We start from the raw sequence: 72,089 nt of genomic DNA, 5'->3' as shown, positions 1-72,089 counted from the left end.
TTTTGAATTTTTTTAATCGAATTTGTCCACAACTTCCTCAATCTTTTCATGCTGTGTGTGTATAAGATACCATGTTTAGTATATTTTTTTTATTTACATGAGGATTATATTTATGTACACAGCCTCTCCTTAATTTTTAGTTTGGTTCTTATAAGCCCATTGCTTAATCTCGCCTAATTTTAACTATTGCTAGCCTGTGTTGTCCGTGCACTAATTAATTTATCTGTCTCTTCTCTTTCGACAAATTGGTGAAAACTCAAAACACGAGAATGGCTAGTAAGGGTTGATAATCAATAAACATTTTGATTTCATTGCTTGTGTGTCCGTATGTACATATTATACTATATGTAACTACATACATATGTTGATGTTCTCATTTGTATGTAGCCAACTTATGGATGTATGCGTTATACAAATCTCTAAGCAAACCATGCAACTAATAAACATGTTTTAAAATTTATCTGGTTACAGTTTTGTACTCCAATTATTTAGATTCTATAAAGAACTAATTAAATAGTGTAATTTAAGGTAATAAGTCACTAAAACAAAAACATTAAATAATTTTTTATTTTATCTTCGAATTGTGGAAATATTATTATGACTATTGCAAAACATTTATGTCTTTAAGCCTTCATATAAACTCCCAGAAACGTTAACAAATACCCCGTAGTTGGTTACTTTACTAGTTATAAACCGAGTGCTTTTTTTATTTAATTTATAGGACCCATACACGACACACATGTGCGTTTGATCTGTGTGAATTCGTTTCGCCCATACAGGACACACAAATCCATTTTGCATTCGTTCTTCACACAGTAAACATGTGCCAAAGGCAAGCGGAACATTTCTTGGAATTTATTTCTAATGTAACACTTTTATCTATTTCTTTGTATTTCGTTAATAAGTTATTCCAACTTTTATTTTTCTCAATTTTATTTTTATATTTATCACTTTTCGTTTGCCAAATTGCCTATTCATTTTTTATAAGATCAATAAATTCTGATACAAAATCTTTATTAATGGGGTAGCCTGCTGCAGAAGCTTCAAACATTCGATTTTTTTTCGCTTAAATCTCTTTAAAAAATGTGTAAGAATATGTCCCCAAAGTTATAGATGGGAATTCGAAATATTATCGAAGCTAGAAGGGAAATAGTGACTGAGCGTCTAGCAGATATAAGGGCGCTTGGGTGAAAAACGAAAACTTTGCCGCGCGATTTCTCGGTTTTTTATTTTTACGATTTTTCTTAATTGGCGACCAAACGTTGTATGGAGTATGGGGCAAAGTTTATTATCTTTGACATTAAAGTATCTTCTATTTAAAGTATAATAAATAAACTAAGAAAAGTCAAGTTTGAACATATTTTTAAATAACATTAAGTAAAATTTCTTTTGGACAAAAACCACTTTTTTCAATTTTTAATTTTATTTTTTGAATTTTACCCTTTATTTTTGGTAGTTTAACTAGAAGAAAAGAAAATTTAAAAAAATAAATTTTTTGTTTCCGATAGAAATTGCGACCTGCATCCTGCCCGCCGTCCGAAAAATGCACATGCGAGATGCATCGGGGAATTGCTTCCCAAAGGCAGAATATCAAAGATTTCGTATCCAAAAATTTCACTTGAATCAATTATTTCTTTCCTTCCTCAAAAAATCGATTTTTTGAAGCCTCTAAAGCAGGCTCCCCCCGTAACACTTGCGTTCGTCCGCGATCTTCACTGTTCGTCGACACTAGAGAAATGAGATTTTGTGCGCACACAACGCCATACACGACACACATGTGCGCACACCGGTCGTAAAAAATCAAAGATTTTCGCGAACATGGATCGGTACGCGCACAAGCCCATACACGAGTAAACCGCATGCGCACACATACCGATCGAACGCACTTGTGTGTCTTATATGGGCACTTTTATGTATTTATCAGCTTGTGCAATTGTAATTATTCGATAATAAACATGTTCTTCATATCACTTCTATATTTATTTTAAATAACAATTAATTCAAATACTTTTCCTATGTGTCTTGTCGCAAGGTTCTCATTTCTTTTTGATATTGCTGCTGGAATATTTCAAATGATGGCTGGCCATAAATGAAACAACAGTTGCCTATTGGGAAAATAATTGCGGCAACTAGTTGCGACAGCAGTTCAGAGAAATTGTAACTAGTTGATTACACTGTAGGGTAAACATATATAAGTAATCCTATGCACATATCGACTTGTACGCTAGTGCTTAGTCTTCGGTATGTGAGCGTGAAGTTCACACTTTTTATTTACATTGGCCAGCCAAAACTGTACGTATTAGAGAATTCTATGTTTGCATGCCTGTTATTTATTTCCTTTGAGCAACGCCAGGGGATACACTAATGGTTGCAGAGATGTTTGCTCAAATCCTCCATATCTATAATATTTTGGAATGTCTGTACACTTTTTCCCATTCCAAAGTTGAAAATGAATTGTACATACATATATTCTACGTACAAACTATTGGCTTGGCAGCTTTCTGCATACATACATGTGTATGTACATATGTATGTATACTATATATATTAAGAGATTCGCCTTTTTAAGTGTAAATATTTTGGACGATGTATCCTTTCGAAGACCGCAAATATTTGCATGACGCAAGGTTGAGGTTGGGGGTTGTGGTCGGTTTCGCCTTAAAACATTTGCTTGTTGGTTATTTTTGGGGCCTGCGCAGCGGACGGCGGTCTGCCGAAAAGGCCAAAGCTTATTTTTCAATCTGCCAACCAGTCAAACCAACTAATACATTTTACTCGTTAATTTTGTACCATACTAACATACATGCGATAATATTAAGTGTGCTTGTGATGTGTGGACAAGGTACTCGTATTCTATCACATACAAACATACATATTATGTATGTATATTATTTGTACTGACAGTTCAACAAAATGGCCTACAGGAATGTTGTCTAGATGTAAGCCTTTCCCCAGAGTTTTCGTAAATATGTCGTCTAAGTGTATTTATCAATACGCTCATATGTACATACATATGTATGAAAGTAGCTGTTATTTATTGTATACTTATAGTTATTTTTCAATAATTTTAGCTGTATAATTTAGTTGCGCACAGATGCATAATTTTTGATATTAAAATCAGCATATCATAGATATTTTTGCCAAATGTCATCTTTCTTGTAAGGTGTTTTACAAACGCAAATAATGTAAATATACATACATACATACATATGTGAACTCATGAGCATATTTGTGTACCGCAATCTACTTGAGTGTGAATGGTTACCAAACAGAGATGAGTTAAGATTAATGATTGTGGTTTTGCTTGGAGCTTGGACATCAGGTGAGTTTATGGAGAAAACACGATATTATTTGAAATGCATCAGCGAATATATTCAGCGAATATGTAAAAGTATTTAGCGCACTGCCAGTATTCACGTAGCTTTTGTTTTGTCTCCGGATTATTTCATACATATCTATCTACTTGTCATTTACATAGATTAAGTGTAGAAATAAATACTTTTTCGCACAGTTTGAGAAAATCTGTCCGTTTAAACTATTTATATACACTATCTCGTCAATTTTGACTTTGATTGTTCATAAGACCAAGGTCTTATGGGAAAGAAATCAATTAATTAGTATTAAGTACTCTTGTTTTATTTTACTTTGAGCATTGTTATTTTACTTTTGATAATTTAGTTCTCAAGTTAATTCTCAATTAAGGTGACTTGGCTGTTTTTTCCATTTATTTTTTATGTCATTCCATCTTTTGTCCCACAATCACGTCGCATTCATTCGTAGTAAGATCGAGAGTTACATTACAAAAAAAAAAAAAAAAAAAAAAAAAAAAAAAAAAAAAAAAAAAAAAAAAAAAAAAAAAAAAAAAAAAAAAAAAATGATATATGTATCAAGCAAATATAATAATTAATATTACATATAACTATTACAGCCTTCTGTAACATACTGATGTGTAAGAACAGTAGTTAAGGAGTAAAAAATGAAATTGTGTATATACATACATACACACATATGTATGTGTGGATGTGAAGAAATGCTTATAGGTATTTTCAATTGTTTGTTTATGAACTTAACAAAATGTTACCCCTACAGCATCCAAGCTTTTTGAGTACTCAAAATATCATTTAGGGTAGTTTTACCGGATTCTTGGGCTGTTTTATCATTTTACATACCTATTATATGATCATTGACTTTATCAGTTAAATGGATGCTGTTGTTTTGGGTGACATTTGACCTATGCGATAACCCGCTGGTTATATGGTCAATTAACAGCTATTGTGGTTGTTACGTAAACACAGATCATGGGTATAAATATGTACTATAATTATATCTGGATATGTATGGTAGGTCAGCAGATCGGAAAGTACCCTTAAAAAATGAGAATAACTATAATTCTTTCCATCTAATTGGTACCTAATATAATATTTGCATGCAAACGCTTGTTTGACCTTTTGGAATTGCTAATCCAGCAATAAGTTTATTCATCAGGAAATTGTGTTAATCGAAATGATTCTATATCAAGGTTATTCGTGATGAAACTCGATTGGCTTTTTTTTAAATGAGCATGTTGGTAGTGCAAATATTCGGAATGGGCCACGCCTAAAAAACGTTTTTATACGAAACAAGTAAGGAAGGCTTCTACCGGGTGTAGCCGAACATTCTATAAACGCGAATTTTCCAAGCAGTAAAAAAAAGGAATGAAAAAGCTTTTGAAAATGATAGTAGAAAAGAAATAAATTAATACGAATACGAATGTTGAAACTCATCGGAAACGAAAGATAAAATAATAAACTTTAACGAAAAAAATTAATATACGATTTGTATATTGTATGTATTTGTAAAATTTTTTTACTTTTGCGAAATTTAAAATAAATTTACCTTTTATTAAATTTTTTTTATTCTTATATTAACCGAATATCGAAAAAACTCAAATTTTCAATCACTAATTCCCACGTTGGGGTGCTAGGTAACATGCTACATTCGTAGGGCTTAATTGCAGCGTCTGTTCACTAGAAGTGCGAATGGTTGTGCGCTGGGTTTGGGATCCCCTACATAGAATCCCAATGAAGAAGAAACAATAAAAGACTCAGTCGTCGAGTCATTGAAAATTCAGCCAAAATGGCGAAACCTCTCCAAATGGGTTGAGGCTGATTGACTTCGCAGGAGCCCGAAATATGATTGTTTGCAGTACTAGATTCATATTAGGTTGTCAAAAAAGTCTTGCGGTATTTTTATTGAATTTTCAATTCTTCATACATTTTTTTTTTGATGACTCATGCCCAGCTCTTGACCGATGCTACGGCTGCTACTATGCCGGTCTCTTTCGACCGACAATTTTCGACGACAGGCCTACCGGAGCGTGGCGCATCTTCGACCACCTCTACAACAGAAGGAAAGCGTTAAAACCATCGTTGTGCGGTGGAAATGGAAACTGTATCGGGTCCATAAACTACAAAAATATTATTGGCGGCTTGAGATGCATTTTTGCCTTTATCGTAGTAGTACTGTAAAATATGCCGTATTTTCTCTTTATTTTGCTCCATGTTTGCGACGTATAACTCACGAACGACTTAAAAGAATGCGCTCTCAGCGCCAACAAGCGAAAACACCGCAAGACTTTTTTGGCAACCTAAATATTATCACAAGCGATAGCGAAACGGTTTTCTACGCAACTTGCACTCCAGCTCTCTGAGAGCACTCATCAGCAAATCGATATAGGGGAACTGTGGGACGGCATTTTAAGCGCTCTTTACGTACAGCTGCAAGCATAGCCATTACTGTTCGTAAAGGTCGAAAGAGCCGTCGGCGAAGAACTGACAATATATCTTTTCAAGATATGGTCATATGAAAGCATGCCCGATGATTCGAATCAAATTGTGCTCTGCCCAATCCACAAAAGGGGGGACATCACATTCTGAGATGCTCCATTTGTTCGATAGGAGCAGGGTTTCAGACCAAAATACTCCCTATCGTGTGACTTTTTCAATCTATTAGTAGAGAAAATAATACGAGCTGCAGAGCTACATAGAGAAGGTCTTTGGCTTCAACAACCGCGGAGTTAGTAATGCTCTCTCCAGACTGGATAAAGAAGCGAAGAGCACGGCTCTGGTTGTGAACGAGGACTAGACGAAATATCTCCTGTCGTCAAACATACAGTCATCGCATTCGCGACTTGGTTTAGACAACTTTCAAGTCGTAATTTAGTTCGTCTTCATCTTCGTTTTGCAGAAGATTTATGGTCCTTTGCGCATTGGTAACGGCGAATACAGCAGTCGGTGGAGCGAGTAGATGTACGAGATAAACGGCGTCATTGACATAGTTCAATGAATTAAAATACAGGGTTTGCACTGGTTATATATATTGTTTGGATGGAAGAAAATTTACCACAGTAAACAGGGTTTGTGTTGTTATTGAACCAATCGTTACAATTCTTTAAAAACTTTGAAAATAGAACTCGATTACCAAGATTGAGAGGTGTATGCTGCTTGGGTCCTCTTTCGTCCACACATGGTGGGCTGTAGGGCGGCTGTGGAAGCGTTGGGATGCCCAGCTTGGTTAGGTAGCTGCTTACATGAAAGGCGGTGTGAACCGGGGCGCTGTCGTAGTGCAACTTCGGTTTGTCCAGGAGGAACAAATTCATGGTRGGCGATGCCTTTGATGTAAAAAAAAACAATGAGCATTGTTTGCACTTTGGATTTGCTCACGGCACGGTCTCCATCAGCGATCTCTTCCCGGCCCTCCAAAAAGGCTTGGTGCCACCGAAACACACCACTTCTTGCTAAAGCAACATCTGGGTAAGCCTGTTTGATTACATCAAACGTCTTTGTCGCAGATTTACCGAGTTTTACACAGAATTTAATCGCGTACCCCTGCTCTAACGAACGCTCTACCGAATCCAGTCTTTGCGCGCACGCTTTGAAGTGCAGTTGCGGCGGAAGATAATCAGTTCAAAGGATAATATAAATATTTCAAACTAGGGGTTTCCGCGGCTTCGCTCGCATTTAATTCCTAGAATAAATATCAGAGATTATTAACAATTCCAAATTACTGAATAAATAACATTATACGTGCGCGAATACTTTGCACATTTACATAGGTATTTCTTATATAAACAACCAAAGCTGTTCAAGCCTCTGGGTGCCTATAGTTTTTTTTTTACCGAAAATATCGGTTTATTTCTGGGGTATATAAATGAAATTAAGAAAATATCCTTTTCTTATAATAATACGTCTGAACGCTAAAAATGGACTAAATAGGGTCAATACTTTACTTAGCTCCCATATACCTAATATAAAGATTGTTGAATTTTGGAGGGACTTTATTCCGCTTATATCGGCCAATATGTGAGTAATCTCAATGGAAATTATAGAGCTTATTTTACAAATCGTTAAGTATGATAAGATTTTGATTCGAAATCGATGGCTTTAATACTACTATAATATTTTTGTTTTCAAAATTTATCAACCCTGGTCAATATATGTGAAAATAGGCAACCAAATAATCGGAAGTAATCTTGTTAAGTCAAGGGGTTTGATTTATAGGTTACGCAGCTACACCGCATTATGGTTAAGAAATGCCCTAAATTTCATTGAAAAGCTAATACCAACGAATTAAAGTCATTTAGAAAGTCAATATGGCTGGAAATACAATTTTATGAACGTAACTCAAACATACATAGGTAGAGATATTCTACATAAAGCTTGCCAAAATAATCAAAATCATTATACATATACAGTATTTGTGGATTTGTACACAAATTTCGCGTATTTTCGCAAGGAGTATATCACATAATTTTTCTAAAGATAACCAACTAACCGGAAATTCGAAACTTTAAACCTAAAACTCACATTTGGTATTACTTTTAGCCAGCTAGGTGTAGCTTTCAAAACGGAAAAACTCCCGTGTTTTCCCCATTGGATACAACTCATGAGAAGTTAAAAAATATGTATGGATCATTCCTTAAAATTACTAGGGTTTCATCCATACACTCCCCAGTGAAATTTCATACCGCAGCAGCGTCTTAAACGATCTGAAGAAAATTTGATGTGTAATATCCGCAGTTCCGTAAGTTGTAACTTAATATATAGAAGTTGAAATTGACAATTCTCACCGAAATTACATTTCCCTTCAGAGACACGACGAGGAAGGTTTTGCTGTGTGTTTGGTAGGATTGGAAGGGAATCGTCCACTATGAGCTGCTCTCATATAGCCAGACGCTTAATTATACCATCTACTGCGAACAACTGAACCGCTTGAAGCAGGCGATCGACCAGAAGCGTCCAGAATTAGACAAAAGGAAGGGTGTAGTGTTCCACCAGGACAACGCCAGAAAATACACTTCGTTGATGCCTCGTCAGAAGAAAGGGAGCTCCGATAGGAGGTTTTATCGCATCCACCATACAGCCCGGACATAGCGCCAAGTGATTACCACCTGTTCCTGTCCGTGGCGAACGCCCTTGTTTGAAGTTGAAATCAACAATTCTGCACCGAAACTACAATACCCTTCAGAGACACTTTTCTAATAGCAACTATTCAACGAAAACGTCTTTCCTGTTTGAGTCGAATGCTACAGTGGTCCGATCTGAACACTTTGACAAATAAAAAAGTTTTACATGCAAGAGCTTCATTTTGATCGTTATTTTTGTATGGCACTTAAGTATATCCTAAATTCTATTGAATGGTTCCTACAAAAAAAGCAGCTCCTTGGGGAGGATAGCATGTGTTCAAAATTCCAGATAGATATCTCAAATAATGAGAGATGATCGTCATGCCGATCATTTATATACATTTCTTCAAACTTCGTCACAAACTTACTATATATCCTGTTTATGGTACAAAAAGGAAGGAAGGGCTAAGTTTCGATGTACCTGAACATTTTATACGGAATTTGCAAGGATCAAAGCCGGGAAATACTTGCAGGTGTTGAGAAACTTTGTATTAAAAAATTTATAGATTTTAATCTGCTTATTTATAGGCCTGCTTTGCCGACGAGCTACTGCTATGATACAAAACTTTCCTGTAAATTATTACTCAAGTCAAGTTTCAAGCAAAGGATCTGCGTGGTTTCATCATGTTCTCTTACGGATTCTATAGATAAACTKTGTAATATATTTGCATATGTGTTTCTGCACACAACGACAATTCATCTGTGAAAATATTAAGCACACGTCCGTTCAAAATATTTATACAATGGCAACCAAAGAGGTCTTCTCAACCTTCACTGGCCTTTATAGCAGCTGTTCAATAATTAAAAAGAGAACTTGTATCATAGGGTTGATTATGAATAAACCTGTTCTGTGAAGAATGGTTTTCTGTAAGCATTGAGGAAGCCAAGGTGCAAAGGGGTAAAGAGATAAACTTTTTTTTACTTATTTTGCGAGGGTTAACGCATAACGGTAGATAGTTACGTTACGGAAAATTTTAAACAGAAAATGTTTATAGTAGGTGAGATTGCTCTTGAGGGAAGAAACTAGCAAGTATGTCCAAGACACTATGTTGTACATACATACATTGTATATGAACTGTATGTATTTATTATTTAGTCTGCTTTTGCATATGCAATTCTATAAAAGTTATTCTTAATTTTAATACTAATTTTGATTGTAATAAATATTTAGCAATGTGAAAAGAAATTGTATTAAGAGAGAAAAATTCCCAGTCGCTTTATAGGAGATTTACCTGCTTATAATACCCATAGATTAAGGATTGCATACCGGTAAATTCACTGTTATGAGCCCGTTAATGGATATAACTTATAATATTAACTATTAAACTTATAAGAAGGAAATAATATAATATAAATATTACACATATGTACATATCGCCACCTGAAATGCAAAATAACGTATCATAAAATAATCCAAAAATGAGTGTCTTATTGATTACGCTTCACTACCTCAAATTACATGCATAATATTACATACATACATATGTATGTTCAACATTTTCAGGTTCTGCGGTCAGATGTAAACCAGTTTTAACCAATATTAAAATGTTCCTCATGTTCCATTTTATTTCGTGTTTCATTCATAACACTGTAAAGTTTCTAAAATGTTGTTACGTTATTTTGCATTTCAGGTGGCGATATACGTATATGTTTATAATATATTCGAGAAAACAACAATATCCTCTCATCTTATGTTCCTCGTTAATGTACATACATATGTATTTCCTTAAGCCATTACGCACTACACAGGGCAGTAAAAATATAATACCACAAAGAACACAAATGTATACGTACTTATGTATATGTACATACATACATACGTAGATCACAAATTTGTACAAATCATTTACGTTATTAATATTAATTGTTACGACGTTTGTGCACATTTTGTTTCAGTTTACAAACGGTAAAATCGCAGAAATATTATACATTTGGTGGTGCAAGACCGTAACGTAAGAAAAAATTATATATGTCACACATAAATATGCACATATGTATGTATGTATATGAAAATTTTGAAGAGATACTTAATTCACAACTAGTGAAGTTAAGTGGTGAAAGGAGTAAATATGTAAAATATTAACTGATACTGAACTAAATATCTTCTTGGATGTACGATAGTTTCGATAATTATTCAATTACCTTTAAAGACAATATTATTGGAATGAAATTAGAAATCGGCCACGATACCTTATTCCTTAAACTTTTTTCCGGAAGTTTTTACATTATTGGTGATTACAATGCGAAAATATAAGTGATGTATAAACATAAACATTATTGGTGATTACAATGCGAAAATATAAGTGATGTATAAACATAAACAATTCTACAAAATATCGGTTGTAGTTCTAATTTTAAATGTTATCTCTGCACTTTCTTACTGGGTTTTCTCTTACTAATACAAATAAAAAATACCCCCACTACCGTTCAATATGTTTGCTTTACTCTCCATTATACCACCTACAAGTACTTACATATATGTACATATGGATACGTGAGTAAACTCTTGGTGAACTCTTTATAGCCGACATATGTATGTGTGTTTGTGCATATATCTGAATGTATGGTCATGTGAGTATTTGTATATGCGTAGGAAGCGGATCGTATAAATTTTGTGCATATATGTACATATGAAGGAGTAGAAATATACTTACTATATGTATGTAAGTATGTATAGTATACGCGTAATATTGGGATTGAATGGCTTTGTTGGGTGGCAACATGACATTGGATTGGTCAAATGTCGACAAATGGACAATAGCCAACTTGTGGCCATTGCTTGTTTTCCCTTGCAGAGAAATGCTTTCTCTTCCTGCCGGGGAGAATGTTCGTGTGAGCCAATGGACCCTTTTGAAAAGTGAATAGCTTGTTGTGCTTTAGAAATACTATGGAAACTGAGTAGCTTTGCACGAATGTTAATGGACTTGAGCATGTGTATAAAAGGACTCTCATGTGTGTACTCTCTACATCCAAGATACACACATTAATATGGACAATGTCTCTCACATTTCAGGAATTGAGAATGTACTGGTGGACTTCGGGCAGTTTGTGGTAAGTTTCCTTTCAACAAAATATAAAGGAGAAAGTGTCTCAATACATATGGAAATATTGTCATACATATTTTAATATATAGTATTTGTTCGAATAATATAATCACAAATGTGTAAGTGAGTAAGTAAGCAAATGTCCATGTAGAATTCTCTTACATATGTATGTATGTATGTATGGTAGGAAGTTTCAAATGCATTGTGGAGATATCTTTGTGAATAATTAATTCTAAGAAAACAAGCAAAAAATTATATAATTCGAATATAGGAGAAAGTGTGTAAACCACTAAAAGAGTTATACTTTAAAAGCTAAGTTATTATTTACATATATAGCAAAATTATGGAAAATTTCAGATTTTTTCGGAATATTACTCAATTTAATTATAGGTATTATCCGAAAACTTTGTTTTTCATTTGAAATAATCAGAACATTTTTCAAAAGCAAATACAATCAATTCAAATCGTTATTTTAAAATTTTCGAGAAAGGTTTAACAATAGTTAAATTAAGAAAAAACATTAGTGAATGAGGTTTTCATTATTATTAAATGATCGTATCGAACTGCGAAGTATGTATGTATGTATATAAGGTAATTGCACGTGAAATTTGTCGGACTTAGTAATATTACTTGAATACATACATATATAGGTATGTACATATGCGTGTATGTATGTATGTATGTATATTGTACATGAATACCAGACTAACTGAATTAACCTTAAATGAAATTAAAATAAGGAATGAATGGTTTTGTAGTGATTACCATAAGAATTAAAAATGACTTCAAAATTCCTTATTATACAAAGTATCGAAACGGTTCAACATACATATTTTACAAATACCTTTAACCAAAAAATGTGAAGAAAAGATAAATCGTCCGCCAAACAACTCTGATCGAAACTTGTTAAGCCCGGCGCTGACAAGATTAGGCCACACTTACTTGAATTTCCATTTGTATCCCCTCTTTCAATAAGATTACATAATTGTTATGAAAACGTTTTGTATATTTGGCTTTGTTAGTCTAATGTGAATATGTACAAAAGGGACAGAATCACCTGTTCTGTAGCTAAAGAAGACCAAGTACAAAGTCTACTATGAAACGTCGCAAAGAAATATATTATATGTATGTATTTAAATATTAATAAAAATGTGTCATTGGAGACGTTTACGAAGTGAAAACTGTGTTTCAAATTATCTTTTTGTCAATTACATAACGAAAGTATATACTAAGTCCATTTAGATAACAAACTTTATAGGAATACTCCTTTTTGAAATAAATTATTTGATAAAATTTTAAAAGTTATTTAATRTAATAACAAAAATTATGATTTTTTAGTAATATGCAAATGTAAATCGAATCATTTGTGTCTATTTATAGTATTTTCCCCGTTTCGCCCATTGCGTGGTGAATATTTCACATCAAAGTTATATTTTTCATTGTTCCCTCATATGAAAACTATAAATTAGTACTTTTTAACACGTGTGCATTCTCTACTAACTAACAGTTTCTGCATAAACATTCGTTGCTATAATAAATTCTTAATATAATTATGGCTCATTATATAGTTAGTATAGCATGCTTTTAGGCGTCGCGAGGATCGCCGTTCATTATAGCAAAAAATGCTTACAAATTACCAAGTCGCAATTACACCACCCTGTAAGTCCTACAGGGAACAGAAATTGAAATAAGTACAGAGTGCTCTCACATGATCAATCCATGAGTATGGCCATTCATATTCCTTTCCTTTTGAAAATAATTAATAAATTCTTTATAACTAAGTATTTTAAGATTAAACTTAATAAGAATTCATAAATAGTTTAAAATTTAACCTTAATCATTTTAAATGTACTAACTTTTGCTCGCCATAAATATGCTCAACTTATAGGGCATGAAACTTTCTTGTTTCATATAATTTCTTAGTTTGAATATTTGTGGTTGTCAATATAGATAATTTGTTTCATAATATATTCTCATTTCGGTAATTTCAAATATTTTTGAAACATATGAAGAGTATAAGTTTATGAATGGGAGCGCAAATATGATAACACATTCACAAATACACTTACGGTAATGTTTTTATCTCCACTTTCGATCTTCTTTCAAGATCTCCACTTGTATTTTTCTGTGAGAACACTTTATATAAAGTAACATGGACGGCTGCAGGTGTCCATATGTATGTATATTCTTCAATTATATTTTTAAATTTGGTTAACTTGCAAAATGATTTTATAATACTAGAAAAATATATTTTTCATTTCAAACCAAGCAGATCTCACATATGAACATCGCTGTATTTTTTGTCCGCATGTCAATGTTGTAAGGAAGGTTTGTTCGACAACGAACCGGAGTAAAATTGTGGTAGTGGTAAAAAAAATTATATTTTCATAAAAACAGGAAGATAAGTACCGATTTCCTTACCCATAATAACTTAGCCAACTAAAGTACAGTGATTTTGTGCGATTGGATTGAATACGATCTTGCTATCTTGTACAATGTGTCCTAAGTTGCTACAATTGTATTTTGCAGAATGCTTTGTTATTGTGAAATATTAGTTTGCTTTAGTTTTTGATTCAGATGAACCTTTATGTGAATAGAGAGAACTAAACTGAAAAACATTGCATTATAATAGATACTTAATCACCAATAATACTTTCAACTGCTTTAGGCTTCCTTGAATTCAATTTTGACTAGGTACTAAATATATCTTTGAGTTTGGGTCAGCCCCTCAAGTAATGGTAGATATCATGACTTGAAGAAACATTGGTGACGAGTCTAATGAAAAAAGACCAAAATTATGCTCTATTATCCAATACGTGACTATTGTCAGTATCTAATTAAATTATCTTCTGTTCACACCAACTATAAATCGTCAAAATTACAGTTAATGTCAGTGTAATTTTGTGAATTTCTAAGTATGAAAAATATATATTTCTTTGCTAATAATGTTGATGGTATTCATTTAGCTCATCGGTTCTAAATTTCGATATACACCGATTATGCACCTGATGAATGAAGGATGTTGTTATGCAGTTTGGTCGAAAGCGTAATAATCATTAAGCTAATAATAAAACATTGGAGTTGATCTTACCAATTTTAATTTTATTTTCATTTTTACTTAAAATCTACTTTTATATGTAGCTACATAATTCTATAACTTATCCTTGCACACACATATAAAATACTTGAAACATTATATTTACATAAATTTTTATATATAAACGTACATCTGTATACAATTGTTTATCGTGATTAAATTCTTGTTTTTTTGTTATTTTTGCTCGTTAAAAATCATAAGGTGTTATTATTATTTTTTTTATTAAATAAACATCGCTTTTAATGTAAACAATTCAATATATTTTCTTTAAATCATAATCGTACATATGTATGTAACATTTGACATTGGTAATTAGCTAAAATGTTCGCGCTCTTTACAAGATGCACACATACACTCGTCCACAGATACATGCATAAGTTACTCTTTATAAATATTTTATATAAATTTATGAATACTCTTGCGCGCAACAAACACTCCTATTTATTACAAGATTCCGTTTTAAGCCAAATACATTTGTAATAACTATAAAAAAATCATATTAAAATTTATGTATAATTTTTTACATAACATTTAATTATTATATTTTCATAATGCCTGATTTGTATTGGGAATAAAATTAACTTAAAAAAATCGGACTGGATCTCAATTAATATTGTGATCTATAAATAGTTTGCTTTAAATAAACAAAGGCCATTGGTGAAATGATAATAATGAACAAGAAACCAGTTTTAAAATTAATTAAAAAATTAAAAATTAATAAAAATTAAATTTAAAAGTGATTACTTGAAACATCTTTTGAGAACTACATTTTAAAGAATATAATTCGGATGCGTTTAAAACAGCGGTGAAGCACGAATACATGCAAATTGAGTTTAGTGGTGTCCACCGGTGATCTAAACCCATCCCTTTTATCCACACAAAATTGCCACTGAACGTTAGCGCGCAAAATGTTATGATCTGCTCGGATGCAATAATTAATTAGAAGACCTCTAGTACTATTATAGACAATAAGAAAGCATTTCCACGGTAAAAATTATAAAACAATTAACATTTTGAGAGTAGATTGAAACAAATTTTTATAAAAATATATTACAAATGTGTCACTTATTCGCTATATACTATACGTACAGATGTGTACGTACGCACATATTTGTAATTTCTTAACCCGAATTTCCGGTGAGCTTGTACACATAATGAAAAGAAAAAATTAAATTATAATATTCACGCAATTATTTCAGTCTTGGATATATGTACTTATAGAGCCTTGTCTTTCAATTGCGTTGTATTGTTCATGATATCAAAAACAGAATACTAAAAGTCGAACATATTGTATTTAGTGCTATATATTTTTAAATATTCATATATATTTATATTTTCTAATAATTCACAATAAAATATTAACAAGTACACAATTCGTTAAAATCTATTCAACCTCAATCGGTCTTTCGAAAGTACTGGTAGTATAAGGTTGGGTAGATTATTCTAAAAACAAAAACAGAAAATGTTATTGTTTTAATACAACTTATTATTTAAATTTCTTTTTAGTTTTAAATATACATTTATGTACATGTGCAAATAGTGTGTACATAAGTCACTGGGCTTGAAAAAAATTTACACTGGGAAAAAATAATCTATTACAATTTCAAAGTATTTCACATATTAATTAAATTAAATGTAAGTAAGTCGATAAGGCAAGTAAGGCCAAAAAATCAATGGATAACATCCATATATAATACATACCATATGCATAGGGCATGACCATATGAGCGAACGTATGTATGAAAAAATGTGAGAAACTTATTGCATACTTAATTTATATACATTTATTTAGATTATTGCTTTGGTATCGAATGCCTCTGGTTGTATCTCATAAAAAGAAAGTATATGCGATCAAAAAGCAAGTGTTCAGTGCCGTTGCGACGTAAAGGAAATCGAAACAATCGAAGAATCTTTAGAAAATGCGCGACATCATACGATTTGCCGTCGATAACTGTTGAGACTGGCTATTTGGGGGCAAGGCATGCTGTGTATGATGGTGGTGAAGGTGGGAATCGAATGGAAGATGTTGATGCTGATGTGATGGTGGCAGGGGTGGCAATAATCGTGATGGTAGGTGCTGGTGATGAGGACTATAATTTATAGAGCTATCCGGACCGCTGGTTGTGTTTCCAATCCAAGGAGGAAAAAGTCATGCCTCTTCCTTTAATGAGATATGATGTGTTGGTAGATTTGTGGGCAGATTGGTATCGTTATCGCCACTAATGCTACCGGGCAGTGAGGTATTGTTGCCAGTATTGCTGCCAGTGATGCCAACGTATTGGGATGGAAAGGAAGAGAGTGAGCTTGCAGGTGATAATTGCGCTGGTAATTGTGATTGGAGATGTTGAGCCGCAGCTGCCGCTTGTGCTGCTGCCACAGCGTTTGCAGCGTTTGCTGCAGCTGCTGCTGCTTTACCCTGATTGACAACACATTTGCGCATGTGCTTTTCCAGTGTTGACGGAACACTAAAAGGCATATCACAGAAACGACAACGGTAAACGTCTTTACCAGTGCGTCCATGCGTTTTCATGTGGCGGGTTAATTTTGAACTTTGCGCGCAGGCATAGGAACACAATTCACACTTGTATGGTTTTTCTCCCGTATGACTTCGGCGGTGAACGGTGAGGTTAGAGCAGTTTTTAAAAACTTTACCACAGAATTCACAAGTGTCATTACGTTGCCGATTATCTTTTTTTAACATTTGATTGTGAAGCATTGAGTTAGCAGTGCCAAGACCCAATGGTTTCATTTTGAGATTCTCGAAAATCGAATCATTCCGATGCAGAGCTGACATATTCCACCAGTCATTGCCATCCATTTTAACTCGTTTAGATAGTTCGAATGGGTTTTGAAATGGATTGAATAGGGGTACTTGATTTTGGCCATCAGGTTGAGGTGATTGCTGAAAAATGTTCTTCGATAGCTCATCCCGGAGGCGTAATGCAGTTGGGAAGCCATTCAATTTATCAGATACGTGCGATATTGCTGAATTACTTGAGTTGTTATTGTCTCTATCCTTATTTGTTAAATATTTGAATTTTCCAGACTCCTGCAATGCTTGTTTGTATGCTTCGGAGTATTGTGCTATATTAGACAAACCAAATTTGTCCATTAGTTCACCTACCAGCGATGTAGGACCAGTACTTGTAGTTTTTGGACTTTCACTTTGTATATCGATCCTATTACTAACGCTTAAGTCTTCCGCTTCATAATCGATATCTTCTCCATCTTCGATATCGTCCTCCTCGTCATCTTCCAATCCGTCTTCGTCAATGTTTTCTTCCTCCCCATCGATTTCCGTTTCTCCTTCGCCTTCAGCCTCTCCGTCAGCATCGGCGTCAGCTTCTGAATCTCCAGCATCGTTCGAACCTATAGAGCCAGCATTACTTGTGCCATCTTCTGGGCCACGATGTATTCTCATATGCTTCATCAGTTTATTGATATGGGAACACTCAAATTCGCAGGCTGTGCATTTGTATGGCTTTTCTCCGGTGTGTATTCTCTGATGAATTATCAAGTTATTTTCAAATCTAAATTTCTTTTCACAGTATGCACAAGCAAACACAGCAGCATTCTCTTGGCTGGGCTTTGAAGGCGGTGTAGAAGCTGATCGAGGCGTAGAATTGATGTTTTCGATTTCCTGCTTCATAGAATCACTCTTTTGTGGAGGAGTTAGAGAATGTGGTCTCGTATTGTTTGTCACAGGAGTAGGAGGTAGCTGGGATGGTGATGGGCTCGCAAAATGAGGCGATTGCTTTTGTCGTGGACTCGGCGAGCTCGAGTTAACAATATTTCCAGCCCCAGGACTTGTTGTTCCTGCAAGCTGACGCAATCGCTGCGAGTAAAAATCCATCTGAGGCTCAAGATTTATACCAGTCTGAGACCCCACCTGGTTGGCGGTATTCTGTTGTGGAAGAATTATTGGTGGAGGTGGAAGTGGTGTGGGCGGCGCTGAACCACGGTGGCTATTACTATTTGAAGGAGGTCGTGATTCCATAGGGTTGTTCGAGGATCCGTTAGTACCTTGACTAAATTGAGAAACTCCAGAGTGTGGGGTGGAGAGTGAACTTGCTGCTGCCACAGCAGCTGCTGCTAAATTCAAGCCATGATGCCTAAATTGCTCAGATACAAGTTGTTCCATTCTGTAATGGTCGGGATGGGGTCGCGAAAATAGAGGTGTGACAGTAGGAACTACAGGGTTTTGTGCCAAAGAAGGTGGTAAAGGCATTCTCAGCAGATTAAAAGGATTTGCGTGCATGTCGGGCGGCGGCAACAGCGTATGATGCCGCATGCCCGCAGCTGCAGCGACCGCTAAGTTTTGAGCATTTTGCATTGCTGTTGTAAGATTGCTTTGTTGTTGTTGCTTATGTTGTTCAACCGCTGCCGCAGCAGCAACTGCTGCTCGATGTTGTTGAAGTTGTTGTTGGATTTGTTGATGTTGCTGTTGGACAGCATTTGAGTGACCACCACAAGTAGGGGCTGGTATGCCGGTAGAAGAGTTGTTACTTCCATTACCGCTGCTATTGCTACTAATGTTGCAGTTTGTACTCGAGTTATCAGTTTTGTGTGATTGGTGACTGACGGGCGGATATAAGGAAGAAGCGGCGGAGGGTAAAGTCGATAAGGGCTGTGCACTTGATTTCGCTGAGGTTATAGTTGGTGCCGATACAGGCACAGATGCCGATAGAGGCAAATTCGACAACGCCGGATCCGACACTAAATCGGAATTCGGAGATAGAGAGGTGGGGAGTTCTACATATATCTTAACATCATGCGAATGTTGCACATGCTGAATTAAGCGCCAAGCAGAAGTGAAACGAGTCTTGCATGTGGAACATGTATAATTGCTGGGTTCTGAAAAGACATAGTAAAGAGATTTTTAATTAGACAATTAATTTTTTATCACATATACTGCTTAGCCTTTAGGTGAAACCACTGTTCATAAAGCTTGATAAGTTACATTAATATAACTACAGAAAGGTTTTCTCTAAGAGCGGTTAATCAAGACGAAAGTATTTAAAACTTGTTATGAAATTTCCACATACTTCTATGCACATCTAGTTAGCTCTATATTTTGGAATCTATACTTCAAGAACAATATTTTCTAAATTCTGTCATCCCTTCCTCACTCATTGAAAATAAGTGTACACATTGTCAATATACATATGGCATCTTAGTGAATATTTAAATAAAAACAAGCTTGTAGGTATGTAGTTGGGGCTCACCTCTCCCACTTCTTATCTAACAATGTTCCTAATACAAAGAAAAGTGTCGCGCTTATTGCATACAAATGATCACCAATTACGAATGTTACGTATCGGATACTTGTATATTTTCATCGGACGTCATCCCCTCTTCTTATCTACAAGTAAATATGTATGTGTATATATTCTTAGCAAAGAAGAGTCCAATGTGTTAACGAACCACAAAGTAGTGGATGAATCGAGCGGTTTGTAGAACATTTCCCGCATTTATTTGCGGCCGCTCCAATTTTTTATTTCACTTTTTATGGGTTAGCCATATCCTCGAGCACGTATGTAGACATAATAGGTGTATGTTGTCTTGAAAGTGTGTGTATGTGCCGAGAGGCATATGTTCGCACATATCAGGGCGACACATTGCGGTATCCATTGGTTTGCAAGTGTACATCATCGATTGACAACACACATTCATGGCCAGACCAATACAAGACCATGTGTATATACGTATGTATGTGCCCGTGTATTGCAATATCGATGCTTTTAAAATTCACAACGGTGATGACAGTGCCAGATGTTCCTGCAAAATGAATAATTGTAAATTCAACTGTGTAATGTTAAAGCGAGGAAAATCCATCCTGTAAGCTTTTCCGTAAGAAATAACTGCCGTAGGAAACTTCTGATGAGAAGTTTAAAATTAAATGGACAATTTCACATGTGTAACACATTTGCGATGCCACAAAATTTTCACCCTTGGTATTAAGCTAAATCAGCTCTGAGCGAAATCCATTTAGTACACATGTGTTTGCGGTTGTGGCTTTTATTGCTTTGTGTACAGTATGCCATTCCCTAACCATTTATCCTGATAGTGAAATTGTAAGAAAAAGCGGTTGATGCTTGTGTATACAGAGGATTTAACGGCAATTCGCCGAAAAGCTACTGACCATAGGCGGCAATTATTGATCTCCAATCACTAAATAGTGTACCGAAGAAAACTGTTCGCAGCACTTTCATTCAAACAAAAGCCCTTGCAAAATTCACTCGATAGCTTATAACTAAAGCATGAAGGTGAATAGTGTTTTCATGTACATATGTACATACATAGTATGTGTTCGTAGGAATACATGTATATTTTGCATTCTGTGAGCATCCTTTCTAAATGTGGCAGTGTTCCTTTTCTTCTTGCAAATGACATCCTCTGGCATCCTTCGCTATCACATGAATAAACAATGTCAAAGGTGAAAACTGCGTTACATGATCTCCGGAGATGATGGTATAACCCCGAAGCCCCTCTGTACCGCATAAGCGGGTAACTTTAGTTCATTAGAGGAAACTCCTTTTATTAGGGTTGGCGAGTATGTGTGTATGCACATATGGACCTAATGTCGTATGTTTAAGTGACAGCAGTGGCAACATGCAAATGAGGCAGCAACGATGACAATTGCTGCTGATCGCAGCTAAAACATAATCGCGCGAGTATCGTATTGACAACGAGCGCATGTCATGATGAAGGGCATGTGCAAGAGCTCACACTATTTCGGGTAGGTATATGTGCGTGTATTTATTATGTTTGAGTGGCGTTGCACAAGCGTGAGCGGCGGACGTGCCAATAATTAAAAAGGGTTGCATGAAACCTTTTTGGATATTCATACATATACATACATATGTACATTTATGTGGATATGTGAATGTGCGTACATAAATTAATTTTTATAGAGAATCCTTCACTTCCACTTTTTTTTTGCATAAATTACAAGAAAAAGAGTGTTTGGAAAGGTCGACATTTTCGTCGCAAATGGAAATAAATATAGAAAAAGGTGAAGTTTCTATCAAATAGATTAACATGTTTGAGTTGCCCCTATTTGCGTACATTTGTCTATTCTTTGAAGTCTTGGTTGAGTTTGTTGTCTGACACGAGCATGTCACGCGAATAAATATTGGTGAATACGGTTAAAAATTGAATACCTCGTATGAATTCACATATGTATGGATGTAGGTGCATATTAAACACATTAAAAAGAACTTTTTGCACTGGATTTAATGTTGTTTTGTTTCCATTCCTTTTTAATATTTTTTCATATATTCTGGTTTTGTACCTCATATTTTTGCATTGCCAAAAACTTGTCATCAGCTTTATTATACTCTGCACGCATATACAAAAGTATGCATATTATCAATATAAAACAATCGCAAAATTTTACTTATTTGCCTGCGAATATTCATAGTAAAAAATATCCTTAACTACCTCCTTTAATCCATATTCCAATAACAGCGGGGTCACTGCGTTTCCGTTGTAAGCATCTCAAGAGCAAGTAGCAACGGAAATGCCAAATTGACAGAACAGCCGACCGCCTGTAGTTTTGATAACAGTGCAGAACAACGAGCAAATCGTACACAAACTGGTGAATGGGTTAAACCCCCACACGATGCGGTAATTGTTTATGGTGTTTTATGTTGCTAAGCCTGTTGTTAGTACTATAGCACATATATACATATGTACGTAAGTGTATGTATAAATACATATGTATGTACACGCATTTGTTTGTAAGTAGCATTCTAGCTGGGTTAATCGGATTTTTCATATGTGCTTCATTTTTGTTTTGTTAGCGAAGGTGATTATAGCAGATTCATTGTACCTTCTATCGATCTTATAATGGACAAAATATGAATAAACGGATATACTCGTACATGAAGATAACCATGAAAATGAAAACAACTAGTGTTATAATATCTTAACTATAAAAAATACCAAACAATTTTTCGGTTAATAAAACAGCAAAGTTTACCGAAACAAGTGAATATGTTTGGAATTTAACCTGTCCAAATATTACTAGCATCTAATACTAATAAACCTTTCTAATCCGTGATTGAAAGTGCTGATGCTCCTTCATCTTTTTATAACCAACTTGTAACGGCCGCCTCTTTAGCTTACAACTCTGTGACATTATCATTTAGTCATCCAATCCATTGTATTTGATACTCTAGATAATACTGCATAATATAACATTTATAATAAAAAAAATAGAAATTGTTTTTCGATTCCACTCTATGTAAAATTGCAAGTCAAGGGATTAGGATATATACAAAATCCTCATACCCGCACGAATCATTATCAACTGACATCTTTTATAATTTTATTCTGATAACAATAGCTAAACAAAAATAATACGTGCTTTACAAATATTATTAGTTTTAAATTTAAAAATAATGCAACATTTAATGTATAAAGTGGAACAATTATTTTGCCGACGGGTATCTTAGATATACGAGACATAATGTAGATATAGATTTTATAATTTGTTGCATGAGTAGTTCAAGTTCACATGTTTTATAGTTTGCTCTGGAAAAGACATCCCAATAAAATAATAAGCATTCAGTGCATAGTTGCAGACAATTTTTATAGACAATGGAATACAGAGGGTTAAAGTTGCAAAAATGTGCAACTCCATCTAAGGCTGCTTATATTCCTAAACAACAAGAGTAACAATAACTCTTTTTCCACTTTTTTATTACAATAGTATGTTCTTCGTAAGGAAAAACAAAGGAACTTCTATTGTACTGACATCTCAAACTCAAGACCAAGGCATTGTTAATGCGTATGCAAGTGTTTTGTGCAAAGAAGAGATTGTTTTTGGCCGGCAGTGCGTACTCGTCATGCTTTCACGTACAATTACTCACGTTCAGTTTGTGGCAGGGCTAGGACTAATATGTGTGGCTTTTGATTTACACATGTTTGTACAATTTGTGGAGGCAGGCAATAAGGTCTTTCGACTCCAATTGCCCGAAAATATAATGTATGTACCCTTATGTGTTTGCATTTATATCTGGACGATTTAGACTGTTGAATCGCATGCACAATTTCCCTTCTATTGTTAATAAACAAGTCTTAAAGGATCCGCTTTTATTATGTCATTGTTTATCAATTGTGAATTTAAATCAAGAAAATAAAAAAATTTAAAGATTTGACTTCTAATATATTGCTCGGATCAGTTAGAAGTGACTAGGGACGTTGAAATATTTATGTATATTATATAATAAGATGTGATATTTGAAATAAAAATTTAGAACCGTTACTCATTCCAACTGACCAGATTCTACTTTGATGTTCTTTAATGTCTGCTCAACTTTCAATTAATCATACTTATATATTATATTTACAAGCATACTGGTTATATTTGTTATGTATATTTGTATGTACAAATATTGAATAAAAATTAAGTTTTTGTACTTGGTTGTCACATAAATGAAGATAAAACTAATTAAAGAAAAAGGTTATTCAAATTGAGAAGCTCAAATAAAAACATACGTACAGACATACTATAATTGTGTGTAGTATATCCACGAAATTCTGCCCCTTATCATCAATGAGGGCATAACCATTACAGATAATTCTTATCTGTTTTGAACTCATACTTAAAAGTTCAGATTAGCTTTTGATGTCAGGCTTACCTGTTTTTATTTGGCAGGATCTCGATGCTCACTGCATTTTTGAAGGGTGAAAATCAGAGGTCAAGAGTGAAGTGCTCTCATACCTACATACACACCTCCATGCATTTGTTCGTATGTGTGGCTATTGTTTTTCGGTTGACATACTACATGAGTTTGGCTTTTTTCTTGCGTTGACATATCAAATAAATCTTTAACATCAAAAACATTTTTGCCAGGAATTCTTTTTAAATTATACATAGCGCTGTCAGTCAATCGCTGTATGTACCATTGTAGAGTGAATGCCAGTTCGAACAGAAAAATTTTAACTATTAAATTCTGATATGCTTTCCCTACCTCTCTCTCTCCTCTCCTTTATTAACCAAAGTGAATGTGGCAAACCCGATTGCATTATTTTAGCTGGATAATTGTAATTAAATATGCATATATGTGCATATTTCCACGTTTTACATTACAATTTCTGTTAGTAGCGTTGAGCATACATACCTGTATGTAATGTGTTGGATTCCGCGTCAACCACTTCGATTTTAGGGCGTTTCGGTAACGGCTGCCCATCGTTATTGTCCTGGTTGGAATCATTTGCATGCAGTGCAATATTTATGTTCACTTCATCACTTTGCTCTTGTTCCTGCTTTATCCTAATATTATTTGTTTTTACTACATCACTTCCTACATACGACTCGGTTAAGTTATTGTTTGCATTTTCCAAAGATGCGCTCTTCTCTACAGCCCCTTCATTTCTGGGAGTTGTGTTATCATTTTCTGTTATGAATACCAGAGATATAAATCTAAGTTTAATGTTGATGTTAATATTTTAACTTACCGTCCACTAAGCGCTTAGGAGTACTGGACGCGCCATCAGCTAAAAGATCCGCAGGGCTTGGAGGCGGCGTATGTATTCGTGATCCAGATCCAGAAGTTTTGCGACTAATTATTGGCGCCGATATCGAGGGTCTTCTGTTGACTAAGCTTAAAGGTCGGCCATCGTCCGTATCCCTATCGGTCGAAGGAGCTGAAGAAATTTTCAATAAAAAATTGCAAAATTAAATTTATTTCTTATTAACTTTCATAAATATTAATTTATGTTGCCTGTTATATGTATATATATATTATATTCTATTATTTTATATTTTTAGACTACGTTTTACATACCCTGAGTCGAGCACTGTCCATAGTTCTCTTTATTGCATTGTAGCACTTTATGTTGAATAAATTTAACTATATCAGAAAGAGCAAAAGTCTTTTGGCAGGATCCACATGTAAGCATATCCTGTGCCGAAGGGTCTGTTTCCATGGCATCTGAGTCTATAAGAGAAAAATATGTGTATCAGCGTTTTATTTCAATTAATCTATGTATATGGGCGACGTATTACGTGAAGCAATTAATTAATAGTATGTAAGTAACGAGATGGAAATTCGCCAATTCCAATAAAATGAGTATATAAATTTTGTCTTAATTTGCTTTTCGCAACCATACATATGCATGTAGAAGGTATAGAAAAAACAAAACATGCGGCGACTAAGCAAAATATTCGTTCGGCTTGCAACTAATAGCCTTACAGGCATATATTAAAGTATAATAAAAGCTTATATGTATAGGGTTTATTGGACGAGTAGTCGCAGAAGTAACTTAGTTAAGACTTGCAAAAATTTATTATTCACGAACTCACCCCCCTAAGTGTACGCAAATGATTTGTACGCGCCCATTCGGATATATATATATATATATATATATGATTCCAATGCGATGCGAGTACCAGGGATTGGATATCTCGCATGGTAATAAATTCATAAGATCTCTAACAATTAATTTGCAGAAAACGTGCACAATCGCTCGAAGGATAACTGCCATCCACTGTTAATAGGCAAAATGCTAAGTAGGTAAATTGCTAGGTACATTCATACGATCATATGTGTGATAAAATGTCATACAAGTGAATACATATAGGAATGTTAATACATTTAAGAATATAAGTAAATATATTTGTATATTTGTTACTCCGTTTGTTTGAAGTACAATTGTAAGGGTGATTCTAACAGTGGTGGGTACGAATAATTAGTATTTTTATTTTAGTATCTACTTGGATGTGGCTACTTTAATCCGCAACATTTGTATAATTTATTGAACTTTAGCGTCTAACCTTTAGCTAAATCTATCCATATATGTACATATACGTATGCATGTACGTATGTAGTATGTAGTACTATATATTGTGGACACAGTCTTGCAATTATCGTGCGTGTTGATATAGAACTCTTAAGCATTCATTCAAAAATATATTACAAATATAAGTCATTTCTTTAAACTTCTATTATTTGTATGTAAATTGGCTTTTGGATATTTTCAACTTATTTTTATTTTTTATTTTTTTTTTTGGTGAACCACAAAATACGAGGGGCATGGTTTAGTTATTAGATGCTATTTCTCGCTCAAACAAGTGCGCGTCTTTTAACACATGCTACAATGAGGTATTTATTGAAGGTTTCAAGTTATACATGCTACAAACCCCAGCGTAGGGGTTACTTGTATTTCATTTAGCTGCAGGCTACATGCTGTTATCGTCTCATAAAAAATATTCATTTGGCAATAAAAGACTCGTATTATGGTTTATCTGCGTAGGTATGTATATAGCATGGGGCAATATGTTTGTCTCGGTCTGTATTTTGTGACCACAGGATTGTCCACCAATTAGTCATACAAACAAAACAAGAACTTTGAGTCTGGCTGTTACACACAGTTCTCGTTGATTCAGGACAATGCATTGCTTTAAGTGCAGCTATATTTCATACAGGCAAACACACTTATACGCACTTGAACGAGAGCCAATTTGCGAAGAGATAACTGCCAACTTATCAATTAGAAAATGTATGGTGCGTTGATGAACACTTAATTATTTATGAAGTTGGCCATGGCGTCCCGTTGACTGATTGGGTTTTGCATTGGCTCATAAAGTAATGAGAAAATCGATTCCGGTAAGGATGTCAGAAATCAATTGCATCACCCACATTTATATTAACACTTCCTCCTTACAACTATTCATAGTTGCACATTCTGTGTGTTTCTAATGATATGTTATGAGTTATTGACACTTGCGGGAGGGTGGCGAGCATGCTTTCTGTTCCCTATTCTTTATTGCCGAGGGTGATAAAAAAAGGTCATTGATACGTAGGAAAATAGTATTCCACATGTTGCTGTCCGTTGGTAAACGATTGATTGACTAAATTGGGTAAAGCAACAATAACGACAAGGGCGGTGATGGTAATATCCGAAAGGACAAAAAATATGTTTTCCTTATTTTTTATTATTTAGCCCACAACTTTATTGACTCAGATTAAAGCGGAAAATTGTAGTTACATTGAAGTCACTATGATTACAATGTTTATAAATAGAAAAGTACTACATATTGCAAGTCAATTTATGCAACACAAATTAGCTGGGTAGGGGTTGTCTAGTTTCATAGTATATTCTTTATTATTACGAAAACATGATTTTTGTATGCTATCGACTCAAATGTTCTTCGTGCTATTTATTTTATGAATATTATGTAGTATCATATATAGTATGTTTGTATATATAAATCTGAACTCTCCGTAATGTAAAGATATCCCCTGTTTGGTCATTCAAGCTGTTGCATATACACATGTGAATATATCGCTCATTGGTCAATAGTTTGTACTTTTATTCATTTTTACTAAACTGGTATTTGTTGAAAGGATGTAAGGTGCCTCAAATGAGTTGGTGTGTATGCCTGTTTTGTTTCGGACTCAACTGAACTGAAGTATCCTAACTTTCTATGATTGGTTGGTTGGTTCAATCTTTTGGTGGTAGTAAGATTTTCATGTGTTGGTATTTCTTTGTAGCACCAAAATTACCTCAAGCCTCAAGTCAGTAAGAGCGTTTATACAGCCATTCAAATGCACAGGTAGTTCTACTGCAGATACTAATGCATATAATGAACATACAATCATATAAATACGCGTCAATACTATATATGTACATATACATATGTATATATCTATTGTGTGCTTAGTGGCACATGGTTGCGTGTTTATTTTGTAGACAAATGTTGTGGATTACGGAAGCTAGCAGGTAGAAGGTTTACACCCACAACTATCCAATTTGTTTATATTTATTTATGTGATAAATCGTGTTAGTTTGCGTGGTTGAACGACAGGAGGAGCGGTATGAGAGACGAAGGTGTGTCATATTCTGTCGTAAATATTGACTCAAAATTGCGTTTGCTGCGTGAGCTCGAGGCAATCGGTTGGTTTATCTCCAGGTTATAAACAGTGGAACAGCAGCTGATGACTGACGGGCTGATGGCATCTGTTGTCTTCAATAAAATAAGCCGCTGCCTAAAATCCTTACTACAAATTGACATAACGTGAATGCGTCGTATGGCATCGCTATATACATGTCGATTTGGCATGATTCATTAGAAATATGAAAGGGTGTTGAAAGTTGTCACCAACTTATGGCGAACATTCCATGCTCATATGTACAAAATGCAATTCAATTTGCATGCATGGATTCCAATGAGTGTGTGTGGCGATGTAAAGCTGCAACTGCGAGATTTACCTAAGTAAAGTTTGGCAGTGGAAAAAGGAATTGACTCATTGTATAATCTCTGACCCACATTACATACGGACTCTTGCTTTCACACTTTGTTTAACCCTTTCTATCCGAAATATTCGAAATGTGTTCTCTATCCTGCATGAAATACGCCATAGATTCGTCACACTGATTTTAACGCCCGATATTAACTGTGATTATGACAACATTGATTATTGCTATTGTATGGGGATTGTGAGCTGAATCATTGCCTTGTATTGTGTTTGCTCAATGCCATCCAAGTGGCGCGTAACTTATAGCTTTTGACGCATCATTTGATGAGTGGTCTAATACAATAAATGGGGATTTTTCCATTTAGAGGGTATATGGATATCCTTTTATTGGCATTCATATATTGCAAAAATCATCTCATAATACCTTCACTTTGATGAGATTATTTTCGTTTTGGTCAGGCCAGACCAACTTCTTTGTTTGAAAAAGGATGTCAGAATGTAATAGTATGTTTGTATAAACGATATACATACATACATGCTCAGTAAACTAAATGCTTGTATGTATTTGTAAGTATCTACATATCGCCACCTAAAATGTAAAATAACGTAACAACATTTTCGAAAATTTACAGTGGCATGAATGAAAGACGCAATAAAATGGAACAAGAGTGAACAAAAATTGTAATATTGGTTAAAACTGGCTTATATTTGAGCGCAGAATTTGAAGTAGTGAATCGTAAACAATAATATATTCAATTTCGAATTTTTTGATGATCTACAAGCAATATTGATTTGGATATCGCTCACAAATACGGCGTTTAAACCGGGGACCGTAATCCATATAAGTTTTTTTTTTTAATAAACTACTAATCATTACGAGCTTCTTCCCCGATAATGATTAATTTTATATTAAATCCTTATTTTTGATCCAAATAAAACATAAAGGATCAAATTTATTGTATGGTATTGACACCAGGGGCGGATCGAGAATAGAATTTTAATTGGGGAACTATATAATTGTGTACCAGATTTGAGACATGTGTAACTGTAGACTGTAACTTTATTTCTGATACATACATATTTCAAATTGAACTGCGAGTTTTGTAAAGATTTTATAGATCATTTATGTAAATATATATGTATGTAATTAGCCAAATATTATAGGGTTGGACCAGCATCTATTTAGTTACGAAAGATCCTTTTCCGAGATATACACGCATACTTACATACATACATACATACATACTGAATGCAAAGTAGTTTCTGTGCTTTATTACCCATGCATACACCAAACAAAACTAATGTGACATATATGTACATATGTATGTATGCATATATTATGTGCATGTATTTAAGTATGCAGGGGGAGTTCTAGAAATCAAGCTACTAAAACTCATAATTTATTCCAATATTTCTGAATAATATGCATTTGTATTGTTACATCTGACAATTGGACATCTGATAAATGCAAAGAATTGGTGAGAGGATTACATTTTTGGCGTCTTAAAGCAATTTCACCAAATGTAAAAGTTTTGGAGAAACGAATACTAAATTAAGTTTTGTGATTTTCGATAGGATATAATCGATTGATTCTATTTGACTACAATATATCATATACATATATATTAAATATATAATATAACTTGTCACCATGTACCCTAGAGTGTAAGATGTGTTTTATGAAAAAATTTATATAGTAGAAATTTATAACAAAAATCGAAAATAGCCATTTTTCGAAAATTTTTTAGGAGATATACATACATACAAATACGTATAAATGTATATGAATACTTTTTTATTATCTATAGAACGTCGGGTGTTATTAAAAACTCAGTTTTTATTTTTCATAATGTACATGTATTTAAGAATAGAAACAGCATATTTCATATCGTTACGGTGAATATTTTCGAAGTTGGACCGAAATTTAAACGCGTTTTTCTCAAAATTGTGTTTTCAAAATTGGTGACTAACATTACTCGAAGAGGATTAAATAAGTCTCAAATCCTAACACGAGCTTCTTAAATATATTTCTTAGTAATTAATCGAAGACTTTTTCCCATCGATTAATTTTTTTTGTATAAACAATTTAAAGCCTAGTTTTGGTAAAAATTATTTTTTTTTTTCAGGAACCGTCATTTTGTCAAAAATATTTTGCTTATTAGTTCGAACAATTACTAGCTTTATTACATTAACTACATACATTACTTTTAACGAAATCTATTTGGTTTTTCATTTGAGAGGATCCAGTTTAGAGATATAGTGGTAAAGTTCTTTCCAAATAAATACTAATAAAAAAGTCTCAGAATACAATTAAAAGATACCATAATATATGAATAAATTTTTTGATCAATAAATTTAATAATATTTTGAAAAATCCTTTTACAATGCAACTTCATTAGTCAGTAAGCCTTTCTCGTATGTACATATGTATCTTTGTGGCAATATGCTAAGAAATCTCAAAATGATTATTAACGATTCTTTTAGGTTTTAATTCAATCTACAAATTCTTAAAGCAGTTTTGTAGAAACCTCTCTAACTCTTTGTTTAGTTCTCGATTCTTATTTTATTACATATGTGATCATACTCTCTTGATGCAGATAAATAAATATACGTATATATTTATATACTTATATGTATATACAAACGATTTAAGCATGTGCGCAACAAATAAGTACATTGTATAATATTTGGATTATTCGTCTACCCGAAAAGTAAAAATGCTGTGCAAATATTTGCCGAAACGGGCAATACAGTTTTATTCGTGCATTTAACGATACTAGGTATGTATGTATATACATAGGTGTGTGTTTTTTGTTTTATCACCACCTCAAACATATCCAACATTTCATGGAAAAATGTTAAATAAATTAAGTATGAATAACGATAAATGTTGAGGGCGTTATGGGCCCAGTTCTGCTCACACTTATCGCATCGGTGGCCGCAAGTCGTGTCAACCGTATGCAATCATCATTATGCGGACATCCACACACACATTTAAATATTCTTAGACACATAACATGTGCGCACTCATTTGCGATTGTGTACTTAAAAACTTACTATTTTGTGGTCTTTTATAGAAATATATATGTATGTATGCACATACTATGCTGTCTCTTATACACATCTAGATGTGTATAAGAGACAGCATAACATGTGCGCACTCATTTGCGATTGTGTACTTAAAAACTTACTATTTTGTGGTCTTTTATAGAAATATATATGTATGTATGCACATACTATGTGTATACTCCATTTATTTGTGTGGTTCGGTGAAACGGTCGAAAAACTGTTGCCCGCGTTAACATTATAAAAAATAGTACAAACAAAAAGTACACCCACAACAATTAACATGCATATATGTAGATTTACATACTCGTACGTACATGTGTACATTTGGAAACATTTAGCTACGTAAATTCATATAATGGTATGTGGAAATAAGCAAAACTGCATGTGTAAATAGAGAAGGAAAGAAGAAGAACCACAACAACAATAAATGGTAGGGACACCTAAAGCCCCTCCGTCGTCGCGTAGTATTTATTTTGGTGTGTAAAGGCCGCAGTCACAACACTGCACTGTTCTTATCAGCGCCACAGTTATAACAAAAGCAGGAACAACAATGTTCGCAGATAGGGCGCAGACAGGGGGATGGTTTTAGTAGCGACAACGAGCCAGGCCGCGAACGTCGCCAGGTGGAGCAGCAAAACACCTTTGCTTGTTTATTGGCGTGGAGCTAGTGAAAGCAGACTGATAACACCCGCATGAGGTGTTTACGTGGCAAGCATAAAAGTACGCAAGTATGTAGTACGTTTGTGCATACACCCGGATATGTGTCGTTCTCCGAATGTCTGTCTACATATTTACATACTACGTACAATACATACATACGTGCAAACAGTCCATTTTGTAGCACATAACATTATTGAAAATGAAAAAAAACCCAAACACATTCCTACATACAAACGAAACCAGCACAGGACCAAAAAAACTTTTCGGCCCAAGGTAAACTTAAGTAAAAAAAAAAAACAACATACCAAATATGTAAATAGATTTATCATTAGAACTAAAGAACTCTTAAGTAATATTGGAGGGGTGATACATGCATACATACATATGCGATGTACAAGCAAGTCAAAAAAGTMCATACATACATATGTGCTGCGCTGGTGTTGTGATCTGTATTTATGCCGGTTATGTGGGGCCATCTTTGGCAATGAAAAACAATTAGCTGATTAACTGTTTGCTATCTCTACATAATTGTGGTTTAAAATATATACACATACTAATTAGTTTTTACAAATTCCATACAAAGTATTTTAACTTAAACACAATCAACTCAAATACTTTTGAATTTATACTCAGATTCTTTATGTGAAATCCCTGCAGTGTACCATCAAACTAGACAGACAATTTATTAGTTTACAACTAGAAGTTCCTGTTTAAGTTCCAATTATACTAAAAAATATACTATGTAAATATAGTGTTCTTCAATGTAGTATAGAAGGTTTTTTTATGGAGTCATTTTAACAGATCAGTGGTTCAACTTCATAATCCATAATGATTTATAAATAAGACCTAACAGTTATCATTTTGTATGATATAAATGAAAAGAAAGCCGTTACTTTAATTAGTTTAGTCTTAGCTCCTATAACTTGTATAGTAGTTTATAACTAGTTTATTTAGTGTATGGTGTACCGTTGGTTATACATCACTTGTTAAAAAAAAAAACGAACGCAAGTACGATATTATTTTGCATAGTTGTTTTAATTAAGCTTATATCCTGAAATAGAATATTTTCAGGTTTACACATTTGTTAAAAATGTATGTTATATCCACAAACATTTTTGATACTTATTATGCCACTATTGTCACAAAATCACTCTATAAGTAATCTTTAAGAGAGTTTTCACGGAACTTACGACTCATCGAACGAAATCCGTGATCTTCACTAACTGACAGCATCTTTTCTTCTTGAATTATTTGATCTTTCTTCATTATTATTGTCCTTGCAATTTTGAAGGTTTCACATTTCTATTCGTTGTTTTCTCAAATGAAAAAGCACTATTTTTGCACGAAAATTCAAAACTATGCGGCTTTCACAAATAGTATTTTGGAAATTTATTATTTTCACAACTTTTTCAATGTAGGAATTTATATTGAAGTCAATGTCAAAATTTATAAAGCTCACTATGCGATCCGATTTGAAAACTGTATCAAAGTTATTATATTAGTTGTGCAAAGTCGCGAGCATGTTGATTCCGCAGAATCTTCAAGTGAACTGATTGTAAGTGACTATGTCCACTCTCGCAGAGTCCCCCAGATGCTTACCTAGTTGAGAGTAATGCTGACGGTCACACAGGGATTTCTGTGCATTTCCATCAGGGTGAGTATTGTACAAAAAGTGAATAAAAAACGTCCTAGCCCAAATAAGAATGCTGTTGGGGTGAGTGAGTCTGGCTATCTCTTTTCTGTGATACGATCCTGAATAGTCTACATGTGTGTACTGTGGTCATATCTACGAATTAAGGGTTGATGAGCGAAGAGTGGTCAGAAGTTCAGCTCAAAAGTATTCTATATCGACACTGACAATTCTTAAGGATGTCGGAGAAACTCTTTATAAAAGTCAAGCTTATTTTTGAAAAAGATCGCTGCGTTCGATGAAGCGGTAGCACATACATATATATGTATATATTTAGTATATATAGTATATTATATATATATGGATGTATGTATGTAAGGATATTTATACATAAGCGCATTCATATGTGTCCTCCTTCAAGTCATTAAAGTTTTGATCATTGAATGTGCAGCTTATAAATTGTAATTGTTAATATTGGATAATATATACACACACATATACATGTATGCACATACTTATGCAATAAGTATACGCATATTTAGTCTATAATAAGATGTCCGTTATACAAATATCGAAGATGAAGGAATATTTTGTTACCATGTTCGAGATTCAAAATTAACCTCAAATACAATCCCTTGGAATATTATAGGGGCAATAACATTTTTGTCATATACATACATGTATGTACATATATAATATTTTGAATGAATTGAATAGTTTATTGTAATTGTATTTAATATACTTGTACTAGGTATTTCCAGAAATGTTCTTAAATTTTGGCGGTTTTGGTTAATCTGGGCATCAAGTAATCTGAAAATACTTTTTCAAAGCAACAATAAAAGGTCTGAATCGTCCGATATGCGCCATAAAAACTCTGTATCTTGGAAGATGTGTGTATGTATTATATTATATATAAATACATATACTTCTTAGATTCAAGTAGCTTTATGTCATTTATCTAGCAGATAGAGAGTGGTGCATTCGTGCCTTCATTCATACATATACATATGTACCTACATGTACAAAATAGATTTAAATTAATTTAGCGGCATTGCTGTACTTTAGCACAAACTTATATTGAGTACACCCTAGTTTTGGATTCTCAGTGTGAATATGGACTTGTAAAAACTGTGCAATATGATACCAACCGTGCGCGCATGCGCGTAACGATTTTCGGTTCCCTTCTTACCGATTGTTCATCTGCTTCCCAATAACTTGAGGTAAAAAATGTGTCCGTGATTTTTTATTAATATTTTAAATTAATAACGAACAAGCGGAAATCATGCATGGGCATGTAGACTACGTTCACGGTGGACATAACCTACGAGCGAAAAAAGATGCTGCTAATGTCTCTACGAAATGCCGTCAAACAAAAGCATATTTCATTATCCCTTTCATTTTTGTGATACTTAGCAGCATCGGTTCGTTGGTATGGCCAATATGGGTACACACATATATGGGTACTTACGAGTGCCGAGTGTTGCGCAAGGATAAGAAATCCGGTTGCAGGCTGACGACCGACTATCTCCATATCCAGCATTGTCGGGGTTAGAATATAATGGACGCACACACTTACATACACTCCACGTACGTTGGCACTGTTTCACTCCAAGTAAGCATTTATGTATGTGTAAAACTCGTGAAAAATTCGTTGCTTGTTTACCATATGAAGCATTGTTTTGCTGAGCAATGTTTTTTACGTAGCGGTTTTTTACCACATCTTCAAGAAAAACACACGTAGAATTACAAATACGAGAGGGCATTCTTACGGTGTGGAAAAGGTTTTCCACCCCTCACACTGCATCACACGAGGCGAGTGTAAAGATGATGGGAAGACTTTAGAAGCCGGCTGGTTGTAGAGTTTTGTGTGTGATTTTTTATGAGTATGCGCGCGCGGAATTTTTTTTGGGATATATGATTACGAGCGAAGGAATAACAAGAAGGAAGAGGGATGGAGGGATGGTGACGAGCTACGAAAATTATTACGTGTCCTGTGCAGTCTTATTGTCCTCCTTACGTTATCCTTAGGTAAGCCAAGGGCTGGCGTATTGTAACGGCATTTTTTATGCAAATTTTTGTCCTCATATTAATTTTTTTATCGGGAGAGTGTTTGCTCTAGAACCAAGCTGCTACCGTCACGACTTGGAAATACACGCACTAACATACACACATATAAATGTAAGTTTGCGACACCCGGAAGAAAACTCGGAAGGGCGGAAGGAAAATATAAAAAATAGCAAAAACACAAATGTATGATTATTTTTGTTTTTGGTATAGTATGGGTTTTTTCTTTTGGTAGGGTAAGATTTTCCCAGGACATCTGAGAAAAAAAAATGTGCTGAATCCGTGATTGCTATTATAAGAGCACCTATCAAAAGCGAAGTGATTGCATTAATGCAAAAAAAAAAGGTAAAGCATGATTGCTCATTATCTACAGACCAAATTAACAAAAGACGAAGTAACCTCCCGTTTTGCAGATAATTCCTATTGATTTGTGTTCACAGTTTTTTCTACCACCCAAAACACGACAGTTGTTCAATTAAATTATTTTGGCGCGCTTTTTCAATCGCTTAGAATATGTAGATTTAAATCTTGGTTTTTAATTTTTTATTTATATTTTTTTGTGTGAAAATTTGTGCGTGTTTCTCATAAGCTTGAATAGAGTTCCCGGCTTTTTAACTGAAAATTTACAACAAAGTTCTGGTTTTTGTATGATATGTAGGTATAAACCAAGATAAAAATTGCGTGTTGATTCTGGGGTATACAATGTGTTTTTGTAACGGATTTACTTATTTAATTGAGAAAGTTTTGTATATTTTTATTAAAAATAGGGCAAATTATGCGACTGCATATTGGATGTTTTGCTTCGGATATTCAAAGTGGTCAAACAACAAATAATTTAGATCTGTGTATGCACACGTCCATTGGACATTAATCAAAATTCAATCACACTAACGCATACATACAGAAACATTTGCTCATCAAAAATTTGTGACAGTTATTGTTATGAATATCCACTTAAGGTGACAATCTTGTGTCACAGCCACCTTAGCTGCGATCGCTCAGCCGCATAATCCCACGATCCGGTCAGTTTTTCGTGTCAGTGTTTTCCATTACAAAACACCTCACGTCCGAAAACAAAACTTACTACAATTGTACAAACATTCATACACATGTATGTACACATACATACATATATATACAGGTGCGCTTGGAATATTTGTACATATTTATGGATAAGTGAGTACGAGATGTGTAGGAGTTTTGTTTTTAATTTTTTATCTTTTCTCCTCGTTATATGTTGGGCTTGTCACTTGCCACGAGGTTGTCGGCTATTCCATATGGGCCCCGATACTGAATACATGACGTGATTGTTACATCTCAGACTGAGCAGATTGTCGGCGATTGCGCAGATATTTTTCATGGTGGCTTAGTTGCATGCCTGTATGTATATTCTTTGGCATTACATAATGAGTGCCTGCACAAGGCGCGGTGCACTTGATGTACATATGTATGTATGTAGGTATATTTATCAAAACAACACATACACATGTATATACATATACTTATATATTGTATGGATTGAAAATGTTTCTTGGACACTAACTCAATTGAGAGTTTAAATTATCTTTAAAATATATTTCAATGCAGAAATGTTACTGTTAATGCAAAGAAATAAATTGAATGTTAAATTGACGGGCATATTGCCTTCTCATATTATTTATTATTGGTTACTGGTTTAAGCCACAAATGTCTTTTTAACGGACGAGTTTGATTTCTGAAAGTATATTTTCTCTCATATTTCGTTTGATAGCGATATGTTGAATTTGACCAATGAGTTGTGCTGACCATGGGGTTATATATGTATGTATGTACTGAAAACTGTGAATTGGTACAAAATGCACAACTAAGCAAAGTACAATACACACATACTTTTTTTAATATGTATGTAAACGTTCATAGACGATTTTCCCACTAATTTGCGGAAACCGATTTAAACGGCCGAAACAATGAAGAATAAAAACACACCGAAGCCCAATCGAAAATTGGCATTAATTGCTTTAAATGTCGACTGCTTTTCATGTGCAGTTCTTTGCTGATGTCCACTTAGTTGGCGACGGCTGCATCAGCGCCTCCACAAGTTTAGACTAACTGCAGCTTAAAGTTGGCATACATAAACACACACAAAAAGCTTGAACTACAGTTTTCGAATAGAAATAAATAAAAATACATATAGACATACATATGTATGTATATATTTTTGGCGATCGGCGGTTGCGCATTCTAGTTTTGCTTTTAGTGAAGATGCTCACTTCTCTGTAGGACAAGTCGGGATTAGAGTTACATAGCTACATACTATATACTATAATGACGGCATCAGAAATGCAGTTGCAACAATACCAGCAACAGTAGCGATGGTAATAATAAAAGCAACCATTCCCATAAAATAAGGTTTGTACTGTAGGTAGATTAATATGGCATGGAAATAGTGCAGCGACCAGCCACATTCGTCCATCGCAATAAAAGTTCGTGAGAACTCGATGCTTATCGTTGCTTGCTTTGAAGTTTGTTTAAGTTAAGAACGCCGTTTTCACTAGAACACTTGCATGACTTTGGTCCTTTGGTGCGGGGGCTACATGAGTGTATCGCGTATGTTTATATGAAGATATATTTGAAATTTTATACGGTACGAGTCGCTTACAAATAATTCTTGCTACTTATTGATATCAAAACTTCTACTAACCTTACTAAATTCCATATGTTTCAAAATATATTGGTCGGTAACCACAAACATTGATACACATGTACCATATATGTACATACGTTTACTTTTACTCAATTTTCTGCATTAAATTTTATTCCAATTAAAATATATATTTAATGATTTGTTATTACTAAATATAAAAAAAAAACATTTTGTGAACAATAATTTTAATCCTTTTTAATTTTATTAACATACGTTAAATCACGTTTTAACGGAGCGGACTGACAGTATTAATTACTGCAATTTTTATTCCTCTAAAGTTTATATATATGAAGAAAACCTTCAATTGTAATTTTAATTATTTGATAGACCCAACATCGCCATCGCTCCTCTTTTTATCAGTTTTCTCTAAGTATGTAGAATATTGACTATAGACTTAGACCTTTTCTTAATTTTGTATTTCTCTTCCCGAACTGTAAAAATTTACTGGCTGAAATTCTTTATTTTTCCAGTTTAGGCAATCATATAATTCATCATAACATATCATTGCAAAAAACCACATATAGAAAATAAATTATAAAAATGTTCAGTATTTATGTATATAAATATGTATGTATGTATGTATGTATGTATATTCATGTGTGTGCATATGTATATAATCGGTAAAAAAGGAACGTTTTTTTTTCAAAATCAGGTAAAACCAATGAACCTCTTGTTTCAACTGTGTAGCAAATTGCATTTGCGAATTGATGAACAGATTTGGCCGATTGTGTATGACAGATCACAATCTTCTATTTTTGAAGAATATTTCACTTTTACTAACGCATACATACATATGTATAAGATTTGCACATACAGGAGCATTATTTGGCTTGTTTGAAGACACATATACAAATAAAAGCGTTGATAATAATAATGCTGTTGGGCTGCTACGGATCAAGATCATGATGATTAGGATGATGTGCAAAAAGAAGAAATTGCATTGTTCACTGATTGATATTGAGAGTGAGTGCATGAGCAGAAATGTCATATGTATATGCATCCATACATACACAAGCATTGTAGGTAGTGTGTGTGTGTAAAAGGTGAAAGTAAAGGAGTTCACAGCACTTTCAAGACCGGGAGCAAACGCACCTGTCCGATTTTCCCATCATCCCATCATCATCGGGCATAGTGTATGTATGAATGGGTTCCAGTGAGTGCATACCATCATGGGAACAATGACACTGAAATTCCATTGTCCTTTTATGCGATCGGATTTATGTGTGCCCAGGAGATTTATAGCAATGCAAAATATAAATCGTCCTACAAGGCGAAATGAGGCGTGGTAACTAGAGCAAAGTGGCAAAAGTAGCCAAGTGCACTCGCACATCTTGCTGCAGTTTGTAACTTTACACCTACGAACAACCTTCCTTAAAATTGGAGTTTTTATTTGGCATATAATTCAAACTGCACGACCATTATCTACAGCTAAGTACATTTGACAATAAATACTGCTTGATCGTAGGGCATGGATCCAACATTCACATGTGGTCTTAAATATTCACACACATTCGTAAGTGTGTATGTTATAATTATGAATATGGAGGATATCCAGTGTGGATCTTGCCTACATTCAGGAACCAAGGCATTCTATTTATAAATAAAGTTTTAGAACACATACATAGGTATTGTTTGAAATATATGCACTTGCCTTGCTACCTAGATTCATCGTCAAAAATTAAAAAATGATAACTGTGAAAAGCGGAGAACTTTTTCAATATTAATCGAACTGACTCTCGTCTTTAGTTAATACTATAGTATACACAACTATGTCAAATGTTAAATATAATATTTACGGTTTGTATCAATAGCTATAATAATAACAATTGCTTAACAATTCGCGTGATCGGCATTCATGCGGAAATAGCCAGGCTTGAAAGACAAGATATTTTTTGAAATTTAAATCTGCTAAACACCACTAAACTTTAAAATTGCGTCATAATATTTTTTTCTTAATAGAATATGCTATTTATTTTAGATTGGTGTGTCCCTATATTATATTCTAATAGTCCATAAAATAATGAGCTCTCTTAAAGTAAATTTTCTTCATATGTACGTAGGTATGATCAAAAGAAATGTGAAAAAAGTTCGCACTGTTAGGTAGCGGAACTTCTTAAGTATTTAAGTTAACGGCAACACTCATTTCATTAACTGAATATAAATCGCCAGGTGTATCGTGAATTCACACCCGTAACAATAAATACTAAGTACAATAATACATAGTGCTAGTTTCACACCACCAATGCCGAACTATTATACTTAGAAAGTCTTATTCGCATGTTCTGTAACGCGAAAAATTACACAAAATACCTATACATTCACACACATAAACGAACATATGGAGGTAGTGAAGTAACAGCTTAGTTAAAGTGGGACAGAAACGATTGAAATGGGACCGGGAATAGTTGCGAGCGCAGAATAGATGCAGCTTCAAGTGCAGATCTGTACATGACATTGTACGAAAAACGACGGGATCAGGTCATCACGACCACTGGTGTCCACACAATTCGCAAGAGTTTCTCGGTGCAATTGTGTTAGATATTGGCTCATCAGCTAAGTGCATTTGGAGCACAAATGCGAGCCATTGCTTTTCACGGGTGATGACGCCGCGGGCAGCTTCTTGCTAACAGCACAGCAAACAATAGTGAGAACTTTCTCATATTATAAAATCGCGATTGCATTAAAGTGCAGATAGAAATGCCTCAAACAGGTAAGCAGGTTGGCCAACACAGCAGCACCAAGGGCTAGTAGGTGTTGTGCTTGGCTCTGACCAACTCGATTGTCGTGTCTAAAAGAAACGGCCCGAAACTTGTAGCGCCAGACAACAGTTCAAGATACTTGGCGAGACGGTTTGATTGAAAAAAACAGAAATAAGAATCAAAAGCCAACAGAAACCGCAACGTCGTTACAAGAGGAGAAACTGTAAAGTACAAGCCTAATGGGAATGTAACAAACAAAAAACAAAAACAAAAAAAAAAATGCATATACACAACGTTATAAATATAAAACGTTACATGCACATGCATATGTGTAATGCACAGTAGCTTTCGACATGCATCCTTACATGCATCCATTCAATCGTTCAATGTGCAATAATTTGCTTATACACACTCAGCACTCACATAAATGTGTATGTATAAAGTATGTGTGTGTAAATGCGTTCATTGAAAAGTTGGAAGTAAAGGTTATTTAGTGTGTAGCAGTCGCTAGTGTAAATCCATATGTACGTATGTCTTATAGAGTTTGACTAGCAATAATTGAATATGTGAACTTAAATACTTACATATGTATACTACATATACTATACATATGTATATACGTATATTTTACGTATGCATGATTGCGAGTTAATAAATTTGTGCAGTTGAACTTATTAACTCATTGGTGCTAGGCAATTTCCGGTGAAATAATTTAGGCCCGGCGTATTTATGAAATAGAAGATCAAGTTTTACGTTAAACATTAACAAATATAAATGTGCAATTTCAAATTTCCTGCACATTCTGGGACATTCATCCACCTGAGGACGTTCAAGATACGATTCGTAATATATGAATGGCCGTTCCGTGCAGTAAAATCAACTAGTAATAATAAACTTATTTACAAATTAAATGAGCTAGAAGCCAAACTAGACAACAGATTAACTTTTTTCGATACCGTCACCAGACATCTCTTGTACATACATATATTGGTATCTTATGAGATCACAATTGTCACATTTCGAATAAGAAATATACTATTAGAGTATGCATATATAGTATATTACTTATTCGAAATGTGATACAAAATAGTACATTCTTGAGCAAAAGCACGTTTGCGCGAGAAGGTATTCGTAAAAATAGGTCGGAATTATGGGTTGACATGGTATGGTTTGTGCAGCAAAATTTTCGCCAAAATTTCAATCCAATATCGTGCCGCAATCACCGTATTCGCCAGAATTAGGCCAGTGTGACTTTTGGCTATTCAGAAAACTTAAACGACCGCTTCGGGGAATAGCTTTGAATCAATTGAAGACATTAAACATGATTCCGGAAATTTACTTTAACAACTGTTTCGAGGATTGGAAAAAACGTTGGCACAAGTCAATTATGGCCCAAAGGGGATTACTTTGAGGATGATGATATACATATGTATATTTGAAGAATATATCAAGAATTTTAAAATTTGAACAAAGTCTTAAACGTTTTTCTCATAGAAGATATCATCCCCAAATGTAATTAAATTCAAAAGTGTGTGACTGTATTTTCATTCAAACTGCATTTTACCATAGAGTTACTAAAAGTGGCGATAACTCCACCACTGACTTATAAACAATATTTTTTATATTTAGTATTTCCATAATACATGTGTATACACCCTTACGGTAAATATTAAAATTGAAAGTAATTTTTGGCATTTGTTCCGCCTATAAGGAGTTTAATTCATTTATATCATATGTATATGTAACTGCGAAATCAAAACAAAAATAAGTTTGAACGGTTAGTCAAAAGAAAAATTGCGGTAACAAATTTAGTGCTGAATTTACTCTAGGTGTTCTCGAAGCCCACGCAGAAGTCGGCAGGTTCTGGGGGCGGCAAAATTTAAAACCTGATATAAGAATTTCCACTAATAGTTTTGTCAATTATCTACAGATTTCTAGTTTGTACATATTTTATTTTACAGAAAATCATGTTCATCGTAAGGCTCATTTGTGCGAAAATCGATATGTTTGTTATAATTAAGCAATGAATAAATTTTAACTCTTAAAACGATTTTTATCACATTTTATGTAGCTAGAAAAGCATATATACAAAATATACCTACATCTGCCCCTGAAAAAATTTCGAATTTAATATAAAGGGTGTCCTAAAAAAATAAATAGAAATCACAATTTTTAGTGTTTCGATATTATTATTATTATATTTGTAATTATTTATGGAATAACACATCGGGTAAATAGTCTTCATGGACCAAGAAACCCATCAAGGGGATGGAATATCGTTCAATATTGGGACACCCTATATTTACCATATAAACAATAAAATAATATTATGTTATTAATTGTAAAGTAAAGAAATGAGTAACCTCGATTAAATGTGCTCACCTAAGTTATGAATTTGAGCTAATTTTCAACTGCATATGGCATACAACTGCATGCACATGATTACTTGCTTTTGTTTAGATATCCGTCAGTTACAACTTCACAACAATAAAATATATGTGTGTGTACAGTCAATCTTTGTCATGCGAAATCCAGCTGTCAATCTCTCAATGGGGAAATGCAGTTGTCTAGCCGTGAGAACATTTATAGCCTTTCGAGTTTTAGATTTTGCAAGGTGCCCGCAAAACAATTCAATTAATGCGTGAGCGCGCATTATACCATAAGAATGTAAAATATTAAAGTTGCCAATGTGGATCACTGCTATATAAACATATCTTTTGTAAACACGTATGTGTATCCGTCTATATGTATGTACGTACATGCATGGTTTTGGATTAATTTTCAAAGAAAAAATTCTAGATTCAATAATTGTCTGGTCGAACCCCCAAATGTGTGTACATAGTTTAAATAATATTTTGATAATAATTCAAGAATACAAAAATAATTGTCCCACATATTTTATATAATATATACTTTGGAAGTGAAACATAAATATATTCTCCTACTTTAACTTGATACCTAATAATAATGTATCAATATAATATAAAACAAATAGGTATAGACATTTGAGCTGACGCGGCACGGAATAGTATTAGTAAAGCTATCGAACTGAAATTTATACTCTTATATGTCGGCAATTGCTTACAAAATTTTAGAAATCTTATACCGAATTCGAACGACTTCGTTGTTTCGTTTCATTTTAAACTGTTTATATCCGTTTGAGTATGATACTTGTATATTCCAAAACAGCCTTAATATCTATAAGTGAATTCTGGTTAGTTATACTCTATACATTGGTCAGAACGTGAGATTTTGTTGAAAAGGTTTATTACTCTGCGTAACAGGTCACGGGTTACGCATTAAGCAAAGGCGTATTCGACAAAACTACGTAACTTTCCATAAAAGATTTGTCTAAGCTAACATTTGGTTGTTACATTTATTATTTAAAATAAATATCGCTGAGGTAGCAATATTATCAAATCAAAAATGTTCACATGTTTATGCAAATTTTATTTAAGGGGGTCATCCTATGTGACGACTGTTTATTTAATTTTAAAGGAGATTTAGGAATATTTTATCGTGAAATGAAAAAGCTTCCAAATTTATACTATATCTATATTTATTAAGGCTTTAATAGTAGTTTTGAACTTTTTGTTAAATGCGAGATTCAGCAATAAAAAAAATAAATGAATATAAAATAACCTTTCGGTAGAAGGTTACCGCCGGAACTAGAGTCTTTAAAAATCTTGAAAATTAAATTTTTCCTCATAGTGGTGTGTCCTATTTATATTGAATATATTGTCTAACCATATTATGATTTCAGACTTATTGGTTAATTTCTTCTTTATATTATATATATATATAGATTAGTATATTATTCATTTTATTATATTATATATTATTCATCTTAACAATAATTAAAATAGACGACAGTTTTCAGAAAGCAAAACTCAGAGGTTCCTAGAATGTTTTTTGGAACGGTGGAAAATTATATGACCACCAAGGAAAACAGTCAATTACATACAGATGTATACGTATACTGTTTTTAATACGTAAAACTAATTTGCACAACTACATACTATGTATATATCAAAATCATCTAGTTGGCGCGACAAATTGAAACCTTAATGCACGATGATACCGCTATTTCGTTCGTTTGTTTTTTTGAAGAGGAGGGTACTGTGAGGTTTGTACAAATATTTTGCAAATTACTAAATCTTTATCAACCAGACTTGCTGGGAACAAGTCTCTTTAGCATAGTCGGAATCAATTAAACACTTTTTCTTCTTTACTGGCGGTAGCTGCTGTCTCTTAATTCGCCGAACAATGTCAATGTCATTGTATATCCTGCACAGCTTATCGTTCCATCGAATGCGATATTCGCCGTAGCCATGCGGTAAGGACCATAAATCTTTCACAAAACCTTCCTCTCGAAAACTCGTTACGTCGACTCATCAGACGTCATCGTCCATGTCTCTGCACCATATAGCAGGTCGGGAATAATGAGTGACTTATAAAGTTTAGTTTTTGTTCGTCGAGAGAGGACTTTACTTCTCAATTGTCTATTCAGTGCGAATATGCACCTGTTGGCAAAAGTTATTCTTCGTTGGATTTCGAGGCTGACGTTGTTGTAGGTGGTAATGTTGGTTCCAAGGGAGAATAAATTATCTGCGACTTAGAGGTTATGACTGTCAACAGCGACGTGGAAGCGAAGTCGAGAGTACGACGACTGTCGTTTGATTGCGGGAGATATTTTCTTGTGTACTTGTTCATTACCAGAGACATTTTCTTTATTTAACCTGGAAGAAGCAGAACTAACGCCTCGGTTATCATGGCGAATAATATCAATATCATCAGCGTAAGCTTGTAGTAGTACACTTTTGTAAAATATTGAACCTTCTCTGTTCAAATCTGCAGTTCTCGTTTTGTATCGAACGGCTCGGAGAGGTCCTTTTTGTTCCTGGCTGATATTTTGGTATTGCTCAATGTCAGTTTGCACAGCCGTATTAGTTTTGCGGCGATACCTAATTTAGACATAGCGGAATAAAGGCAGTTCTTTTTCGTGCTGTCAAAAGCAGCTCTAAAACTAACAAAGAGGTAGTGTGTGTCTATTCTCCAATAAGGTCCAATCAGTTTGTTTATGGTGGGCTTTAATCTTTCACACATGTGGGGTCTCCATTTTTGTGTATTGGACAGAGAACACTTATGTATGTAAATCCGTAAGACCGGGAAATATATCGGTCCCACCGCTTTATTGTTCTTCAGTCGGGTAGTTGCTTTTCGAACTTCTTCATAGTCGAGCAATGGACCGTCCGCTCCGTCGTCATCGATTGGGGAATCGGGTTCACCATCTTCTGGTTTTATGTTTCACTTCAGCAGGCCAGAGAAGCGGTTTTCATATTTTCAATATGTTCTGGGCATCAGTTACTATATAACCTCTGTTATTCGAGAATAACCCATGTCCGTGAAGTTGTCAAACTCTTCGTACTCACGCATTTCAACTCTCTCTACTTTTGTCTGCAAATGCGTCTCGCTTCAATCTTGAACTCTCGGTATCTATTCCATTCCTCACTTTGTGAGGTAGGCATTCGGTTTTCGCTCCATTGCGACACAGCACTCATGTTCTCATCGACACCCAATCACATGATTTAGACCTTGTGGGATATATTCCATCGTAACATCAACCCAGAAGGTAATGTTAGAGACAGATCTACTCTCGAATCATTCATCGATACTGTAGGCGGTAGGGCTCATCTGTTATTTTACACCGCCCAGTTCAGGGCCGGTCATCGCCAGCTCGCGAAAACGCAGGTGTCCTGAATAAGCGGGTGTTAAGAGGAGAACCGCCTTAGGCCACCATGTCTACTAGGAAACACTCGGGAGCCCAACCAGTATACCCCGCCACAGGCTCAGGCTGTTGGCTCAGGTCTGACTCCTGAGAAGCCCAGCGTCAACTAAATAATTGTTAATTACGCAGATTAACTGAGATTGATGTAGCGTGGCATCCACAAACCAGGCCGATAAACCAAAAGAAGGTAAGTTTGGTCTAGGAACCCACTACCTATGAATGCCGCGTTAATGGATTAAGCTAAAGCAATCATAACATATTCAAGCCAAAGGTAGGGCCATAGGGAACAAATAAACCTTCGACGCATTTTTTTTAAGCTTTTAATAATCCTTAGCGATTCGTGAATACGAACACAAACTTAGAATAACTAAACGCAACTCGTGGGATTTATTCTGTAGTCAAGTAGACAGTGTAAGTCTACAAAAAAAAAAAAAAAAAAAAAATCATCGAAATCAATTCGTGACAGCCAAGGGCGGAAGGCACGTAACATGGTGGATTCTTTAAAAAATATTATTACATATTCATTTCCCAGGGTCGCATGCTAGACATTTCCAACCTGCAAATCATTACCCAAGAAATGGTCAGTTTAGAATACACACTCAGTCGGTGGTAGGAGGTCAACTCGACTATTTCTTCATTTGACATTAATCTGAATTTTCTGACGTAGTTAAGTCACTTTTTTAGCATTGGACAAGCTATATAAATTGGGGAAGGTATAAAAATCACTTGTAGGATAAATTGTGATAGCCTGTAAGGAGGCATCCTATTTCCCTTGCTTTGGGTCATCTTGATCAATGAATTAATTCTACGAATTTGCTGATACAATAGGCTTAATAATGACCTAAGTACGGGCGCTTGCGCTCTAGTGCTCCCAACTTACAGAAAAACACGCGAATTATACAATTCACCGAAGATTCGTCTAATATAAACGAATAAAATTTAATGAAAGACAGGGAGCATATTATTATTTGCAAAAATAGGCAAAATCAGTACTACCTGCAACTACACTTTTTAATATAAAATTTTGCCAGCCCAGGGGTTTTTAGGGGTAAAGCCGACTATAAAGTTTTGCAACACCTGTAGATATTGTTCCGGCTTTGGTTCTGGCAAATTGCACCCTTCTCTACTTGTTTATTGTAATTTTTCGATTAGTTAATTCCTGCTTTGATGCGGATCTTAAAATGGATATGTACATATGTAAGTATGTTGTAATTTAAATTTATAAGCAGTATTATTTTTAATGAAGGATGGTAAAATCACAAAACCTTTAAATAATTTTGCATAGTTCTATCTCCCAATAAATTTAAAAAATGAAAAGCTTATAATGTAGACAGTATCTAACAAGCATACGTAACAAACATATTAAATGTTGAGCAGTTTATATGGTGCTCCAATGCATTGATACAATGTACTCTATTCCCAATGAAATATAACTTATTTATATTGCATTACATACAATTTCTTAGACCGTACAAATCGTAAGACACGTTTATGATTTATGAACGGCTTTTGGTTAACCACAATACTGTCCGTTTGCAACCAGAGTCAGAGTAATTGTAAACTGCAAAAAGCATTACGATACACGGTTTGGATAGATCGGTGTGACAGAAAACCACAAAAGGTTCAATGATCTCAAAAATTGATATTAATACTAAACCGTAAGATTTGTTTTATCTACTGGAGTTAATACAAGTTATACTCGTCGATTTCGAGTTGTAAGATATTGCAAATGAAGATACTGATATTCTGCATTTACCTATGTGCATGTACGAATATAGTGCATCTTAACCCTCTAATGGAGAAAAGTAGGAAGGGTATAAAATAGGGCCTTTGTAGAATTCGTAATTTTTCAAATAATCGTTGTTCTTATGTGGATACAAATTTAAAAGCAAGCACGAAGGGTTGAATTTTTTAATGCAAATATCGGAATATGTAATTCCTAAAAATAATTAGGAACTACTAGATCGTTAATTATGAAACATAAAACGGAAAACTTGGTATTTTCCTGTTTCTAGCGCCATTACTTGATGTAAACCACCTTCAAGTCGAATTAAGGTACTTAAAAAAAAAAAGAAGATCATTTATGAAGATATGTATTTTCATTTTGATCTTTCAATATATGGTATGTGTCAAAACTTTCAGTTGTTAACTACTTCTCTTCTTTATTGGCTTAGAACCACTTATACGGTTATAGCCGAGTTAACAACAGCGTGCCAGTCGTTTCTTCTTTTTGAAATGTAGCGCCAAATGGAGATGCCAAGCGAAGCCAGGTCCTTCTCCCCTTTGCCTTACCAACGGAGAGGAGATCTTCCTTTTCCTCTGCTTCCCGGCGACCGTATGGGTGTTTCAAAATGCACAACCACGCAAATGGTTTCCTGTTTTTTTGGAACAGCTGGACATATCACAACTATACCACTAGGACAACGCAGAACAGTAAAACACTGTGAATTAAGATAATCAGCCGCCAAAGACAGATCACTTCACCACGACACGAGCTCTCAAACAACGACTGAAATAACTGCATTTTTGAGCATTGTCATTCACCGTATAGTCCTGACATAGGATCTTTTATTCCAATATGAAAAAAATATAAACTAAAAGTTCACCGTTTTTCGTCACCTGAAGAGGTTGACGCGTTCAAAACGTTTTCGATGATTAAAAATTGTTTTTGTTCTCTAATCCCAAAATATAAAGACAACCAATGTATTACTTACGGTTCTGAATCTTTCACGAAGATAACTGAGACATAAGTATATCAGTTTGCATGATTCGCGCTTACCGCTAACTTACATAAATGGAATTGCAGTTTCCTTAGCCAAACCTGAATTAATAGCTTTTATCTGAAACACAAGTTTGTATGAATTTAATTTTCTATGCATCAGGTTGAGGAAAAAAATCCAAAGTCCCTCAGCGTTTTAAATTAAATATGTTTATACTCTTACAACCTAATCGAGATAGATATAGGGTTGTACATATATAAATGATCAGGGTGACGAGAAAATTTGAAATCCGGTTGACTGTCTGTCTGTCCGTGCAAGCTGTAACGTGAGTAAACATTAGTACAAAAAACAAAAAAAAAAAAAAATTTAGCAAATCTTATAATTAAAATAGAAATTATAAAATCTATTTAAAATTTACCTTCCTCAACAATTTAACGCCAAAATATGTATTTAAGTAATATGACAGCTAGCATGGGGTTGCAATTATTTTTTTACTTGTCATGGCACTAAAATAGAAAAATATACATGTTTTTGGTCTGACATATTTTACAGCCTTGCATTAATTTTCTGCGTGTGTTGTTGTTGTGCCGGTGCACCAAGAGGAAATATCTGCAATTCGTGCACCGTGCACGGGCCCAAGAGAATACCACTAATATAATACTACAAGAACTTCTACCTATAGTGTAGAAAGGGACGAAATCCCATGTAATTCTCGTGCACTCCCCATATATCGGTACTGTTCATAAGTGAAGGCGTTAGAGACGCACAAATTTGCCACCGGAATGGTATGTCACTCTGTGAAAATGAGCGAAATCGGGCAAACCATAAACATATAGCACAATTTTAAAGTCCACTTGACGCTTTTACTTTCCAGTACACAATGCCTTTAGTATATGTCACCATATGATCAAAAACTGTTCAAGCCCCTAGGTACCGAATATTTGGATCCCATTACCTACTGTTGAATTTTGATTGAAAATATAGATCAATGTGTGAAACCTATAATTGTAATTCGGGGATAGTACTTCTCCAACAATGGTATGTCTGCATGTTTAAAATGGCTCCAATCAGGTATTGACCTTGAGCCCCATATTCCTGATATAAAGATTTTCGAACTACCAGGTGACTTTCTACCACATATATCGGCCAATATGAGATGAAAATGAGCTAGCGCCTTTTACTCAAAACAATGTATCTTTGAATATCCGGTTGACTTTACTCTATACGATTGTTTTTTAGTATGCGACAGATTATAGTATGTGGTATTAGGAAAAATATATTAAATCTGGTCTGGTATGTGTCTGTATAATATGTTCGGTTGCACCCGAAATTAGCCCTTCTTTACTTGTTTCGTATTGTATTTATGTATATGTATCTTCACACAGTCATATACATACAATATGATATAAATATTGAAATATGATTGCAACCGAGTGCTACGATCATAAATACATACTCTATCCAAATTGCTAGTGTATGTAATGTATTTTTTTTTTTGTTTTTGTTTTTTTTTTTTTGATAAAGGACAAATCTGGTCGTTTAGTAGGTGAAAATTTGTGAGTATATTTAGTTATATAGCTGAACACCTATAAATGCATACATACATATGTATATGTGTTTAAAGAACAGAAAAGGTCCGACGCCAACGATAATAAACCTGATTCGTTCAACTCTCTCGCTCTCAAGTGTGAGCGAATGAAAATACGAGCTTGTCCGATCGTTGTTGACTTGTAATCTTGAAATGAACGAATAGGCAGGCGAGTGGCTAACTGCTCCAAAGTAAATAACGAAACAGTTAATAAAATACAATAACAACTACATTGCCATCAATTATAATGGAAACGAAAAAGGGGAGGTGTCCAAGACCGAATCTGAAATATAGTATGTATATACAACCAGGCACAGAAAAGCTGTGATCTTTAATCTGTGTTTTGTTTACATACATATATGTATATGCGTGAGCGCACACATATAAACATCTGTATGAATCGAAATGTTTGTGTCCTATATGCATACATATGTATATACGCAACAAAATTGATCGCAGACATTTACAAGTTTGCGATTTATAAAGATATTCGATACAATACAATAGTAAGAAAAAAGAGTAAGTTAATAATTTTCTATAGAAAGTTAACGTAGATATAATATTTATAATATGAATATGCATACAAATAATAACATCTATGTTTTTAAGTAGTTCAATGTACATACATCGAATAATAAGTATTCAGACCATGTATCAGCGCTTACACTTTGTTAATTGTCTGAGCGCATTCCTCCTTTAAACACATRTGTATGTACATATGTGGTATGTATGTATATTAACACATATTCCCCAAAAACGAGAGGAAACCTCAAATCTGTCTACTTGAAGAAATCGCGCGTAAAGATGAGTTAAACTTCGGATTGGACTTCACAAAAAATTCTTTAATCTAGATCTCTACTATTTTAAGTGATTTGAACCTCGACGGTCGGCTTACTCGTTCATACTTATGTATATAAGTGAATACTCGAGGGTTCGTAAATCATTAATGGGTTACATGGATTTCCTCGGGTAACAAACACCCTTCTTTCAACAATTTTTTTTCTCATATAAAAAATGAAATATTTATTAGAATTTCTAATTGTTACAAACATACACTACTAACAAAGAAATTATGAAATTTTTGCAAAAAAATATTTAAACTCGGCCATTGCGGCGCCATTTCTGGTGACCCCTCACTAGCGTTGGCAGGATAACTCCTTACAGGATCATCTAAAGTGAAAAAATACGTCTTTTAGTTAAAATCTTAAACTTGGACAAAGAAAAAAAAGCTGAATATTTTTTACAAATAAAGAAAATTTCAGTTAAAATTTTACAAACATTTTTTTAAATAGGTGTAATCAAAAATTAAACATCCTTCGTCCAAGTCTTAAAGAATTGTATCTCAAAGACCTGTTTAAAATTTTATGAGGATCGGTTGAGTAGTTCTCGACAAATCTTGCCAACCGTTTTCAAAAACACCGTTAAAGGCGGGGCACTTAGCCTAGCTAAGGTTAGCGCACAAGGTCTCAAGGCTGTATCACCGAAACTATTACTCGGATCATGAAAATTTAAAACAATATTCTAGACAAGTTGTAGATTTTAATAAGACAATAACAAAAATTGATTTTTCGAAAACCGTAAACCCATGTAACCCCTTAAGATTATTGATTGTAGTCAAGCTATTGAAACTCACCTTTAGAAAAAAAAAAAACAAAAACGCAAAATTTAGGTTCGCTCATACACACATGAATACATAATTCATAACACTAACTTAGCATATACTAAACAGGAACCCATCAGGTTTCTCTGTGAACTGAATATATTCCAAGAGCAAATTAGTTTAAAGGATCGATTTCTAATTTTAGTTTTTGGTGCTAATAAATATCAAAATTTTTAATTTTATGTAATGTTCCTCGGAGTACATACATATGCTTTTAAAAAGCATGAGTATGCCTAAATATTTCACAAACTTTCTAGCAAATTTTTTACCATAAACTCCTATTTTATTTGATCAGATGACACTATAATCTCATGGTGTCATTCTCTCCGCGCAATTTAATATTGTTTATGTTTTCAGTCGAATTTTTAAGATACCTCCTATTGTATATCTATAAAAAGAACCTTTAAAATGGAATTTAGAAGTGAGTATTGAATTTTGATACTTGATTATCTAATTTCAAAGTAATGTGCACATTTGGTCCAGCCGACTGAGTCATAATTAATCGGCTCGAGGAAATAACTTGCAGAGCATATTTTAACATTTCGGTCACTATGAGGAAATTTGGCCACATTCGAACTAAACATAAGCATACTTGTAAAGTTCGTTGTTATAAACAGATACATACATATGAGCGTGAACCATATGCCAAGTTTAAACGGTACGAGTTATCTCTTCATTGCGCTAAACATTACTCTGCTAAACTTTTGGGATCCTTTACCATTTTTATACTCTACGAACACATATGTCTTGTGTGGTACATCTCGATTGCGGTATGGCTTAAAATTGTCTTTTTCTTCGTATGTGTTGGATTCATATATATATACATATATATGTATGTATATTTATATAAACTTAGAGTTACAAGCATGTGTTCAGCTCCAACTCTTGCAGGTCCACGATTTAACTTGGGGCCAAATCAACATATTGACCACGTATGCATTTTCTGACTTGCTTTCTTTTCCTCCATTTTGTCTGTGTGTGTATATGTATGTACGTACTATTTAAGTTCGTTTTTCATGTTGATATACTTTTGCTTCTAAGGATACTAGCAAACGCTTGAATTTGCTTCCTCTCATCTAGTGAGCTTCGCATGAGTGTATGTATTTGTTAGCTTCCACACATGCAATAAATTTATTTACATGTATGCCAAGGTAGAACATACATATGTATGTGCTTCCAACGAATGCCGTTTGACTTTGTTGCCTCTAAGTTTTCGTTTTGCAAGTAGTTGTTGGTTGGCTAAGCTTCGTGTTCTATCTCAGCATCTTTCAGAGCAAGATTCAACTCGCAATGTGGTCGTTGCTTTGTGTGGGTATGCAGTTACCATCAAAAAGTATGTTGGGCAGTTGGCACTAGCAACATACACACATACATACATATGTATGCACGTATTATACAAATACTCGCATGGCGACCGAAACTGGGCATACCGGCATCAGTTTCGGATATTGGTTTGTAACAGTTTGTATTGGAAAGGACAATTGGAACTTTAATATCGAATGCTATCCATTTGTACATGTATATACGCTCATTTGTATTTGCATACCTATATATTGATGTGCCTTTTACATGTATACATACATATGTATATATTCACATACATTTATATAAAAAGTTTGTACATTATGAAAATAGGATAAACATGAACATTCCGATTCAGTTGTGTGTAGCTAACAGTAGCCTAGAGAGTTGTTTCACCGAAACTCATACATCCATATCCTGCATATATGTACATTCCATGTGGATGAGAACTCGCGTGTGCACACATACAGACAATTTTATATTTACTTATAAGAGTTGAGTTGGGGTATTGCTGAGTTCAGGTTGGGGAAGTGGATTTTTAACACCCTTGAAATCATAACGGTGACGAGTCAGAATCAACCAACTAGGGTGGAACAAAGCTTTGGGGCAACCGTCCAGTATAAATAAGTGTAGGAAATTACTTATCTACATACATTTCTCATAAGTATGTATGCATCATTGACCACCAGATTCGATATAACTCCGCCTACAGCTATGTTTGTATTCTTAAATCAACATATGGCAAAATGTTTCCGAATTGTTTTCTATTTTATGCTTGAACTTTTTCTCGATTGGGGATATATTCTACAGAAGTGCATATATGGGCATAGGGCATAGTGTCTAACGAACCGGTTAGAACATAGGAAAAAAGTATGAATAGTAGTATAAATCGTGCGGAAGAATGATTTTGATATTCTTATTTGGACTTGCCTATTTTCATAATCGTTTATTTCAATGACAACCATTCTTACAGATGATACCAGATGACTCTGAGTATTATCGCGTGGAGTCTGAAATATTCACTGATAATAATCATACGTACAACGAAAGACAACATCGATCGATAATAACCCAATGAACCGTTGAAACTTGGACAATTGTTTTTTTTTTTTTTTTTTTTTTTTTTTTTTTTTTTTTTTTTTTTTTTTTTTTTTTTTTTTTTTTTTTTTTGCTCTAGGTTGTATACCGAAATACAAAAATCTGAAGAACAGAAATTAATTCGGATTCTATAAAATTAAAAATTGAGAATTGACAATCTTCAGAACAAAAAATTTAACAAACCCAGAACGCAAACAATGACGAATTACTTGAAATCCAGCAAGAACATATTAATTTGTTATTACTTGCTTCTTGAATTTGTGGGCTAATACTGACCTCAGTTGGCGTCACAAGTGAGCTTGTAATGTAGTAACATAAGTTTCCAAAGTATCAATTGTTCAATTTAATTTCGTCTTTCTTTGTAAAATGCCAGGAACGCAGACCCAATAAATTTGCATATTACATGTAGCATATATGTATGTATGTAATTATAGTTTAAATATATTAAAATATGTGTCTGTGCATCTTAGCTTACATATGTATGTAAGTATATATGGATTGTGCCTATTCTTGATTGATTTATTTTCATACTGCGTCTTATTTTAAATGAATAATTATGAAATGAGATTTTGCGTCCATCCGGCCGCACCCACACATACACAGCAAATCAACAAACGAAGTGATCATAACAATACTCGTATACACAATCGCATAAAATGCCACAACCATTGCACATACCCAAAGAATTGCGTTGCCACACCGATCTGGGTTTGCCTCATCATTGATGCTGAGGCCCTCCTTTTTTGGCCTGACAAAGGGCTAGTCTTAGCGCGCGTGTCACGCTACACGCCTCGCCTTTGCAGCGAGTACAAGTAGGTAGAGGTAGATACGACAAACGTACTCGTGCTAGTTAAATATGTTCATATAGAGTTTGTAGGCTTTGTTGTGCTCTATTGAACGATCACCGTGCAAACGAACTGCAAGTGATCATCACCAGCCAATTTTGCTTCCTGCCTACGTCTTTCTCTTGTCCTCGGAAAAGTGACGCTATGATTATCTTCAGCTACAAACAGACTTGTGGTTAAGTCTGTCACGGGCTCGGCCGGACTTCCAACGCGTGCTGAAGACTGATTGCGGGACCATCTCCAAAGCTGTTGCGTGGGTTGGATTTTAAATCTTTTAGATCGTGCTTTGTATCTGTCTGTTTCATTTTTTGATTTGCAGTTGTCGGTCCGATTCCAATGTACACACATACAGACGTACAATAAACAAGCATGCACGTACGAAAACAGTCATACATACGTATGTATATATTTAGTTATAAGCGAATCGATACAGATATTTAGGTATTCCTATGATTATAAACAGTTCTGTAATTATTTTAATTCAGTTTCATAAGTGTCGTTAAATTAAAGGCATTTCCAAGATTATTGAAATTTCATAATACTAAAACCGTCTGAATTTACGTCCATTAATACTATATAAAAATAATAGTTGAAGGATGGTACTTAATTCTTCGGCATAAATGAAAATGGATGACAAATCTGGATGTATTAGAGAATCTATTCCATTCAAGAATGGAACCACAAATGCCGGTTGTTGGAAAGCGGGTTTGATTCTAGGTCCTGCGCAATAGTAATACACACCTCAATCCACAACGCCAACTTCTTCTTCTTTACCGGCGTATAAACCGCTTACGCGGTTATAGCCCAGTTGACAATAGCGCGCCAGTCGTTTCTTCTTTACGCTACGTGGCGCCAATTAGATATTCCAAGTGAAGCCAGGTCCTTCTCCACCTGGTCTTTCCAACGRAGTGAAGGTCTTCCTCTTCCTCTGCTTCCCCGGCGGGTACTGCGTMGAATACTTTCAGAGCTGGAGTATTTTCGTCCATTCGGACGACATAACCTAGCCAGCGTAGTCATTGTCTTTTAATTCGCTGAACTATGTCTATGTCGTCGTACATCTCATACAGCTCATCGTTCTATAATCACCATATTGTTTTGTTTTTGTTCGTCGAGACGGTACTTTACTTCTCAATTGCCTACTTAGCACGAAGTAGCACCTGTTGGCAAGAGATATTCTGTGGTGGATTTCGAGGCTGACGTTGACGTTGATGTTGGTGTTGATTCTGGTTCCAAGATATACGAAATTATCTAGGACTTCGAAGTTATGACTGTCAACAATGACAGTGTCTATGGGAGCATAGTCGCGAGCATTGTATAACCCTACAAGTAACAAAAGAATCAGCTGTTTTCCAAGAATATTTCACAGCTGAGATCACCTGATCGAAATCTGCCTTTTTTAGGCACAGAGATGTAATTAAAAGAATGTAGTAGATAGTAGTTTTATTAAAAGCGTTTACTGGGAAATATGTTCTAATTCTAATGAATAGACATTTTATAATATCAGAATTACAACTTTTACAACAATAGTACGGTTTTACGTTAACCATTTTTTCAAATAATATCTGGGAAAACCCGATCCTATGGCAAGTCAAAATGTTATGTATAAATATCTTCGATTTTTGATAGAAAATCTATAAATTCAAGGGGTCATTTTACTATTTGGCAATTACTATATTGCTTTTCTGAAGTTAAGAAGAAATCTTCTTCAGTAGTACCACCATCAAATCTTGGCCAAGGGCATTAAACAATTATGTTGTTTAAAATATTTATAGTACAAATAACCGCAAAAATACATAAAAGCATTTTTATGTAGAGAGCTGCTTTCATCTACGTCCACATTTACCTCGATTTGTATATTTTTAAATGAGGTAGAATTGGCAGGTCTTGGTAAACTTTGAAAAGTTTGCCAAGAGGTATTTTGAACCAAAGCGTCGTTGCAGGAGCTATTAGAAAATGACTCACACTGGTCAACTGACAAGAGTTCGCAGTTCCCTTTATCTACACAACGAATATATCCTATGCCCCAGGATTGTCTGAAAAGATATGAGAAACGCTGCGGAGTTATTCTCACATCAAATACATAGTTTTTACACAAATATTCTTTAAATATTTTTTTTATAAAATTGGAAACATTTAATAATATATTGATACAATAATTAATATTTTGGACAAAACTGATTAAATTTAATATTTAGGAATTTAAATAATCGAAAAATATTTGAATATTTTATAGAAATATTGTTATAAATTCCAAAATCTAACACGGCAACACACTATAGCAGATTTGAGGCATTTGAACGTTTTAGTAGTGGAATATTTGGGGGCAACCCGTACCAAGTGACTAATTAGTAGAACAATATTTGGGGGGCAGCCCGAACCAAGTGCCTAATTTGTAGTAGAATATTTAGGGGCAACCCCTAATTTGTAGTAGATTTTTGCGTATGTGTAAGTGAAAAATGAAGGATTGGTTACTTGTAGGTTTATACAATGGTCGCGAGTGGGACGACTATTTATTTGATGACAGGAGATATTTCGTTTTGTCCTCGTTCACCACCAGTCCCATTTGCTTCGCTGCTTTATCTATTCCGGAGAAAATAGAACTGACGGGGCGGTTGTTAAGGCCAATGATATCAATATCATCAGCATCCGCCAGCAGCTGTACACTCTATAGATGATGATACCTTTTCAACTTAGTTCTGAAGCTCGAATTATTTTCTCTAGAAGTAAATAGGTCCGCCAACATGAACACAAAAAAGAGCCAACTAAGCTTATGTATTCTAATAGTAATATACGTTTATTAGAAAAAATAGTATATTCCAGTAATTTAAGCTTAAATTAGGTAAGAATCTCGGTTTTCGAGATACCCAGCTGTAAGTCTGTAAATATTGTATATTGACACCCTAAAAGTGGTAGATACACCCTACCAATCGCTTTACACAAAATATATGTCAAATATATGTCAATGTGTAATATTTACAGACTTACAGCTGGGTATCTCGAATTCCGAGGTGAACTCACTATAATGACTGGACTATAATATGTCTAAGAGGATCGTACATTATGGAAAGGGAATGTAAACATACATAGTAAACATGCACTGTTTCTGTAAGAAGGACTTAATTTTCAGAGCTCATTAAACAAAAAGCAACTATGACAAAAAAAGGAAAATAATTTAGATAGTTTTGAGAACCCAGTTGAAGGGGTTACTTGCCTCATAAATATACTCTAACTAATTATTCGTTTATTTCTTTTTAAACAATCTAGGACTAAATAGCTATGTCAATTAGAGCAAAATCGTAATAGATTTGTAATTTTTTTAATAAAATTATATTTTCAATTAAGATTAATTTTTGCTTAGATCTGAGCCGTTGACAAAACATTGACGCCAGAAAGATTACCACATTATAAGCATAAAGTGGATGTAGGAAACTTTGCGAAAAGTAGAATATTACAGTTATTTTAAGTATATAGATATGTATCAATACTACGCTTTAAAAATTCTCAGCTCAAGCTTTCACACCTTCATACCACATTTGTCGAAATTTGTACTTATACTCGTGCTGCTGAGAAAGATTGTAAATAGGCACCACGAAGCAACCCCTTTGTGGAACTATGCAATAGAACATCTCGACAACAGTTCGTTTACAACGCTTGCAATCGCTTTACAACAAAATATTTCGTGCTTTTGAAATTTTACAGTGTATATGCAGGCATACAAATATATATTGTGAACAAATGTATGTGTATTCGTCATTATATAATATAAGTGAAGAAGTAGTTTTATAGACGTTCTCCCACTCTGCGGCGCTATGCTTCAAAGTGTAGATGGGGTGAGAAAATATTTCCAGTTGAAAGTGAAAATTGCAACACTAAAAGAATCCGCGAATAAACTTTTTACGCAAGTTCATGATTCTCTTTTGATTGTATATACGTACTACATACATATATACAAGCAATACAAATGTACAGGTATGTACGCATATTTTGATATATGTACATATGTACAACCGTGAAAATAGTCGTCGTTCTATGGCACGTGGTATATACTTATGTATGTACATACAGGTACATATAACAATATAAACTAATTTGTTTGCAGATTTTTGTTTGAATATAGAATTCCCTTGTGTACATGTATGCACGTGTTCTTTTTTTTAAAGAGTAGACATTTACAAGTTAAATAAATCAATATAAAAATGAAACTTTACTATAAGATATGAACATATGTAACGGTTAATTTGAATGCAGACGTTATTTATCGGAATTTGTTAGTGCAGTAATTAAAAAAAAAAAATTAAACACATTAAGGGCCGTTTTCTCAATGCCTGGTTAACAACCATCCGTTAGATAAGTTTTGGTAAACTTTACCGGTCTTGGCTGAGTTAACCAGAACTTGTCAGATAGGTTGTAAGCCGGACATTAGAAAAACATCTCTAAGATTTATAATTGCTTTGTTTTTGTTGTTTTTCTTATTGATCGATATTTTTACAAATAATTTGATTTCACTTCTTATTAACTCTATTATTTTTAATTGAAAATGCACACACTTATTTGATGAAAATATGTATATGAAAATTTTTCTGAGACAAATGTTAATCGCTCTGTAAATTATATTTTATTTAAACAGTAAAACATTTAGAATTTACTTAAAATCATTCAAGCTAAAACCACCTATACCCATGTAAATGAATATATGGTATATACTTATGAATAATAAAATTTAACATAAAAAATATGTGTTTAAAACAAGTTGTGAACTTATCAATTATTACAATTTTCTTCATATAAATACTGTTTAGAACAATTCTCCATATTTACGCTTTCGGTTTTTGAGGGATATGGGTTTAATACTCGTGATTTTAAATTTTACACCAAATCTCGATACTTGTGGTATTTTAATTGTATGAATTTGTATGTAGCTTTGATAGGAGTGGATTAGCAAATATTCTTCTATGATTTAGCGCGTACATGTGGGATATGAGGTGTACGTTGCGGTAGCTTGAAATAAAATAATGTGTAAACAAAAAGGTTGTACCCAGCTGCACACCAAAAACATATACTAAACTTTAACAAAAGGGATGCTTAAAACAAAGGAAAGTAAAAAACAATCGCATCCTAACACTCGTGAATGCAGTTGTTGACTTGCTGTTGGGTTGCCAGCCCAGCGAGCCACCGCGTCGCCGCAGCGGAAGTAATTCCCTTTGCGCTATTGTGGCTGATTATGCTGCCAGAAGCAGAAGCCGCCACCATTCCCACCACCACTGGGGGTATTGCGGATAATGCCGGGGTGGAGAGCAGGCTGCGAATGGATGTCATCCTTGCCCATTATTGCATCGTCATATCAAACTGTGTGCATATTTGTGAATATTACGTATCATGTATTATGACAAATACATACATACATCCATATGTACTTAATTTGTATGCTTGCAAATGTGAACATATTGAAACTCATACAAGTTTTTCTTCAAATACACTCTTTATGGTTTTTGTAGGAAAAAAACTAAATTAAATTGAAAATGTCTCTCCCGGTGAGTTTTTTATGTCAACTCTTTCGTTTCTCGCATATAATTATTTGGCTTTGTCCATTTATACCCGTATGCATCCATCAGGATCGTACCGCCAAAATCTTTACTTTTRCTGACTGCTGACTGCTGACTGTTGGCTTAGTTTGATTGTCGTCGGCCAGTTGGATTCACTTTGGTGCATGGTGTACTGTTGGTGGGCTTTTCAGACAAGTATTTTTCGTAATATGTTTTATTTATCGCACAATGCATTTACCCATACCATTCCTCACATTGCCTAATATTTAAATATACCCACACATCCGCGTATTTCGGATGAATCAATATGCATACATAGTATGTATGTATGTAGTGTTGTATGTGAATAAGCGCGAACGCCTAGGTCGAAATGTGTGCTTGAATGTGGTGGGAGTTCTTAGCATCCTTCTCAGTCAGTTTACACTTACATACTAGCTGTGGTTGTTATGAGTCGTGTTGTTATTTTTTACAAACAATTAGAACATTTTCCAGCTGTTGGCAATTTCCAAAGCAACCTTGGGTCAATAGCTACAATCATTGCTGTTTTTATCCTTGCGGCTTTGCGCAGTGTTATTCTTAATCAATAAACAGCCGAGTTTCCATGGTGATATCCGTATTGAATGGAAATAAATTTTCAGGACTCAAAATATTAATACACGCTAATGACCACGGTTTGGTCGATAATCAAATTAAATTTGTAATTTCTTGTCAACATAAAAATATACATAGATACAAACGTACTTATGTATATTATAGTCTTACATTTCTATTCCAAATTTACGCATGTACAAGCACATATCATTGATAACTTCATATATACTAGTATAATATTTAAGCCGAATCAGCTGTAAGCCCATTTTTGCCTTTATTAGGATAAGACAGTTGGGGACCGTGCGGTACACTCTTATATAATCAAAATGTATATTTATAATTATGACTTGCACAGTCGTTGGTTAATTTCTAAATTTATGCAAAATCTTTCCTAAAGCCATCATTTTTACCACGCACCTCATCATTAAGGATCATCATTTAAACTTTGTTATTTTAAAATTAAAATTTAAAATTATTAGTAATAAAGCCAAAATGTGTTTAGATATTTCTGAAACGAGGCTCAATATCAATTTCGAATTTTTACGTAAATCTGTACTATAAAATACCTTTAAACACAAAACATTTTAACTTATTTTATGAATTAAATAAATATGTATACACAAACCAGATAAAGGTAAAGTCTCTCCAAAACGTATGTTCCCGTATGTCCTTTTTCAAGATTATTTAGTTATGGAATTAATACATTTTAATTTTACCAAAGTAAATTAGCACATGATTAAAAATCGAAAAAATTTAAGCTTATTGTTTTTTCTTAGCCTTTCTACAGTTATGTTTACTAAGATTGGCGCTAACAAGAACTGTTGCAAGAAGCAAAAGGCATACAAAGAGCGTTCGACAAAGCAATAATTTGTATAAACTTGTGTGGATGTTTTAAAATGTTTTGTTCAAGAATGTTTAGTCAGTACGAATTTTATTTTATTCAATTTATCTTCTGGAATATGTTTTTTCTTATAAACATATTAAATCACAAACAATAGAAATAACTTAAAATATATATTATATTTTTTCTATCTTTGGCGGATTTCGAATACCAAGAAATACTAAATTTAAAGTGAGAATATTTTAAATTCCACCAACAAATCGATTAACAACGTTTCAACAGCTAAATTTTTGTGACACAGAACGGTTGATTTTTAACGAAGTAATATTTTTGGTACATATGTACATAGACCGTTTTCGACAATTTTTGGTAGTTAACATTTTCACAACACCGTTTCCAATATTAATTTTCATTGAGTGTCGGTATGTTAACATGTTTTATTGGAACGTACAAAAGCAATCAAAGAATAACACAACCTGATAAGACGTTCAATTAAGTGGACAAGTGCGTTCAGAAGACAAGAATTAAAAGAGGGACATAATAATTATTTTCGAAACCTGGGCCCCACACAATAAACTGTCGCAAAGTAAATATCATAGATATATAAGTATTTAAATATGTATAAAAATATATACTTGAATATAAATACGAGCACATGCATATATACTTATACATATATACATATGTATGTTAGGATACGTTAAAGATCTCACATAACTATATTATTAGGTTTGCTCTTCCTTTTATCATTATACACATACATATACATGCGTTTTTAAAATTTAAAATTAAATTGTGACAATTCGTAAGTTTGTACAAAAATAATAACTGACTGCACTCAATAATCTATTCCCCAACGGTAATTGTGGAATTCATACTTGTAATTATTTTCAGAAGTCGTGATACATATTTTATATCTAAAATGAAAAGAGCAATGCTAGCTTTAAGCGTATGATATTAATTGGCCTTCCGTCGGTATAACGGATATTCCATAATTTTTGGGAAATCGCATACACGCTTTCGGTTTCAGAATAATAATTCAGAAATAAGTCTAGTAGATCCGGCCGCGAGTTGTCATAGCTGTGGTAAACATTAAATACTACTATTAGAAAACTATTCAATGCAGTAAAAAATTATATACGAATAAAACGAAAAAGTTATTGGCTTCATAAAGATCCAAGGCATTATATTCGAGGTTTGATTTTGAAACTGATTTGTTAATAGAAAAAAATTATAAATTTTCCATTTTGCATTTTATTCAATACATTTTTTACATGTTGTTATTTTTTTTTTTTCTTTTAACATAAATCAGATATTCTAGACTATCCTTTCTTTGAAGTTGTATCAAACTGGAAGTGACAGTGTGCTAAATTTTACTAAAATCGCATTAGGAAATTATGAGCAACATAAGTAAAAAAACAAGTCACTGCATGGTACAAATTAAACTGTATACTTACATACGAGAATTACTGAAAGATACATATGTATGTATGTATATGATAAGCAATGCCCRTGATAAACATTGATAAGTAATGAACATTTCAGAAAGTATATACATATATTTACTCAATAAACACCTTAAAATTTTCTATTAAAATTGGTAACCATGCCTTAATTTGTTTGTTCGTACGTATGTATACATTTATCTTGTGCATTTTATGAATTTACTGATGTGATTTTTATTTGAACCCTTGCCGACTGCTTTCAATACTTCATAAAGTATGTTATCGTATGTATGTGAACTGGAAATGGACGCTGGCTTATTAAATAAAAACATTAGAACATAATAAGGTAATATTGTAAATGTAATAAGATTTTTCGTGCACTTGTAGACATATTCAGATACTTTCCTTTGCTATAAGATTTATTTTCAAGATATAAAATATTCTAAACATTTAAATATAAAATATTGCTCTGATATGTAGAGTACATATTTATGAATTTATATACTCTTATATACACACAAATATTATATAAGTATATTTAAGTGTTTATGTATGCATTATTACTTGTTTGTTGGAATGTTTATAAGTGAGAAATTCTTATGTAAATAAATGATAACATTTATTGTATTGTGACAATTATACTATAGCAATTACTTTTTGCAAAATCTTATCGCTTCAACATTAACAGGTACAATAATGACCTGGCATTATAATTTTCGGTTAACATTTAAATTTTTCCAGAATATGTGTGCCTACTGAAGATTGAGAGCATTCATATTTGGATTAACGGTCCTGATAATAAAGACTCATTAATTTAAAATTTCATGAAATAAATTAAGTAAATAGTTCAATGGATGGCATTGTTTTATAAATTCTAACTATTAATAACCAAAAATAAAAAGTCTTTTGACAAGTTTTAACTCTTATGTTAGAAATAACATCTCTTAAATTGAAAAACTTTTTATTTTTATTCAGTAAAGTAATTCATCCAAGAATACCTATATACTTTTTCAACAATCAACTTTACATAACAAAAACAATGAGCGTATAAACGGATGTTTTGTTGAATTAATTAGTAAAATGTTATGAGACTCATCTCACCAGGATAAAGCGTGATAGTATTGTAGAGAAAGTCTCACAGTTATTATTCACTCACCTTGGGCAATTCTGACGGCGGGCATTTTAATTCTCATCTTTCCTGAGTTAAAAATTAGTAGGGTTTATTGAAGCCTGATGATGAGTTTATCCACATCAAGAGGCACTCCGACCGCGGCTACAATATTTTAGTTTATCCGGAGCGTTGCGTGCTTAAGCCACATACGCACGATGTGATATGTAAATATATTAAAAGGAATCAGTCTAAAATATTAACTATGTGCCACGTTAATTTCATTCGTAGACCTTTGTTGGACCGATCCAAACTCGGATTTCACACAACAACACTTGGCTTTTAGGTTTTCGCAATAAAGAGCTCATTAATATACTTTTTAAAATATATTTTGAGAATTCGACGTACCCACAGTGTTAATATTTTGATTTTCGTTGGAAACATGCACTTGTTCAGCTTTATGTACATATGCACATCAACTTTACTTGTATGTAAATAATCACAATACTTTTTTTTTAATATTTCTAATTAACGATAGGAACCTTATACACTTTTTCTTAAACAAAATATAACAAATGCAATTTGTCTTATATACATAGGTTTGTCGGCATTTGCGGAATGTTACTGCAGCTCTGGAATTACATTTCTATTTAAATTTTCGCTCCTTTTTTGTTATTGTAATTCTGTATCAACGCGCATTTATTTATATATGTATGTGTGCTTCCATTTATTGAGGGTTTGTTATGTTGTTAATTTTATTGTATTTGTCACACATTTATGCGTTCACCTATTCTAATTCGACAATTCGATTCCAATTAGAATATGTTCCCAGAACACTTGTAAGGGAGCGAACGAGCGAGAGAGTTAAATAAAACAGTTACCGGTCACTGGTTGTTAAGGTTGGAGAGAACACTACTACAAACTCGTATGCCTTTCGCTTTTACACTTCCTGCGTGCAAGTGCGAGTATGAGTGCGTCCTTGCGCGCCGATGTCCTGCGAGTGACTGTGGCCACATACATTGGGATAATTCAATTTTATCTAACGGTTTTTACACTTTGATGCCAATTTGAAAATTTGATTTTGGTTTATTGGTTACGTTGTTTGTGTAGTCGACTACGGCGGCGGTAACGGCGCCCGTATGCTGGCGGTTGGAGGTGGCGTTGGTGGTGAAGTCGACTTTAGCACTGATGGAAGGTATGCAGCCAACTCTACAGCATTAGCGACGGGAATGGATAAGCAGCTGATTGACGAGGATGTCTCTCAGTTAGTTAGATGTGGCGGGATAGGGGTGGCATGTTATTTACCGCCACACTCTCACATAGGAAGGCCTCTGTGCTCATATGTTTGTACGTATCCATGTGTACAGTAGTTCAAAGTTATGTATGTACATTCATTTATACATACACACTTACATATGTACATAAACAAATGCGTGTATTTCTGCTCTTAGTGGGTGGATTCATATCACTACTCTGTCGCAGCACTAACTTATCCAAATGCCGCCTCTCTGCGTCCGATTCACATGCGGTGTCTAATCTGTTTGTTTATTTCCGCCGCTAAAATTATTAGCAGCGTTTATTCACAACTGGGCAAAGGAATAACTGATAAATGTGTAAACATTTCCGATACAGGTTGATAAATTCTCAAATAGTTCCCGCTGCGGCTTTACAGCGCAACTTGTTTATTTACGTTTTTTTTTTTAATTTTTGATGCGACACTTGACTTGTTTGTTAAGTTCAATTTGTATGCATAACTCATTGGAAATTGGCCGAAGGTATGTAGACAACTGAGGCAACACTTATTCACTGATAACAAACCTTTTTTGATTTGTACGTATAAATGTGTATATGAGAGTAACATCGAAATACACGTTATTGCAAAAGTACACAAATATATAAAAAAAAACCTCCACTATCCATAAACTATTTTGCAAGAAAGCACGTCCTCACAACGTGACAGTCCGTGTGCGTCTAACTAATAAACTCACATTAGTCGCATCCGTCCATTTACCATTTACCATTCATACGGCTACTGGCTCTGTCATTCTGTCGCGCTTGGCTTTCTTTGTTAGTTTTAGCTTTGCTCACTTCTCCTCCATCGTTGACTAGCCAACCGGCCGACCTTTCAGCTCGGTTGAAATCGACTTGACTCGAAAGTCGCCACTCGCCACTCACGAGTTAAATAATAACATACAAACAGCCAAAAATACATACATTTGTATGCATGTGTGTATGAATGTAGATAGGTACGTAGCGCTGGCTGACTGCTGGCCTTACTTGCTTGCTCACTCGCGCTCACCACAAACACCGTGATAAAGTGGCGCGGCGGCGTCAACAACTGTGTTGTGTTGGTGGAGATGGTGACGGTTACGGTGACGGTGGCGATGACGACAACTACGACTACGGCGTCGACGACAACGACAACGACCACGGCAACGATGCCTATAACAACGGAGTTGGTAAAAGCACCTTGGGCAGCAGCAAAGGCAGCAACAGGGGTTTCTCATGAGCACACTTGTGTTTCGTTTCGGTAACATTGGAGTAAGATGCGAAGGAGTGTAGTGTTAAGATAAAGAGCGGACTGGTGCGTTATGGTTATCGTTATTAGGCGGATGAGGGGGGGAGGGGATGTGTTGTTCACCGAAACAACAAAAACAATAATGAAATGAAGAGGTGTGGAGTATAAACGTTCGGACGCGCCACCACACAATGTACATATATTGTGGATGCGTTGTTACTTTTGACTAGAGTGAGTAAATGGACTATTTGTGTGCGTGAGTGTTCGTCAGTCGGCGTCCGGAGAACGGAAAGCGGAGGACGATTTGTGTCGTCTGCTCAGCAACACATGTACGAGTTCGAACAAATCTAAAAGCGTGCTTTGTGGTAGTACGTCTTCGGATGTATGCACATACTACATATATATTTACATATGTTATATATATATGTACATATATGAAAATTTATTGTATAGTACGAATGCATGTGGCAAACGGTGTTGTTGGCAACAAAAGGCCGCAGAGTTGTAGCCATTGATGCTGTTATATATGCGTTTAAATCCACTCACACGGGCATCTACATACATATGTGTCTACATATGAATGTATGTACATATGTATATTTATACATATATGAGTGAATAGTAGATGAGTACATAATATATAAATGATCGTTCAATATTTCGTTTCTAGCATATCTTGTTTACTTATTGCTTTGACAATACTCTTTTACGATTGCCGCACCTTGCGTAGCTGGTCTGACCTCAACTTTGTCAATGACACCAGCAACAACAATCGTACACATATGGATACATTAGCTAGTTGTTAGTGCTGAAGATATTTACATAGAAATATATATTATCAAGTATTATGTATGAACGCGTCAGAAAATACATGCAAATATAATATAGAATATACATTGACATATCCATAAATATATATGTATGTATGTATGTGAATATCTACATACATATACATATGTATAAAAATAACTATTTTGATATGTTTTGAAACATTAACCTTAGATACATATGTATGTATGTACGTATACTTTCTATAATAATATAGTATGTACTTTCTGACCACCATATACATACGTATAATATGTATGTTTGGATAGTAATAGGTGTGATATTTATACATACATATGTATGTATGGGGTAATTTTTGCATGCGTTTAAATTGGTGGATGTACTCGTATGCATGTATGTACATATATCTGTCTCTTATACACATCTAGATGTGTATAAGAGACAGCCATATACATACATATAATATGTATGTTTGGATAGTAATAGGTGTGATATTTATACATACATATGTATGTATGGGGTAATTTTTGCATGCGTTTAAATTGGTGGATGTACTCGTATGCATGTATGTACATATATACTTATACCATAACATTTAACGATTCAACGAAAATTGAGATTTTGTGGTCATACGTGTAATCCTTCGGCCTCTATGTTATATTTGTGGGTATGTATTTGCTTAAGTATGTAATAATATTTCTGTTTACATATATACACTCATATAAAATATTTAAAATTCTACATATTTACCGCCATATTTGATTACCTCTCTCTCTTGGCAATACTCAAACGATTTTGACGCTTCGATTTAAGTTAAGTTATTTTTTATTCTTTTAAATGTGTGCGTACAACAAATATAAAAAAATGTATAGAGTAATTGTCGATATCTGTACATATTATTTAATTTGCGAGGTGTGGATGTACATACATATATTTATACAGAAGCAAGTACAACGGTTTGAAATTTTAAATATCTTATTCCCAAACAAACAACATATGTACATATACAAACGTAAATGTTGGTAATCAAATACGTATATATAGTATTGATACACATACATGAATACTTCTAAGTATGCAAAAGCTGTCATGTGTGTATAATATATTCATATTTGTATGTATGTATATCCTTATGTTCTTTCAACTTGCACGTATCTCGGAGCATGCAGCATCCAAAATCTCCTTACACATGTACGTATGTATATAAGCATATGAGGGATATGTTCCATGGCGTAGTAGTTTAGCTAACCTACTCCTATGAGATTTATCAAATTACTCAAAGCCGACTGAGTGACGGAAGAATTGAAAGAAAGTACAAGAGAACGTTTAAATGAGAGTGCGTTTGAAAGCAAATACAAAAATCAACCAGCCACATTTTGCCACTTGGGACGCTTGTATTTCTCATTTCATACACACAATAATTCATATGTACATAAAAAGGGCAAAGCGAACTGAATGAGACATTCGATCTAAAAACGTAAGCAAATGTAAATACTAAGTAAGCTAAGTTTACCTTGCTCATAACACAAATACCTATGTTTAAGAACAACTGCGATTTTTTTCTCTTTTTTATATGGGCTCTCTCTATTTTCTCACCTCTTTCTCTGCATCTCTCCGCATATTATACAACTAACACAAATGTATAAATAGTGACCACAGCTCGCAACAACCCGCAGGACCAACACTCCACCCACTCTACCAATGCCAATAGTCGATGCACCCCTTATCAATTGAACTACCCCTTTATATCTGCCCGAGGGCTGCGTGGCTGGTTCATGGGGTGGATGTAAGCTGTGAGTTGAGTTTCCGTTTCCGGTGAAATGAATGATGCACTTGCGAGAGATATTCATTTTCAAAATCACATTTTCTCTTCACAATTTTCTCTTTTGTTTAGGTTTTGAAAGGCGGTCCACAAAAGAGTAAACACGTACACATTTATTTGCATTCTAATGTTTATATGTATGTTTAATGGTAAGCATTGAGACGGTTGATTCAGAGAGCAAAGAATCTGGAAAGTTTACCCTTTAAAATGTCAATTGGCAGAAATACAAACACAATGCACTCAAACTTATTATTAGTAGAAATTTCCAATAGAATATGTTGCTGAAAACAATACACTTTTTATTATAAACCGTTACCATCCAATTGAAATATAAGACCAAATTAGACAATTTTCCGTGCTTTTTTCTTGTTGAAAATAAGGTTTTTTTTCACATGACAATAGTAAATAGTAAACACTAAAAAACCACAATGAGTCGAATCGCTCTAGTCCCATCAGTCTAACTTTCCGTCTATCAAATTTCCAAAGTTTTCCAATAGTATAAGTTATGTATACTTCGGACACATTGTAACCATGAAGTGCCATAACTTCTAAAACAATCCTTAGTTCTTATTAGTTAACTCACTTGATGGCCGATATGTAAGATATAAGGCCAGTCTAGAGAAACTGAATTCGACTCCTTAATGCCATTTTACCAGTTTAAATAACTGCTTGAGAACTTGCAAAGAATACTACATGGTCTCCGTGTACGTTCCTTTGTTAGATACAATCGACGAAGATTTGAAGACACGCTTTTCTAGAGAAGTATTGGATGGATTTCAACTGAGTTTGCTGCTTACAGAAAAAGTATGTGATTTGAAGACCAAAGAAATGA

At 34.2% G+C, this 72,089-nt stretch overlaps 2 protein-coding genes across 4 annotated transcripts; both read right to left on the bottom strand.

The window, feature by feature from the left end:
- Positions 1–14,813: 14,813 nt before the first annotated feature.
- Positions 14,814–16,733, bottom strand: LOC108969857 (bromodomain-containing protein 4B-like; the record flags this gene model as incomplete). Its single annotated transcript, XM_018934841.1, has 1 exon — positions 14,814–16,733. A coding segment is annotated over one exon (237 nt), but the record flags the coding sequence as incomplete, so codon positions are not given.
- LOC108969856 (B-cell lymphoma/leukemia 11A) lies at positions 16,647–68,110 on the bottom strand. 3 transcript variants are annotated; one of them, XM_018934840.1, is made up of 6 exons: positions 67,947–68,110; positions 66,177–66,760; positions 25,381–25,533; positions 25,052–25,240; positions 24,715–24,990; positions 16,647–19,438 (listed from the first exon to the last, which is right to left on the bottom strand). In XM_018934840.1, the coding sequence occupies exons 2-6, from the start codon at positions 66,211–66,213 to the stop codon at positions 16,734–16,736; spliced, it is 3,360 nt and encodes a 1,119-aa protein (XP_018790385.1). In that variant the 5' UTR covers positions 66,214–66,760; positions 67,947–68,110; the 3' UTR covers positions 16,647–16,733. The 3 variants fall into 3 exon arrangements, with proteins under 3 accessions (XP_018790385.1, XP_018790384.1, XP_018790383.1); XM_018934839.1 differs by having other exon boundaries at positions 66,177–68,110; XM_018934838.1 differs by lacking the exons at positions 66,177–66,760; positions 67,947–68,110 and adding an exon at positions 33,714–34,050.
- Positions 68,111–72,089: the final 3,979 nt, after the last annotated feature.

Source organism: Bactrocera latifrons, unplaced genomic scaffold (genome assembly GCF_001853355.1).
Source record: "Bactrocera latifrons isolate USDA-ARS-PBARC rearing strain unplaced genomic scaffold, ASM185335v1 scaffold_268, whole genome shotgun sequence".
In the NCBI taxonomy this organism is placed as follows: Eukaryota; Metazoa; Arthropoda; class Insecta; order Diptera; family Tephritidae; genus Bactrocera; species Bactrocera latifrons.
Note: the sequence above shows the minus strand (reverse complement) of the source record. Positions and strands in the feature narration are given on the sequence as shown.

What these genes read in the sequence shown, in the direction of transcription:
- LOC108969856 (XM_018934838.1), bottom strand. Translation starts at nt 33,789, where the DNA reads ATGAAGAAAGATCAAATAATTCAAGAAGAAAAGATGCTGTCAGTTAGT. An exon ending in CGGATTTCGTTCGATGAGTC is followed by an intron (nt 25,534 to 33,713) that starts GTAAGTTCCGTG and finishes TTTCTCTTATAG; the next exon opens with ACTCAGATGCCATGGAAACA. An exon ending in TCCTAAGCGCTTAGTGGACG is followed by an intron (nt 24,991 to 25,051) that starts GTAAGTTAAAAT and finishes TATTCATAACAG; the next exon opens with AAAATGATAACACAACTCCC.